This window comes from Silene latifolia, chromosome 1, assembly GCF_048544455.1.
Source record: "Silene latifolia isolate original U9 population chromosome 1, ASM4854445v1, whole genome shotgun sequence".
Taxonomy (NCBI): Eukaryota; Viridiplantae; Streptophyta; class Magnoliopsida; order Caryophyllales; family Caryophyllaceae; genus Silene; species Silene latifolia.
Genome location: NC_133526.1, coordinates 10,668,496 through 10,733,062, shown reverse-complemented (window position 1 = coordinate 10,733,062; position 64,567 = coordinate 10,668,496). Strand labels below are relative to the sequence as shown.

General features: G+C 40.2%; 4 protein-coding genes across 4 annotated transcripts; 2 read left to right on the top strand and 2 right to left on the bottom strand.

Annotated features, from left to right (window-relative positions):
* The first annotated feature begins 5,669 nt into the window (after positions 1-5,669).
* LOC141598326 (phosphatidate cytidylyltransferase 4, chloroplastic-like) lies at positions 5,670-13,836 on the top strand. The gene is made up of 8 exons (XM_074418122.1): positions 5,670-5,845; positions 7,033-7,412; positions 8,321-8,622; positions 9,253-9,443; positions 10,438-10,562; positions 12,167-12,300; positions 12,495-12,610; positions 13,309-13,836. The coding sequence occupies exons 2-8, from the start codon at positions 7,149-7,151 to the stop codon at positions 13,398-13,400; spliced, it is 1,224 nt and encodes a 407-aa protein (XP_074274223.1). The 5' UTR covers positions 5,670-5,845; positions 7,033-7,148; the 3' UTR covers positions 13,401-13,836.
* Positions 13,837-14,479: 643 nt separating this feature from the next.
* LOC141649889 (uncharacterized) lies at positions 14,480-18,126 on the bottom strand. Its single transcript, XM_074458576.1, has 2 exons — positions 17,214-18,126; positions 14,480-14,840 (listed from the first exon to the last, which is right to left on the bottom strand). The coding sequence occupies exon 1, from the start codon at positions 17,701-17,703 to the stop codon at positions 17,224-17,226; it is 480 nt and encodes a 159-aa protein (XP_074314677.1). The 5' UTR covers positions 17,704-18,126; the 3' UTR covers positions 14,480-14,840; positions 17,214-17,223.
* Positions 18,127-19,242: 1,116 nt separating this feature from the next.
* On the bottom strand, positions 19,243-33,458 carry LOC141598313 (serine/threonine-protein phosphatase BSL1). The gene is made up of 21 exons (XM_074418115.1): positions 32,997-33,458; positions 32,830-32,890; positions 32,660-32,738; positions 32,490-32,569; positions 32,261-32,355; positions 29,552-29,651; positions 27,852-27,921; positions 26,574-26,675; positions 26,201-26,282; positions 25,954-26,124; positions 23,903-24,083; positions 23,222-23,423; positions 22,980-23,147; positions 22,528-22,766; positions 21,838-21,922; positions 21,647-21,745; positions 21,368-21,567; positions 20,950-21,025; positions 20,087-20,222; positions 19,837-19,976; positions 19,243-19,704 (listed from the first exon to the last, which is right to left on the bottom strand). Exons 1-21 carry the CDS (start codon positions 33,202-33,204, stop codon positions 19,621-19,623), a joined length of 2,658 nt encoding a protein of 885 aa, XP_074274216.1. The 5' UTR covers positions 33,205-33,458; the 3' UTR covers positions 19,243-19,620.
* Positions 33,459-50,206: 16,748 nt separating this feature from the next.
* LOC141598300 (histidine-containing phosphotransfer protein 1-like) lies at positions 50,207-55,693 on the top strand. The gene is made up of 6 exons (XM_074418109.1): positions 50,207-50,425; positions 50,497-50,627; positions 50,733-50,801; positions 51,251-51,322; positions 54,559-54,631; positions 55,263-55,693. The coding sequence occupies exons 1-6, from the start codon at positions 50,366-50,368 to the stop codon at positions 55,311-55,313; spliced, it is 456 nt and encodes a 151-aa protein (XP_074274210.1). The 5' UTR covers positions 50,207-50,365; the 3' UTR covers positions 55,314-55,693.
* Positions 55,694-64,567: the final 8,874 nt, after the last annotated feature.

Sequence of the window (64,567 nt, the reverse complement as noted above, 5' to 3'; positions counted from 1 at the left end):
GAAATTAATTAAAAATAAGAATGTTTTCCTGAAAAATTTCAGAAAAGTCGGCAGTAAAATTAAAAGATCCATCGATTTTCACAGTCAGAAAAGGGGAAAAGCCCATCCTTACAACAGGAGGGCGACCTCATGGATGCAACTGACGGCTGACGAGGGAGGTGTGCCTTTAGTGAGCCATTAGGACACTGGCGATTTTGCGAAAACATTGTATAGCGGCGGAGGTGTCCAAAACAGTTGTGGGCACCCCGACGCATATTTGTATCTAATGTAGAATAATCTAAGTTTTCCCATCAAAGTGCTCATTTTTCCGCAGTCTCTACCAAGAAGCCGACGCCGGCTCACACTGTCATCCCGACAAGAGCGGTGGTCTCCATCAAGAAATGTAGCGCTGTGGCAGTCACCCAAATGGTTGACGCCGCGTAACACGCTATCCGATGTGACGCGCAGCACACCTTTGTCATAGACAAGAGTGGTGGTCTCCATCAAGAAATGTAGCGCTCGTGGCGATCACCCAAGTGGTAGACGCGCGTAACACGCTATCCAGAATGTACGCGCCACACCGTCATAGACAAGAGCGGTGGTCTCCATCAAGAAATGTAGCGCCGTGGCGATCACCCAAGTGGTAGACGCCGCGTAACACGCTATCCAAAGGATGTACGCGCTCACACCTGTCATAGACAAGAGCGGTGGTCTCCATCAAGAAATGTAGCGCCGTGGCGATCACCCAAGTGGTAGACGCCGCGAACACGCTATCCAAAGGATGACGCCGACTCACACTTTGTCATAGACAAGAGCGGTGGTCTCCATCAAGAAATGTAGCGCCGTGGCGGGGCCACCCAAGTGGTAGACGCCGCAGAACACGCTATCCAGAATGTACGCTCACACTTTGTCATAGACAAGAGCGGTGGTCTCCATCAAGAAATGTAGCGCTGTGGCAGTCACCCAAGTGGTAGACGCCGCGTAACACGCTATCCAAAGTGATGACGCCGCTCACACTGTCATAGACAAGAGCGGTGGTCTCCATCAAGAAATTTAGCGTCGTGGCGATCACCCAGTGGTAGAGACGCCGCGTAACACGCTATCCAAAGGATGAGACGCGCTCACACATGTCATAGACAAGAGCGGTGGTCTCCATCAAGAAATGTAGCGCCGTGGATCACCCAAGTGGTAGACGCCGCGTAACACGCTATCCAAATGACAGCGCCGGAAGAGACACGCGACACGCGGCCAAAGATGATTGATACTCGCAAAAACAATCAAAAACAACCGGCACTCTCAACCCTAGTCTCGGCCAGCGTCATATTCTTTTCCACATCGGACGCCCTTTACGCATCCATGTGGAGGGGGGATATGGTACGGCCTAACAAGAACCACGCCGATGCACTAGAAGAAGCCGATGCAGAAAATTTTGCAAAAATACTTACGCAGAATATACGCTCAACATACATCGGAGCCCATACCACGGCATAGACTACGCTGGGGGCAAATTGATGGGGCATATTCTGCACCGCTGACCAAGTCAACACATTGAGCAAGGTCAAGGATATCCACAAGCAAGTCAACGACTTAGACGGTCTAGCCGATGCAACCCATCTACTGTCACCGGGTCTCGGCAGGACAACTAGCCAGTAGGGACACATATCCGCGTACTCATATCCAAGACCCTCGGCCGGCCCGCCATGGGTCCATCGGCCGAGGGTAGAGCGGTCTTTCCACCTGCTAGCCACTTGGCCACTTGGCCACTACGTGACAAAAGGTGAAAGTCTATAAATACTCCTCAACCTTCATTGAGGAAAGGATCCACAAATAAACCTAATAACTACTGTTCATCTGGTAATATCTTCCTTATCTCTCTACAATACGCGTTTAGTCAAGTAACACATACTTACCTCTCGAGGTTCACCGACTTGAGCGTCGGAGTGAGTACGCTCGCCAAAGCCGATCCCTCGATTTGTTCATCGTTTGAGGAGAGATCAAAGGAGGATTCAAGCAAAGACGTCATTCTACAAGCTACGAGTGGTCACAAATATCTGCTCTGGAATTACACCCGGAACAGTTTTCATAATAATAGTAATAAATAATATAAATACAAAGTAATACTCATATAATAAAAATAAAAAGATGAACTGAATCAAATTGAATTAAACCGAGGTGATTCAACTGAACTAATAAAAAAAGATATTAAAATCCAAGGTGTAAATTTATTGATTTAATCTACATAGTATAAAAGCCAGGTTTTTTCTTGGCTTTTGATTTATTCTTGATTTTAGGATTGAAAAAACATTTTTTCTGATGTGGGGACCGCCATGATCTCTACATAATTAATTACTCTCTCACTCATACAAAACCATACATCATACAATTACACATTAATAAATTACAATTACAAAAAATCAATACAATTTTCGATAATCGTCCGCATAGCCGAAATACTTTATAAATTAGAATAATGCCAACTATTGTGCTCGAAATTACAATTCTTTGGAAAAAAATAACTTTAATTTTTTTTTTTAATTTTCTAGATCTAGAATAATAACACAACAATCATCAGAAATAGATTATGGGAATAAACAGTATAGTTTAAATAGTGAAAAAAAAAATTTTGAACTGGACAAATACTAAAAACACCTCATTAGTATAATAAAAAAAACAAAATATAAAAAATGCTCATAAAAAGTGAAAAAAAAAGCGTAAAAACTGAAATTAATTAAAAATAAGAATGTTTTCCTGAAAAATTTCAGAAAAGTCGGCAGTAAAATTAAAAGATCCATCGATTTTCACATTCAGAAAAAGAAAATTATACCCGAAAAAAGAAAGAAAGAAAGAAATGATGAAATATATCAGTATGAATCAATAGAATAGAAGAAACCTGAACCCGAATGAAACTAGCAGGAAAAAAAAAACTAGAAAGCATGAGAATGAGATGCATGTTTGAAGAAGTCAGGGTGGAAACAACATCCAAGATAAAAGAATTGATGGTTATGGTTACTATTAGATATTGAGAGGAAAGTAATAATGAGTAATGACGGCAGGTAATTAATAGATTAGATATATTAGTTTTATACCCCTTCAAGTAAGAGCATGTACAATAGTGAGGAGGATATGATCCTCTTATATTTTCTTTCTTCCTCTCTTTTTTTGACACCTCATTTTATCTATGACCCACATTATTTTATAAAATCTACATCCTCTTCATAAAATTTTCCTCTATATTTTCCCACAATAGAGAGGATCCTCTTATACATCCTCTCTACTATAAATTATTCTTATAACATTTTATAAAAGAAAAAGTAATTTGTTGAACTTCCACATGGAAAATAATTGATGGATACTTGACACAAGGGCCAAAGTTCAACTTCCTCTAATTTTAGAGGAAGTTGTGCTCATCCTCTATCTAAAAGGATCCTCTATATATGCTCCACAATAGAGAGGACCTCCTCTTAGAAGAAAGAGAGTGCTAAGAGGATGCTAAATCCTCTCTATTGTACATGCTCTAAGAGCATGTACAATAGAGAGGATTGTGCCTCCTCTTAGCACACTCTCTCCTCTTAGAGGAGGTCCTCTCTATTGTGGAACTAATGTAGAGGATCCTCTTAGTAAGAGGATGAAGAGGATATCCTCTAATTTTAGAGGAAGTTGTATCTTGGCCCTTGTGCCATTCAACCAATCAATATTGTCATATATTATTATTTTCTTATATTTTTTAAAAAAAATTGAAAATTAGAGTGTAGTGATTAATATAAGAGGAAGAGGAAGCTTTCCTCTCTATTGTGCAAAAATATAAGAAAAATATAGAGGAAGAGGATGAAGATAGTGGGAAATGAGGTGGCTAAAAAGTGAATGAGGTGTCAAAAAAATAGAAGGGGAGAAGAAAATTAAGAGGATCAAAAGCTCCTCTCTATAGTACATGCTCTAAGGCATAGTAGGCCCATACGCTTCAATAGAAAAAAACTTAACATAGCCCAAAGGTTGGATCACAAGTTATTAGTAAAGACGGATATATATCCGTCTTAACTTTAAGACGGGTTAATGGCAGATAAAAAAAAAAGTTTCTAAAAACTAGCAAAATAATTGTCCTATCTTTCCAAATGGGCTAATACGTAACCGTATAAATTTGTAAAACAGATATATCCGTCTTAAGAGATATTAATTAAAGTGCGTACCCAAAAAAAAGGATATACCAATTGAAGTTGGATATCCAAAATTAGGAAAATAGATGTGTATCTAATCCGATTTCAGCAACAAAGTGGATATTCGACTCGAAATTCTTTTCTAGAACAAATATCAATTTTTTTGAATAGGACATTGAATCGAATTGGAAAATTTGACTATTTTGTTCAACCATGTTGTTAATTTGTTGTAACATGGCTTATTAACAATATTAACAATAATATCTCACTCAGCGTTTTTTCCTATAGACTTATGTAGATTTATTGCAGGAACAGTAGCTGGACATGGGACTTTTTAAAGGGTATAGATATAAGGTTTATCTTGCTAGCCAAATAAATCCCCCCTACTACTAAGAGAATAAAAATTCTCTTAGTTTTCCCGCCTAAAGAAACTTTTTCTTAATTGGGCCTATTTTTCTGGATACTACTAATACAATAAGATTTGATGGATTGTAAATTGTGGACCCTATACGTAGCCCACTTTTTCTTTCTCATCTATCAAAATAAAAGTTATTAATAGCCCATAATTTTGGACTCTACATGTCATATTATAAGCTAGATGAGTGAACTTGATTTCGTATAAATTTAAATTTATATTATATTTATATATTGCCTCTTTTGTAAGAAATCATCAGTTATTTATTATGTATATTTTTGTCTTAGTTACTGGTTTTCGTTTTAAGGTCAATACGTTTTTTAATAAAATTATACAACTAACTTAATAATTGTATTATTAGTGTCATAAATTAGTTGCATGTAATGGTATAAAATTATTGTATTATTTTTAATTAGTGAAAAAACAACTTAACTTAAAATTTCTTCTTATGGTAGTAAACTTTTTTTTTTCAATCTCTTATTAATATTATATTTAGTAGATTTATAACATTAAATTAAAAGTATACTTCATTTATGTAAATAATTTAATTGATAATATCTCTTTATAAAATGAATCTAAAAAATCAGTCTTTATATAAAGACATTTTTAACTACACTAGTTAGGTAGTACTCCCTCCTATTCTACATAACTCTCCCCTTTTATGGAGGGCACGGGAATTAAGGGAGGAGAGTATTATATGATAAAGTATTGGAGTGGGGTAGGAGATTGGAGAGGGAAAAGGTATTGTGTGATTAAAATAAGTATTATTGTAGGGGTAAGGTGATTAAAATAAGGATTGTTGTGGGGTAAAGTGATTAAAATAAGATAAAGTATGAGTATTGTGGGGTATTGTTGTGGGGTGAGGTGATTAAAATAAATATAAATGTATGCCAAATAAGGAAATAGGGAGAGTATTGTGAATAGACGAAAAAGGAAATAGGGAGAGTTATTTAGAATAGGAGGGAGTATTAGTTTAAAAGATGACATTTAAATGTCTAATTACATACATACCGTTAATTTGGCAACATATTTCGTATTCTCAAAAGCAGTCCGTGCATTTTTTTGCACGGGTATAAAACTAGTCTCATATTAGACCTGAACTAAATTAAACCCAAACGAACGTAGTAACTAAACTCCAGTAAAATACTATGAAATAGCTCCGATTAACGGTAAGTAATAGGGGTCTCTCATTATCCAAAAAAATGGCAGGACAAATAACACTATAAACCCTAGAAAAAAAATTGATGACAAATTGAAGAACAATAGATATAGATCCCCAAATACTGCATTTCATCACCTGGTAATTCCTTATTCTCTCTTATTATCACTTCAATTTACATAACATCTTCTCTTTCGCCTTCAATTTAGTACTCATTTTGATTTATTAACTCACAATTGTGGCTATTTTACTCCATTGAGAATCAATACTTCATTGCGGATTTACCTGTGATTAGGGTATCTGATTTTGTAAAAATAAAATGAAATTTGATTTAGGGGTGGAGATGTATTTGATCCTGTTTTATGATACTAGTTTGATTTAAATAGTCTAATTGATAAACTTGAGTATATAGTAGTTTCAAATTCGATGTCGTTAGCAAAAGTTATGAATTTGATCATGTTATATGGTAGTAATTTGATTTGAATTGTCGAATTGACGAACTTTAATACTCCCGCTATTCCACTTTTTATTGTAACCAGTTTGGCTAAATGTTTGATTTGAAAAAGTGATGAAATAACATGTTTACGCGTCGCTTGTAAATGAGGAAATGTAATTGGGATGAAACAGTAGTATACTTAGTTAACTAGGGCAATATTGTTCACCATCTTTTTCTTACTAACTTAGACAGGAGACAATTTATTTAGGAACAACCAAAAGTGACAAGGAGACGATAAAAATGGGATGGAAGGAATTTTGCTTGTTAAAGAAGCCCGTGTGAAAAAAATGTTCATGGTTCATGGTTGTGGAAATAAATTTGATTATGTTGTAATGTAGTAATTTGATTTGAAATCCATATTTCCAATGGAGCCAAAGATTCATTACTCTTTGGTTCTCGATTATGATGGAATAAAGCAAAATGACTCACTAAAGTGGCTACGCTTCTTTCTCTTGTGAAGTAGTGGTCCTTCGATGCAGTTCTCAACGCAATTTTCATCTTGGGTCATTCGGAAACAGCCTCTTTGTGTTGCTAACACAAGAGTAAGGCTACGTACATCCGACCCCCCTTACCCCGCAATTTGCGGGAGCCATTGAGGCACTGGGGTAATGTTGTTGTTGTTGTAGTAATTTGATTTGGATTGTCCGAATAACAAAGTCCAAGCACCTAAGCTGAAAGTTGGTGTTAACTCCAAAGTGGCAGCGGTAGATTGTAGTCAGACACTCAGACTTGAGTTGATTGTGAAACCATTCCCATTGCTCTTTTAGTATTTTGCTATATGTTGATTTATTTTTGGAATCATTGTCATCGACACTTATTTTCGCCATTTCAGGTGATAAGGCTCACAATTATCCCCGATGAACGTTATTCATTAGGAGATGAAGTTTTCTGTAAGAGTGATTTAAGTACACTGAGACCCCATTTTCTTGAAGTTTAATAAGTAACTTTATGGCTTTCGAAGTTGGGATACAACGTGGCAATCTGACCTCCCTTGCTATTAGTATTAGCCCTCACTGTCAATGCTCTCAATCTCCTCTTCCAGCCAAACGCCTAAAGCTTGCACCTGCCAAAATCAAGTTGCAAAGTAGACTGATAAATGCTAGTTCACATGGGGTTTTTCGGGTTCCAAAGCGTATTTTACCAAATCATCGAGTGATAATGGCTGTAGCAAGAGCTGAACCAGATAGTTTTGGTGAAGGCCGGAGTAAAGAGGTTGGTGCTTTTTCTGTGTATGTTTCTAGTAAATACTTTGTAACAATTTGTTATTGCTATGTGATTTTTTTTTACGTTTATATTTTGTAATGTGTATTTGCTCCGAGTAGTTGGGGACATTTAAGAAATAACCAGATAATCTTTATTTTTCATGTATGTGTATTCTTTATTTACCTGGTTCATTCCGGAGCCTGGTTCATTCCGGAGCCTTAACTCTATTTCGGTTTTTAAAAATCGTTTTAATCTTTTCTCTCGATTTAAATTTTAAGTTTTTATAAAAGAAAGACGGAATTCGATTTTAAAACCCCTCAGTTTACCTTGACTTTCCATTACATTTTCGTTCTTCCTTTTTGTTTTTCATCTTCCCTTTTTTTATTCGCATTTTGAGGTGTGCGTTCACCCTTTGACGGTTCGAAAGGATGATTTATGTCACCGACCCCAAATCATTTTGGGATTAAGGCTCGATGTTGTTGTTGTTGTTGTGTATTCTTTATTTGTTCAATCTTAAAGCTCACTACAACAACATTACCCCGGTGCCTCAATGGCTCCCACAACTATGTGTGTAATATTAGAGCGGACTAAAAATACATATTTGGGCTTCAAAAGCTTGGTGAAGTTAATTTGTTATTGTTTCTGCCACAATTTTTGATAGAATCCTTTAAAACATCTTTTGGGATGACTTACATGAAAGCATGTAGAGTTCACATAAAGTTATTTTCTCAAGTTAATGGTTGAAGTAGATAATACTGATGGTTAAGATGTTAAGTTAGCACTAGTTTGAATGCTATCTAGTTCATTTTTATGTGAAACTGAATGAAAATGTTTCAGCACTTCAAAAATGTACTCTGCTTTTTGTTTGATCTTGTTTTATGTATGTGGCAAGCAAGTATTGAGAGGATATAATGTAGGAAGCCGACAAAGGTCAGTATATCTTGGAAAAGGAGGACAAACATTCAGAGGTGCAAGATAAAGCAAGTCAATTGAAGAAAAGAGTTCTCTTTGGACTTCTCATTGGTATTTCAGTTGGTGGCATTGTTTTGGCTGGAGGATGGGTTTTCACAATTGGCGTTGCTGCTGCAGTTTTTGCTGGTTCACGTGAGTACTTTGAGTTGGTTCGAAGCCGTGGAATTGCCTCAGGAATGACACCACCTCCTCGTTATGTATCGCGAGTGTGTTCTGTCATTTGTGCCCTTATGCCTATCTGGACCTTGTAAGATTGGTCTCAATTTGTTTTCCTTAGTCTCCTAGAAATTCCCTTTTTCTGCGGTCTTACTGTTATATGAATGATGACTTGTAGAAATTTGGCTGACTGCTAGTCATATATTAAGGGGAAAAGGGTTAATTGCCAACCAAGCCTTAACTAGTTAACTTTCTGAATATAGTGGTTGTCAGTAGTATAGATGTTCGGGAAAGAGCATTTTGGTTAAGTTGTGGATAAGCATTTGTTATTAACGTGTTTCAAAGGGAAAATTACTGTATGTTTGTGCAATAGGTGATCATCCTCGGTGGACATGAGACCACTTTCCAATTTGAAGTCCATGTGTTCATATGTACTGGATGCTCTTTGAGAAATTCCATATCTTAGTTTAACTGTTTAAGAAAGCATGCGCCTTAGGCGTGGGGCTCACTCAGTTTCTAGCAAAACGCATCGAAGCGTATTGGTGCGCCTTTTATATTAGGTGCGACTAGCAAGTTGTCTTGGCTGATTTTGGACTACTGATAGTAACTTAGTATCAGCATGCTTTTCTCCTTGGCACTTTTACCAATAAAAAATTTGAAATATATGAAAAAAAAAATCAATTGTTGAATTTCTTCCTCATCGCTTTTTCTTTGCTGACAGATATTTTGGTCATATTGATAGTTCTGTGACATCCGCGGCTTTTGTTGTTGCCATAGCATTGCTTGTACAGAGAGGGAATCCACGTTTTGCTCAACTGAGCAGTGCAATGTTTGGGCTGTTTTACTGTGGCTATTTACCTTGCTTTTGGGTCAAGCTTCGATGTAGCTTAGCAGTGCCAGCGTTGAATACAGGTACAGTAAACTTTTTTTAACCAACAGATCAAATTAAGAGATTCTTTTGTATTTCGTATATACTAATTGATTTTTTTATTAATCAAATACTCATGGATTTATTTTTCTTATAAACTTGCTATTATGTATTTTCTTCTAAATGTCTGTTCCCTAAATGACTGTCTTACTTTAAGTCAGATGAAGGATTACCATGTTCTTTGTTGGCGAGGAACTATCATTCCACCCGCCATTTGCGGAGCCCTGGAGGTATTGGGGTAAAGTACTGTTGGGTTGTGGTAAAAAACCTATATAGTTCTGCAAATACCAATAAGTTTGGAAGTAATAGGCTATTGATAAGGAAAATCGGTCTTAAAAGAGGTGCTAATTTGTCTTTTTTTACTGTAAGTGGCCTCTTAGAGCATAATGTAGATGTGTCTTTTTAACAAGATCAGCTGATGAGATGGATATCTTACTCATTTTAAACATTGATAAATGTGCTTGCAAAGTTATGTTGGCGTGGGTGATTTATGTTGATATGGTTTTACAGTGTTTGTTCTGGTTGACTTTGATTATTCTTTGACATGCTGTATAGGGTTTATCTAAGAAAAAAATCATTCCATTGAAATGAAATTGAGAAACAATATCCCACCTGATTGATTGCTCTTTACCTGAAATATCCCCTGTTCTAGTCTTAAATATCTCCTGATTGATTTGCTCTTTACCTTACCATCTTGCAGCATAAAATTAACTTACACACAATGAAGTTTGGTTGAAAATATTTTGACAATCAAACGAAGATGGGTATATTACAAATTACTTACCTACTTAGTTGTGAGATATATATGGCTAAATGCTTTAGCTCGGTGCACAAAGTGCTACTAACAACTTGCGTATCACTGTCTCCTGCATCTGCTTGATGGTGTCACTTTAGTTGTGTGAGATTTTCTGTCTCGTTAGAGGCATAAACTGAGTGTATTCTCCTACTTCAATGCGTGTTTTTATCAATGTTTTGCAGAAATAGGAAGGTTTTGGCCTGTTCTTCTTGGTGGCCAGACTCATTGGACCGTTGGCCTTGTGGCAACCTTGATATGTGTGAGTAGCATAATTGCGGCAGATACATGTGCTTTTATTGGGGGAAAGGTAAATGTTTTTTTTTAATGATTCAACCTTTCATTGTGTTTGGTTGTTTATAGTTCATAATATTGCTCTATTACTCCAACAACAATAACAACAGCTACCAATTAGGGGAAAAACAAAGTGAAAACCAGAGTTCTCTTCAAAAACAAAGAGAAAAAGGAAAGAATATTAGTGTGCAATGGACGATTGGACGGTGAGAATTCTAGACTCCTTTTTAAAGCGGTGAATGAAAAAGAGGACCTACATAAAAGAGTTGAAAATTGACTTGTGGACATAGTGACAGAGGAAGGTATATACTTTACCGAAGATTACATATTTCTATTGACGCCAGGCTAGGTAGGAATAAGGAGACAAAATTTGTTTAGTGTTGTGCTTTTATGGCCACCTTCTTGGCTTCTCTGTTATTTTGTTCCAATGGAACTCTCGCTCCAAGATTGCACATGCAGTTTTCTTTAGGGAGGACCATTGCTTGACCTTTGATGGGAAATAGCAGCGGATGCTTGTACAACCCACGTGAAACTAATTTTCATATGCATTCCACGACCACATTAAACCCTGTGTCACTTCCCGCTTTAGCAAAGCTACTTTGCTACTTTTATTTTGTGAGCAACATCTACATGCAATTTTCCATTCCTTATATAGAGAATCGAAATGAATTCATCTCTGACCACACAAGATGATAATTTTCAGCGTTGTTACTAATTTGCTGGTTGGGTCTCTGTACAATCATATTTGTGAGTTGTGACAGGTCTGCTTGTGTCAGTACACACATAATGCTTGCGTCAATACTCTCGTATTTCTCCTGTTATCTCTTAAGATTTACGATGGTCGTGTGTTTGTTCTTTGGTTCTAACTCTTCTAAGTGATGAGATGACTTTTAGTTGCAAGTTTGCGACCAATGAAAAAGTGCAAAGTACCTCTTCTACTTGTCATGTGCTTTTAAATTTTTATCATAGATTCTTTTCCTATTCTAGTTTTGAAGATATTTTCTTCTAGTTGTTTTTGTTCCATTCCGTTCATAGCTAAATGTTGGCTGGCCACATAGGAGATGGTACTTTCAAAAACTCTTTACCATCTTGATAGACATCCTTTTTTTAAACAACAGCTTTTAAGAAGATTTGGGGATATAATTGGATGAAGTCAGGGGAATGATAAACTAACTAGATAGAAATAATGGAAATCAAATAATAGTTGTGTCTTGTTAGGTCTACCTTATTTACAAGACGTGCCTCAGACTCCCTGGGGCATTTTTGCTTAGGCGTGAGTGGGTGGCCAAGGCGTGTTTTGTTAAACTAAGATCTGAATACGTATATGCTACCTTTTATGGTCCCTCCATTTTCTACTATTCTTGTAAATACAGTCTCAAGGCTTTTTTCACCTCCTGAAGAACTTGTTACTCTCATCCACTTCATACCGCCAACAACAGAAAACCAAAAAAGAAGGGAGCTGGATCTTAAGGAGCATAGCTAATGGATGCTCTGAATAAACTTCTTATTTATGTGTTGAGCTGTGTTTCTTGATTGATGCTCCACATCGTAGACATCTTGCTAGATGCCACATAAAGTGTATTCTGTATGTCAACCTAATATTATTTGTACGTTAATCAGGCATTTGGCCGAACACCACTTACTAATATTAGCCCAAAAAAGACTTGGGAAGGAGCTGTCATTGGGCTGGCTGGATGTGTGGCCACTTCTTTCATCTTATCGAAAATCTTTTGCTGGCCAAAATCTTTGTTCAGGTACGTTTTTCTGTTTATATCTTCTATAATTCTTCTTTTTTTACGATGCATCTTCTATATTTCTTTTTGGTTACATAATATCATTACTCTTGTTATGACCATTTTTTAAAATTATATGTGATGACCTGGGTAATAATTCAACACAAATTTATTGTCTTACTTTAGCTTTTAACATCATTTTTCCATTATTGCAGTTCAGTTGCGTTCGGGTTTCTCAATTTCTTTGGCTCTCTTTTCGGCGACCTTATTGAGTCGATGATAAAACGTGATGCTGGCGTTAAGGATTCAGGTTCTCTTATACCCGGGCATGGTAAGACATAAATTTGGCACATTGTTATGTGACTGAAGCTTCTTGGATTATTTGGTCATTTCTTGTATGCCCCTTAGCTCCATGTTTGTTAGAGTTTCTCAAACCCTCCTGAATCCTGTAATGCAGCTGATTAGTTTCAATGCGCATGCCCTACATATCCTATCCAGTGACTTTTTGGAGGCAAAACACTGTTGGGAGATAGACTTTTTTTTTTTCCCCTTCTCTTACATTAAATAATCTATTTTTGACCTGTTTATTGGGTAGCTATTTACTAGGGTGGAGTGAGGGAAGTAATAATTTATTGGAAAAGAGGAATTGAAGAGGAAATACTGCAAGAATTGGCTCAGCCATCTTAGAAACTAAGAGAGCCACACTATTGCGTTCATTTTTTTCTTTGCATCTAAATATACCCTTTTGCCACTCCCTAGTTATTACTCGGTAAAAAATACAAAAAATTATATTGTTGCACACTGATATTGGGGAAAAAAAGGGGGGGAGGGGTATAATTAGTCGCGAAGTTAATGTGCCTCTAGTGCAACAGCACAAGGGTGTGGTTTCGCCTTCCTGCAACGGGCTCTCAGCATCTCGGTGAGCCCCACACCCTTAAACTAAGTTAGTGCGGAATATCTAAGATGTATAGAATTTTTTATGTCACTTCTTTGGTTTCAGTGTCGTTTGTGACGTAAAAATATATGCAGGTGGAATATTAGACAGAGTAGACAGCTACATTTTTACAGGCGCTCTTGCTTACTCCTTCGTGGGAACTTTCAAACCACTCTTTGGTGTTTGATCCCAAATTTAATGGAGGATACCTTTATATTTACAAAGGCAGTATAGGTAATAGAGGAGCTTCAAACAATTCCTTGAGCCCAAAAGACGAAGCAATTGCCTTCGCTACATCAAAGCTGGTTTGTTCCATCTTGTAGTTCCTAGTTTTTTTAAGCGCCGTCAAATGGATTTTCTTATGATGCCATTTGCGGTTGTACAGTTTCTTCAATTACGGCGTTATAGTCGGTCATAAGCTTGTAATTTTTTTGGAAATTTTGATTGCAAATCTGTGCATTCTCAAAATAATGTCACCTAAGTGATGTCCCTTGTAATCGTAAGTTTGAGGTGTATCTATCCCTTCAATTAGGTTCATAGTCGACCATAAAGTTGTATTGTCTTGAAAGAAGTGAATCCATTTTTGAAATAATGGTCAAAAATAAAATATTTATCGTTTTGGGTCGATTTTGAAAATATTTGTCAAAATGGTGTCCACGTAGGCTCGGGATTTCTGGACCTAAAACACGCCACTACCAATGGCGTGTTTATATTGAGTACGGAAGAAACTTCATTAAAAAATGGACTAAAACAAACACGTCATTGGGAATGGCGGGTTTCGGAGGGGAAACACGCCACCCCTAATGGCGTGTCTTATTTAATTTAATTTTTTATTTTTTTAAAGTTCAGTCAGTTGAGGAAAAAAAATGTTTCCTTCACAAAACACGCCATTAGTAGTGGCGTGTTTCAGGTCTAGAAATCCCGAGCTTACGTGGACACCATTTTGACAAATATTTTCAAAACCGACCCAAAACGACAAATATTTTATTTTTGACCATTATTTCAAAAATGGACTCGAAAGAAGTTCACATGATATACTTCCTCCATTCAACTCCAAACTACCATAGTACACTTTGCACAAGTTTTTAGGAATTTATAAAGAAATGTTAAAAGTACTATGGGAAATGGGAAGAAAGAAAAAGTTGTCCATAAAGTAATCTGGTTTAGTAAACTAATTAGGCTCTAAATTTCCCACCAAAAATTTCACCAAATTTTTCAATACTTTAAAAACCCCACCAAAACAAGTGGGACTTTATTTTCCTCCCAAAATATGTCAGCTCAAATTAGCTGTTTAACACCTTCCATGTTTGTTCTAAACTTACTTAAGTTGGTCATTCAATAACAAAGAAACAAAAATGAACTTTACAAGTCCATAAATTACAAGAATCCAAAAAAAAAAAAGTGCTGAAGTTATAAAAATAATTACACGGCTTTAGTTCTACAAATTACACAACCATTTTCAGAAACTACATCTTCACAGCCATGGTGCACAAGTGTATGTCTGAGGATTTGAGGGTCAAGTTGCTATCTACCTTCTTCAAAAAAGTAATGATGGGAAGCTGCCATTTGGTGCTATCAGAGAGGCAGCAGAAAGGTTTTGTTTGAGTGATAAAAGCATCTCAAACATCTGGAAACTTGCAAAAAAACCAAGGTTAGTAGGAGATAAACTTGATGTCAAAAGTGGAAGAATAGGCAATAAAAATAGGAAAAGGATACTACCAGACATTGAGCATATCAAGTCACTACACAGTTCTAAAAGAAACACCATAGAGAGGGTTTCTAAAAATCGTGGAGTTTGATTGAAATATCCAATCATGGGTGAATGAAGGTTTACTTAAGCATCATTCAAGTCCATTACATCCCAAACTCAGTGACTTACACAAAGAACAAAGGCTACTGCATTCACTCAAGTCATTGGTGGTTAAAGCACAAGTGCAAGAATTTCTTGATCTAAATTCAATACCATTCACTGAAATAATATTTGATGAGATGAACAACACTATCCACATGGATGAGAAGTGGTTTTTCATAACCCCGGACAATGAAAGTGTGTATATTGTGGAAGGGGAGGAGCCTCCATATAGGAGCTGCCAGTCAAAAAGATTTCTTACAAAGGTCATGTTCATGTGTGCAGTTAGTAGGCCAATATATGGAGCAGATGGGGAGTTAATATTTGATGGAAAAATTGGCATGTTTCCATTTAAACATGAAGTACCAAAGACAGAAGGAACAAAGATAAACAAAGGCCAAGGGGGACAATGGAAACTAAGCCCATTGACTCAATCACAAAACAAGTTGTCAAAGATTGTCTAATTCATCAAGTTATACCAAAGAATTAAGAGTGTGTGGCGGACTATTTAAGCAAGCATATTTACATTCAATAAGACAATGCAAGGCCACATATCAAGAATAACGACCCGACTTTATGGTCGCCGCAAACTCGGATGGTTTTCACATTGAATTAGTTTTCCAACCCCAAACTCTCCGATTTAAATCGTAATGATCTAGGATATTTCAAGGCATTACAGTCATTGCAATCATCTAGTGCATACAAAACAGTTGATGAACTAGTTAATGAAGTTATGCAAGCATTCGTAGATTACAGTCCTACCAAACTCAACAACATATTCTTATCATTACAAGCAGTGATGATTGAAATTATGATGCGTAAGGGGCATAATGATTTTGCACTCCCACACATGGGGAAAGGTCATCTAGCTGCTATTGGAATGTTACCAAGGAATTTAGTAGTCAATGAAGAGTTCTCAAACTGTAATTGAAATAGATGAACACACACACCCATTCATTTGTATACCATGTGGTGGCTTAAATACTTTAATTTAATGGCCAGATACCTATACATATACTTCCTCCATTCAACTATACAAGCACTTGCTCTCAAAGTATCATCATTGAGCACAAAACTCTCAGGCTCTAAATGGCCTCATCATTGAGTTTTGTAAAGTAAAAAAGCCTCCTACACACACACAATGAAGATAGACCATGCTTTCTATACAAAACAGAATTGATTAAGGCAACAATAAACTTAGCTCTCAAACCATTAAGGAATAGTCATCATAGAGAATCAATAACTGTATTTGAAATGGAAAGGCACACACACTCATTCATTGGTAGACCATGTGGTGGCTTGTTTACTTAAACATAGTGGCCACTTAACATTTAACTGTAGCAATAACCTAAAAGCTCTCAAACCATTAAGGATTTTCATCATTGACGATTTGATTGCCAGTTGAAGTTTGAGTTCATGTTATTCATTTGTGCAAAAACAGTTGGATAAACCAGACCAAACACTTCATTAACACTGCACAAACCAGACAGCAGGTTTACATTTCTGATTTTCAATTTTTATTCAAGGTTTACAGTTTCAGTTGAAGTTTCAGTTCATGTTATTCATTTCAGGCAAATAGTTCAGACAAAACATACCCAACAATTTGAATTGCTGAAAAACTTTAAGTTCAGTTTATTAACACTGCAGACAGACGACATTACATCAGACAGACAGACGAAATTAAACCAGACCAGAGCATTGAATCATTTCAGTTCAGTTTTAATTATCAGACAGACCAAACAATTTGAATTGCTGAAAAACTTTAAGTTCAGTTTCATTAACACTGCAGACAGACGACATTACACATGGCATGATTTAAAATTAAATCGGACGAGCATTGAATCATTTAAGTTCGATTTCATTATCGCATTGACCAAACAGATCAAACCAGACAGATCAAACCAGACAGATCAAACATTAACAGTTCAGTTACAAAGCAGTTAACCATGCATACAAAAATCATTATCAGAAGTTAAAAGCATACAAAAATCATTATCAGAAGTTAAAAGCATACAAAAAAGCATACAAAAAAAGCATAAAAATATCCATACAAATATTCTCCTAACAGCAGTTAACCCAGCATTAATATACGAATAAATAAATTAAAAATACAAAAAAAAAAAGTTTAGGAGACAGAAAATATACCAACACCTTGAAGTAATTATCGCTTAGACAACTGTCTAGCAACAAACGCATTGAATTTCACAGTCATTGGTGACGGAGGATCAACCACCGCTTTTTCAACATACTCGGTTGTTTTCTCAGGCGTTTTAGGACGCTTGTCCCCCATCCGCTTCAAATACCGTTTAACGTACTTTGTGCAAGGACTTTCAGACTCTCCAGATCCACCACCCACTTCGAGTAAAGAGGTTTTCTCAGGCGTTTCAGGCAACTTTGAAAGACCGACGTTCTCAGGGGACTTTGGCATGCAAACACTACCATCATCGAACTCCGTCTCTTCAACTACAGTCCCCAAATCATCAGGATCTAGCGAATCAGGAACGATATGGTTTGGAGGAGGCGATTCAGGAGCAGATTCATCAAAATCATCATCGCGTTCATCGTCTACTAACCCAACACGATAACGATAAAAGACACAGTGTATACAATCATTACCACAGTTTGGATGAGGAGGTTTCATGATGTTAATAAGTGAGATAGTTGAAGAAAATTTAGGAAATAAGGGAGATTAAAGAAGAGAAATGAAGACGGAACAAGGGAGATCTAGGGTTTCTGAGAGAGTGAAGGAGGCGGAATAAGGGAGACAGAAAGAGAGGATTCTAGAGAGTTATGGAGGGGTAGTTGGGAGATCTAGGGTTTCTGGGATTGAATGAGGGAGTAATGAGAGGATTCTAGAGAGTTAAAGAGGGTAGTTGGGCTGATGGAGTGGGTTGGTTTGGGGATTTCAATTTTGAACGATTTAAGGGGGGTATAGGTGGGTTGGGTTAGAAAAATATGGAGGGAAGGATTAGTGAGTGTGGATTGGGTTAGTGTAGTTAATTGGGCCAGATTAGAAAAAGGGGAAGATTTGAGTGTAATTAAGTGTGGGCCAATCAATGGCATTTTTTGTAAATAAGATAAAGCAATTAGGATAGAAAGGTCATTTGTTTTGCTTTTTTAGGAAAGTGGTAGTTTGGAGTTGAATGGATTGAAATAGAAATATGGTAGTTTGGAGTCGAATGGAGGAAGTATTAAGTTTCGAGTATGTTATCGTTCCAATCAACTAGTTTCGCCTTGATATTTTCGGTCACCAAGTGGTTGTACTGTGTCCATGATTTAAAAACCTAGTCTCATCTATATTCCCATGTTCGTTACTAAGGGGGCATTTGGTATGAAAACGGAAGTGCAATGGTTGCAAGAAAGTGAAAGAGGGAAAATGAATTGTATTACCCTGAATCTTTAATCCTATTTGGTTACTCAAGAGAAGGAATAACAATAACCACCTATGTTCTCCTACACCATCCAACCACCACTGATTTCACTACGCACCTCTCATTGCTCATCCTATACAACCGCCAACGCCAAAAACCCAGCACTAAGGGTGAGATTATCATCAGTAAGACTCTCCCAAGTCTTAAGGCTCCGCTACATCAGCTTTCCACTAACTTTTATTATTTCTTTATTGTTCAGACCCATCTCAGACTTTATACATTATCAGTCAGACTCACCTCAGACTCTACTTTTTCACTCCACTTTTTTTTAACAAAAAAAAATGACACATGTTGTCCACTCATTGGATAATTTCTCTTCAAGGTAAGGTCAAGACTCACCCAAAATAAAGTCTTATCTCAAGACTATCAATAATTTTACCCTAACACGGACGCTCTATCAACTTCATCCGTGCTCCGTAAAACAACCATTCTCACCTAGTCGAAACTTTATCCAGCCCACATAGTAACCGCCAAAACGTTGAAAGACATTTATTTTGTGAACGACGGAGTATATTGCATCAGCAATTTCCATTTACTTAGTGAACTACGGAGTATATTGTATCATCAGTTACCAACTTACCATTTCCTGATTTGAACTTTTAGTGATCCTTTTGTTATCAATTTTGGAATTATCTCATACATATTAATTACACAATATTAGTCGAAAATCAAAACCTAAAAAATGACATGAAACACGACGGCCAAATAAATAATACCAACACAAAGTGAGTGAGTGAAATAAAGGGGATAAAAAAGTCATTCCTTGGGTAGAATCAAATAACCAGTACATGGGGTTTGACTAATTACAGGTAATTAAATTAGTTATCTGTTACACTCGATATATAAATACTCTCATCGGTACCAACTTCTGAGCATTGTTGCCTCTGCAACTACCTTACACCCTCAATATACAGTTCTACAAAAACATAGGTTCTTCTAGTCTTCCTTCTACTGCTATAATGAATAGGTAAAAGCAAAAAGGCTACTCTTTCTAGGTTATCAGAGCAACAACATATACAGAATCAGGCTCACTATCTATAAATAACCCTTGTATTACAAAGAACACGACACCAAATCGATGGTGTCCTCGGTCTTAGACACAAAGAAGCATGTAATTGCGACCACCTTCAAATATATGCAAGGGAATTCCGGTCATGATCAGGTTGTGGTCTACCTCTTGTAGGAGTTGGTGGTCTTTGAATGTTGAGTTCCTGTAAACGACACAAAGCAAACTCAGTACTTTGTGGTCAATTAATATCAACTTTGTCCGGTATCTTAATCAACAGAGTCAAATAGAGACAATAAAATGGGATGAAGGTAGAACCGATTTTTAGGAAATTTACCTGCATCCAAGTATCATCTATAGCTCGTTCGGGAGATGTCTCAGGTGATTGCATAGGAGGTGGTAAGGGATGAATCAACTTTGGAACCACCACTAAACCTCGACCAATAACCAGTATTGCTCCCGCATTGTTAGCAGTTCCTGAGATATAAGATCAAACGTAAACACATAATTGCTGATATGTTTAAAAACACACTTGTTTTTGCATTTAGGTTAGACAATTGGCCGAGGTGATAGATAAATGTACTTACCACAATAGTTTGTAGCGGAAAAAAGCGTGATTAACTGCCCTTGAGCAAATCGTTCAAAGCCATCCATCACGCACTCATGGGCTCTTATAATGAGCTGAAGTTTGTTCTTCTTACAAAATTCTGTGACCCGATCAGGCTGCAAGAAACCAGCAACAAGTAATTTATCACGATAGCACTTAGTGAAAAAAGGCACACACAAGATCCTGAACATAGAGATCCATTGAACAAAGCAAACATAGAAGATGAACGTCCCCAAATTAAATAATTTATGAGGAGTCAAACAACTTGAGGGATATGAGGACTGCATCAAGAATACAGTACATTTTTGTTACTCTCGTTGCAGTAGATAGTAGATACTACTTTTTTGCATTGGTTACTAAACAAAGCAAAGCAACCCAGCAACGAGACACCATCTGCTTGATACAGATTTACCAAAAGGAGAGAGGTATTGAATAATCAAATATCTCTTGTGAATTAAAATAGAGAATGGACTTCAAAAACTTGTTCTGTGCACTGAATATTTAGAAGTTAACCTCTACAATGGCATGGAAAAAAATAGCCTCGTAAAGACCTACAGTTCGTAGAGAACTCGAGTTCTTACAGTACGGCGGTAAATATGGGGATGCCTCATAGAATAAGCAACACTGCAACCTAGAATAATTAAAAGGGTGTAATAGGACAAGCAGAGTAATAGGCACAGTTGCGTGCTCTGTCGTACTCAGAACCCAAAAGACTAATCAGACAGTTCTTGTTTGGGAAGTTAATATTACAGAATCATTAAAAGGGTGTAATAGGACAAGCAGACTAAGCAAGAAGAAACAGAATTCAGATTAATGTAATAAAAGCTATTTAATAGTACATACCCCAAACGTGACTAAACCAGGACCTCTAGCATTTGGTCTAAGACCCTCTATACTATCATTTTCCGTGGGGTCAGACCTGCCAAAGAGAATATTTTAAGACGTCTCAAATCTGCATAAAGCAATGAAAAGAAAGTATTCCTCCATCCCATTGATATTGTCCCCATTTGACTTTGCCGCTCAAACAATATCAGCTTTGATCAATAATATCTTCAAATACATAATTGCTAGTTTTAAAAATGATGATATGGAAAAAAGGTTGTTTTGATAAATCAAAATAACAAATTTTCAGTGTTATTTTTACATATCTGAAGATATTCGGTCAAAGTTGACATTGGTTGTCCAGTAAAGTCAAATGAAGACCATACATTTCGGTCCTTCGGGATGGAGTTAGTAACAAATACCACATTAAACTGCATACCAGAGGAGGTCCATCAGGACTATAGACCCAGCATCCATTGTTATGGGCCTCTCGAGTTTCTCTATCTGTTCTACAGAGTGAATAGATCGCCCAATGCCACCATGCATGCATATTATTTTCTTCTCAATAAGTGCTGCAAGAGGAAGATAGTTGAAGAGCTGATTGAACCGTGTCCATGCCCAAATCCCATCATTCTCACCCTAAAAGAAAAACGATATTAGGACAAACAAAAGTCTAACAAGTAGCTACTATGAACAGACGAAATCCAACCGCATATACCATTCTTTCAATGCATTCAAGACGAAATCCAAAAAGCGCATTAATATCAGCAGCTTCATGATTCCCCCGAATTAAGTGCACACTTTCAGGATATTCAATCTTCAAAATAAGTAAAAAATTGTCAGCTTGTATAGAATACTAGCTGACGAGAATCATAAAAGCTGACAAGACAAGACAAGCCGTGCAAGAACCTTTAAAGCAAGAAGTAAAGTGATAGTCTCCAAGCTATGCTGTCCTCGATCAACATAGTCACCCAGAAATAAATAGTCGATATACCTGCAAAAGATGGAGATCAATTTATAAAATATCATGTCAACAGGGGCCCAACACTCCTTACAATAGCCAAAGTTTACAATTAAGATCACACTCACATGAGCTCGTGTACCCGTGTTCGACACTTGACCCTTGGTATGACACCCCAACACTTTATTTTAAACGAAAAACTTGACAATTCTTTATAAAACAGCCGAGTCGGACTTTAAGATGAGCACCCATGTCCGACCCTTTGAACCGAGTCTGAGTAACATAGAACATAACTATACAGAAGGACCAAATAAAAAACAATTACTCGTATATCTTTAATATGTAAGCTATTATAATAATAAACACCCCCCCCAAAAAAAAAAAAATATGTACGGCAGTCTTCCTTCAAGGTTATCATGCCAAGTGCATAACATAAATCACGATCGTAATGACCACATTTTCATGTGTAATTCACCAACAATGTTTACAAATTTGAATGACCAAACGCAGAACAGAAAATAATACTTCGTACTGTATTAAACTCCATAAACAGCTATTCAAATGTACATATTGAGCTGCTCTTCACTGGAATGAAGTTCACAGTGATATTAATATTCCAACGTACTACATAAACTTACGTAATATCACCGGCAGTTGAAGGAAACCCATATTCATCAAACAGGCGCATTAGATCACCAAACTGCCCATGAAGATCACCGAAGACCTTGATAGGAGCTTTTAACTGAAGAACCGTCGATTCATTCATAAAAATCTGCTCTGCAGCATGGCAAAGCTCACCCACTTCATAAGAATCTAAGAAAAACTTCCTGTTAGCTGGAGGTTTCCAATTCCTTGGTCTTAATAAAGCGGATAGAACCTGAAAATTCAAAGAACGGGGAAAAAGTAGGGGAAAAGCAGTTACTCATCAGCTTCTAACAGAATCACGCAAACACTTCTGAAATAACTTGAGCTTCTTGTTTAATCAGAACAAGAAAATAAAATAAAGAATATGGTATTGATCTCAGCACCGCATGGTAGCGCAAACTCATTTTCCATGAGAAAAATAAATAACTTGGCCTGAAGGTCTTACTTTTTTATGCAAACCCTGAGGTGACTTCGAGCGTACAAACTTTTTGTTCGGATTAGACTGGTCACTGCTAACAGGAATCATCCTCCTGCTCTCATTTTCAAACTGGTCAAGCGATAACTGCCTCACCATCCCACCTAAGTTTCCTACAGCTTCTTTAGCAACAACCACCTGCGCCCACATAAAAAGTTAGATAATAGAAGACATAGGCACGATGAAAACGCATTGAAGTAGAAGGCACGTACTGCTCTAGGATGAAGACGAACGCCGACATCAGCATAGCTCCCATCGGAAGAAGCGTCTGTAGCGGGTGTACTGCCTTCCGCAAGAGGTGCGTCGTCTGGAGGAGATGATGATGCGGCCTGTGCAGCTTGCCACACGGTTTTAACTGCTTCAACTTCAGCAGCAGATGCTTCCACAAGTTTGTCCACAGATTTCTTCTCTGAACTGAAAATTTTTAAGTTCCAAGTGACAAAAGCAGTTAAATAAGCTTTTAGTTTTAAACGGAGCGAGGTGCAACGAGGAAACAAGGGCCGATGGCGACAAGGCCAGCGCCTCACACACACGGAGCACACTGTTTTGCAAACAAAATTGTAGCTAAAGTTTTAATTTTTTTTTTCTTTTTGGTGCAACAATTCTCCTTTTTTTGGATTTTAAAGAGGGTAACATGTAAAGAATAAAAGGTAGGTCAACTGAAGGATATGGAAGAGCATGACAAAAGACCTAGAAGAGAAATACAAAGATACCATGGAGTAATGTGCATTGTTAGCTGCACCTTATGCAAAGGCATGGCTAAGGTGCTGAGGCATATGGGTATGCTTCAGTGAGCCTTGCGCTTAACTGCGCTTGAGTCTCTCTTTTCTAAACTAAGCAACCAAATCATGCGACCCACCCCAATGTAGCCAAGGTTGGTCAGGAACTAGTACCTCATGCTGCCAGATGGACTCTTCTCATGTCTTCCTTCTGATACAGGTACCTGAGCAGACAAACTACCTTGACTTTTGGGACCAGTTAAGCTTGAAGCTCTTTCAGCCATCAAAGGGTTAGCGTTGACATCAGATTGTGAAGCCGCGTTCTCAGCCACAAGGAAATCACCTAGCAGGATATCTGCATAGAACTTTACAGCTTTTCATACCAGTTGTGCTTTTACTAAATGAATGTATTCTACCACTTCTTTAGCCCCAAAATGAGTATATGAAAATATGAAGGCACTAATAAAATTCTACAATATAAACAGTGCATAAGAGAGCATACAAAAGAAAAAGGAAAAACAGAAAGGAATAAATGGCAATGGCTTAGGTAAGTGTAAACCAAATTGGAAATATCTAACCCTTTTTTGCATCTGTGTCTTTACTATTCTAACGATGGCTCCTTTTGAGAGTTCATATAAGCCTTACCCACACGATACAAATTCTCTCAGCAGATTTCTGTAGAAGACAATACTCCTAGTAAAATCTAAAGATCTAACTTATAAAGGAATAGATAATGATTCAGATACTGCTCCTCATCATTGATATCATTCCCAATTTGTTTGCTTCATGAACCCAATGCACTCGACGACTTTAAAAGAGTAAAGAGCAAAAAGAAAACGACAGAAAGACACTAGTTGTGGTATTATCATTACCCCTACTCATGCTTACACTCGCGATGCAAACTCCCACCCTCATCCTACCCTTCAAAGCCACCTGGCAAACGTGTCAACCAGGTCGGGTTCGGGCCGGTCATTTTCGGGGCACCTATTATCAAGTTATTTGTGGATAATAATCATTTTGCAACAATAAAAATTCGGGTCGGGTTATACTGGGTCGGGTCAATTCGGGTTCAGGTCAAGCTCGGGTGTCAGGTCGGGTCGATTTTGCCACATCTATTCAAAGGTCCATTTTGATATCCCCCTCATTCCCAATGCCCTTCTTTAAGGGCATTCGAGACCTATATTTTGTTTCAGAAGAAATGACTGAAAAAATATCATACTCGGCATTCTTCAAAGTTCAAACAACCCCAACCCAGTTTCTCACCCCTCATCACACCCTTCCAGAAGTCCCATTCTCAAGTGCCTTACGGACGCCTACGTGGCTACGTCCTCTTCCCAAACCCTACCCACACTGCTCCAGTTCCCACGCACCAGCAGCCACAGTACACTCACAAAATTAACTGCCGGATAAATACATCCCACATCAGGTATCACCAAAAACAAAAGTGAATGCAAAACATGATATCACTAGGAAACTGCTTACAAATGCAAGTCAAGGTCCAGAAGTAACGGGTAAAAAGACTGGTATTTGAAGCACACGGGCAGGGGGGTATCCTAGGGAAGCAAAGCTTATGTGACTAGTCACAACTACTACGGTTAAAGAAGCAGAAATATAAAAAAACTTGCTCCTGGGTCACAACAATATGTTAGATTGTCTAATCCATATATGCGTCACTGACTCCTACTCAGAATTCTTATTTGGCCAGTCAAGATCAGAATGAGGGAAAGGAGAAATTGTTTTGAGCACAAAGAGCAGACTTGCCCATACCCTCTCATACCCTACCCCCCAACAATCCCCACAAACCTCAGAGTTGCATTCCACTACAAATTCCATGAGTGCATGACTTTTGTTTACTCACTGGCATTTGACATTTTTTATTTTGTACTGTAAGAAGATTACCCATGAAAGCTACAGAGCTAAAAATCTAAAATATCCAGGTCTCCTTTTATATGAGGAAGTCATCGCCTTTTGGGTCTTTGTACATGGTCGTCAGCCCCTTTGTGTATTATAATCGACATTCGACATTATTTGTGAAGAAATATGATAGCTGCTATGGCTTATACGCACAAGGTCTAAGGATCCGGGTACAATATGTTTTGATAGAGGACAAGTTTCTCTATGATAATTCCATCATTAAATGAGACACTCGAGTGTAGCAAGTCTTGAAGAAAAAGTATTAGCTTGATAACATTCGAACAGGTCATCAACAATGTCAACAACTATACCTCCTCTCAGGCCACCATAGATATATATCCGAACACCAACAGAAGCAGCCGCATGACGACATCGACGCATTAACTCCAGTGGAGGTTCGTGCTCCCCTTGTCCCTTGTTAGACTTAGCAGAAGTCACTAGCCCATTTCTATCCAACCACACTCCAGCAGCCGTGTCCAAAACTTCAATATGAAATAATACCTTGTTAATAATAGTACACACGGGAAAATTCATAGGGATAAAGATATCAAAGGTTACCTGTGATGGTTGCTTCACCTTCAACCGCACGTCCTCCCCTCAGAACACCTCCTGTAACATGCAATCTAGCGCCTACAAAGACCTACGAACCAACAGTTTTAGCTACAAACGTATCTGTCTAATCTCGTAAAACCACTCACTATTAGAACTAGTATACCTTTTCTTTTGTTTAAAGGAAACCACAAGAGCAATTTTTATGCTGACGGGTTTTGAACCCAGCTCATGAGTACTATTAGTCAATGACTTTACTATATATACTACTTGATATCTGCCAAAACTAATATATGTGCCTACAACTAATAACCCACTACTGAAACTAGTAAACAACCAGCAAAACAAAAAATGGAAAAGAAAGTTGAATCGCAGAACTTACCGCAGCATGTTGATACCTCGGAGAAGGAGCGACACCAGGAGCAAGGGTCCACTCCCATTGACCGTTTCTATGCATGAGTAGCCCATAAGCATCGGCAAGTGGCTGCACACACAAAGGGATGATTAGGGCACACATGAGAGACTGTTGTACTTCTATTCTAACCCTTTCCTTGTCCACAACACGATACTTGGAATCAAAAATAAAGTAGTACAGCCTAGAAAGCAAGAAAACATGGATCAAGAGAAGTGAAAAAAAAACAATGAGCCAGAGATACAAAGGATAATTAAAATTCATTATAATCTGAAAGGAAGAACTATATATCTACCCTTAAATTGCAAGTATTAGTTGTCCTGCTGTTGCAAAAGTTTAAAGGAAGTTTTCAGAACCTTGACAGTTTCACAAGAACAGGATGCTAACATCAAAATGGTCACAAAGGGCATAATTCGTAAGCTGGGACGATTATACACACACATGGGTACTTTCAATTCAAATAACAAGAGTGTAATAAATCTTTTCGAGTTAGTTTCGCAAAAATAAGAAATGGAGCGACATTCCATTCAATCGGGCAAGGAGGGAAATCTTTGAAATTCCAAACAAAAGTGGAGGGAGTATGTTTTCATGATTTTCATTTAAATACATGTTTCTCTGTCTCCGGAAAGGCTAACGTATTTTGAGTTCTTATCACAGTTTTTTTTTATATTTTTACTATCTTATTATTCAGTTATATTTTTATCACGTTTCCCCAATTCTCACTTCAGCAATTTGAATATTGTTTAATCTCAGGTTCACGAATTCAAATAAAAATCATGTTTGTCGACGAAATAGTTTTGAGAATTGAGTTTTTATTTTGTTATAGAGAAATACTAAATAGTAATTACTCAATAAAGGAGCAAAAGAGGACAAATCAAGTATGCAACATCACAAAGATGATGTAGTATAAATGTGACCACCCATAAATAAACGAAAATACCGCACCAACCAGATACACTAAATAACATTCACATAAATAATTAATATGGATCCAGTTCGAGCGTGATGGCCTTGTCAAAATCCACGTACAAAAATCATGATAAAGGAGACTTCTACTGACGGGAATAATCAATTACTTTGTCCATTGTGTTATGATGGAAAATGAAAAAAAAAATATCAGAACAAACACATAAGGAAGGAAACATTTTACTCGAAAAGAGCACGCCAGACATAAATATATCTTAACGGGCCACTTTAGGAAAAGCATGAAGAAAAAGCAGGTGTGATTTTCGACAGACAGCAACATACCGCGCCAGTTGTATCTCTTCCACCACAAAGCAAAAACATCCCATCTGATCGGGCACTTGCCGTGGCATACCTGGAAAAAACCGAAACAATAATTGCTTTATAACAAAGGTTAGCTTATCCAAAGAAAACTAAAGAGATAACACTAGACACAAGCACATTTACAATACGAACCGCAAGGATTAGTGAATTCCCATATCAGGAAATCAATCTAACAACTCTACAAAACTACTAATCGATTGAGAATAACAATCTCTACTATCTCTTATGAAAAGAAAAAAAAACATATTTTCCATCAATGTATTAACTTCATCCACCTCTCTTGTACCAACAAGAGTAACATACCAACAGAATAGATTAATTAGTTTCACTTCTTTTAATTGCAGATTATCCACCTTGTCCAGTTATTTCACCCCATACATTATTCAAGGAAACCCCGCGAACAAAATCAATGACAGAGAACAATGCAACTATAAGAGGCACCTTCCCATCTATGTACTAAATATTAGCTTCATCCACCTCTCTTGTACCAATAAAACATCAAAATCCTTAATACTATATAAAAGAACACACTCTAGTACAGTAGTACTCTACTTCCCTCTATCAGGAACCACGCGAACTTCGAATTCTGGCATAATATGGACCAGTTCAAGGTTTTGAGATGTAGAAAAGAATCACTATCCAATGGTTGTTTAATGTCTTCAAGATTATGTTGCCTTTCATCTGTTTACACTGAATAGCTTTATTCAGTGTACCGATACGTCCATTTACAGAAAGGTTTCAAGCAAGCATCCCTACTGAATGGCTGTATTTCACGTGTTCTTCAGCCTATCTTATTTTTGGGCACGTGCATCTTCCACTTCTTCCTAAAGTTTCCGGCAAATCATGTTAGGTGAGGTTTTGGTTAAGCCACTTGTTTCTTTCCAAATTGATTCTACATCTTCCAGTTATTCCTAAACTTGCACTTCTTATACACTGGACTTCTAAAGTGATATCTTCTTATATTGACGTCAGAGGCAGAGGGAGGTCAGGTAGGGATATCTTCTTATATTGACGTCAGGATTTCTTCTTAAATTGATGTCGAAATGCTTTATTTTTATTTTTCTACAGTAGACATCAAAATGTTTTGCAAAGGTTTTTATCATTTCGATCTCATTTAGTAAGGATTAGGAAATGTGAACATTCTGAGGTTAGATATCAACAGCAATGGTTCGGGGAAAGATGTGTACCAAATTCACAACGTTTCGACAAAATCTCTAAGGCTTAAAGTGACAAAAGGAGAAATTATCCAAATATATTATTAGCTGCCTTTTACATATCGTAAAATATAAGTGTCGCAGCTGACAGCCTTTTTAAGTGTCGGCCAGTATTTAATTCGCAGTTTGTATTGGCCAAGTGGTAACAACTTTCAAACCATAACATATTTACGAACTCAAGTCCATGGCCATTACAAATATCATACTACTCGTTAAAGCCATGATCACTAACAACTTCAGGAATGAAAAGATTACAGAGGCATAGTAAAAAAGATGGACTATTACTGCTGGTGATAGCATACACCAATGAGTATTTGTATTTTGTAGATGGGATGAAAAACACATAGTATAAAGAACCCACCCATCTTCTATAATCTCAAAACAGAAATTCTCCAAGCTTAACGACTTCAAATTATTGTTGAAATTATCATAACGGAATGAACTCACATTCTAGCAGAAGGTCTATCACCTTCGGGGTTAAGCCTCTGCCAAACATATGGTTTTTGAGCAGTATCCAAAACCCAAGCATCTGAGAGAACCCTTTTCCCTGTAAGGTAAGAAAAAACATTAATATGATCGTGCTGGCGTAAGTAAAATCTCAAATACTGTGCTAAATAGAAGAAAAAGAACAACAAAAGCTAATGATGACTGTGAGCAAAGCGTTGAGAAAGTTAACAAAATCAGCAAGCATAAAAGACGAAGATATGGAAGTGCAATAGAAGGGTTTGAACTTTAATCAACTCCAACAATGGAAACCCTACCGAAAATCATAAACCAGTCAATTCAAATTTCAAAAAACTTGTTTTGCACGCAACCGGCAGTATGGCACTGAGAAGATTCAGTTATAGCCATGGGTGTTTTTAGGAGGATTCTTGGGGTACAGAAAACATGTAAGCATAGTTCAAACTTCAAAGTCAACATTCAATAATGCTCACTCTCAGTGAGTTGATGGTGGCTCAGTGGTTAGATGCTCAGTGCAAAAGCCCACTCATCCTTGAGAATCTGAGTTCAATGCCTCTTGTTGCAATTTTTTCCCCTTATTGCTTTCTTTTTTAGTACCAAAACCTTCCAAATCTAATTCGATAGTTATAACCAATATAGAGTCCCTTCCCTTTATCTTACTTAAAAAGAGTGCTGATACAAATTTATGAATAAGATGATTTCGCACATGTTTTATCAATATTCATATAATTGAATTCGAAACCCCTACAAAAGGGTTCTATTAACTACCATGATATATTCCATTGACAAAAGGGGAAAAACCATCTTGTTTACCTCGGCTTCATATCAAACAATATAGAACAAATCTCCCTCATTTATATCCTATATTGTTTGATTCCCATGCTCAAGATCTTTTCTTTTTCTTTTTTTTACTTAGTTTCCCCTAAATATATAACAATGAGCTCTTGCTTGATGTAAAGGTCAATAACTACAAGTGTTTTCAGAGAAGTATAATAACAGTAATATTGTAATAATAGGAAATGAATATAATACGTTTATTCTTAATACTCTAAACTTACGCTTTTAACGTCAATAATCATTAGCATAAACTCCACACCCTATGTGAGACCGTAACCACACCCTATGTGAGAAAATCCTACAATCGCCACTAGAACTTACAGCCAATAAGTATCAATGTTAAGCATAAGGCTAGCTAGCTGCACATAATTTATTCTGAACCCCCGCCAGGTGCTAAAGCTAAAATCGAATGAAGTAAAAGTAAGACGAAAACAGAGAAATAGTATCTAATTTTAGAGAAGATGACTCATAACGAAATAAGAAAAGGGCTTATCCAAATCTATATCAGATTTAAACTTCGATTATACCCTCCATCTCGAATTCTGTACATAGATATTCCAAACAACAGAGAAAGATCAACCTCTTGTGAAAGATTTGGTCTTTGGCCAGATGCCTAAAAAATCACCTTATATCCATGAGATCACGGAACCCACAATCACTACTTTCTAGCAGATTGGCTCTGTGAAGAATTTGAAATACTAGTCTCCAGAGTTCTTTATTAATTACTTTTTGAAGTCCCGTGGAATGTAAACAGTGGAGTGGTGAACAAGAAAAGAATGAAGAAATGAATAGGGGGAAAGACAGCATTAAATTGCAGGTCAGAAGGTCTAAAACTTAAACCTAACTACCCAAGTGATCGACCTCTACACAACAGCTGTGCATGTTACTCAGACAAAACTTGAGTTTGACGTTTCTTTCAACAAGAGTAGATTTTTAGGGGAAACGCAACTTGTCAGTTGTCAGAAAACCGTGGAGAGTTTAATTAGGCATACATTGCGTATCACATCACCATACGTGATACACCCTAGTCAATGAAAAATTTTAAGTTTAAAATTGTAAAAGGGAGGACATAGTTTCTGACAAATACCGAAACACAATCTAAGGGAAAAAAAGGGAATGCTATTACTTGCCCGTTGCCATGTTATACGTCGTGGTAGACCGGGTGTACCTAAAAGCTTCTTTCTCATAGTGGATTATGTGTGAAAGTCCAGTGGCTAATGCCATATGTGTGAAAGTCCAGTAGGCAGTAGCTAATGCCATGCAATTTCCCATATCCCTTTCGATCGAGGATAATTCATATCACACAGGTTAAACAGGTTAATCTGTATTCTTCCGAATAACTTCCAATATCCCTTATGTTCAACGATCAATAGAATCATGCATGCTAGCAGCAAATAACAATAGCTATACACAGTGCACATGCAGTTTTTCTTATTAAACCTACTATGAACTTTCCACTTCCCATCATAAACACTGCACCCGCACCGCTGTTCTGAAGTAATTGTTACAACCTAACTGTTCTCTCTTAGCTGACCTCATCCTCCCAAGATGTGCAACATTTCCTGGCAATTATAGAAACTCTATATGGAGATCAAATGGAAGGGCTTTTTCCTAAGATATGAAGTTTTTCACGACAACTATTGCCGTTCTCGTTAAACTTTCAAATTTAGACAGTGATGGCTGAACGAAATAAAGAGATACGAAGGGTAGACTACGACACCGTTACATTAGTAGAAATATATCAAAAGAAACCCAGTCACCGCAGCTGCATATAAATGACTAAAACTAACAAGTAGACAAGTCTCAAACAAGAAATCCAAACATCCTAGAAGAAAAGACACAAGAAAAGGAAGTCACCGTCATTGCCGCTGACAGTAACAAGGTATCTTTGTGCAACCAAGTCCATAACATGCCCATATCGAGGCCCCGGTCCTGGCCCTTGCACAACTACTCTGCAATACATTTAAAAAAGTTTTCTTAAAGCTCACAAGGCGGACCGACCTTAATGTCAAACAATTGACATTTCAGCCTTTGAAACAAATCATACTATCGACATTTCAACCGAAGTACACAACTTCATACTAACCTATGCCACTTGTATTTATCATTCGTCAAGTCAAGTACATACAGATCATCCGTCGAATGCCCTGCCGGTCCTATACCACCCTACCACCACCACCACCACATCATCCACACATTAGTTAATAGCTTCCAAAAAATGACTAAATATTAAAAAGGAGAATAAAAGACTCTCACTTGAAAAACAACCATAGTTCCAACAGCAGCCGCCGCGTGAGCCGCCCTAGGTGACGGAGGGTCACCTGCCGGCCGAATTCTAACCATTTTCATACCAAAATTAATTAAGCATTAATCAAACATTAATTAAACTAAAAAAAAAACAGTAAAATCAGAATTAAAAACAACACCTGGCCCATTTCTTAGTCGAAATATCATAAGAGTGAACAGAATTGGTAACTCCAGCTAACCCTACACCCAAACAAAACAAAACAAAACAAAAATTAAAACCAAACCATCACATTTTCCGTAAGCGGTATTTTAATCAAAGGTAAACAAATGAGAAGAGAATACTTACGAATTCCAGGGGCGGAGGAAGAGGCGCCGCCTTCAATAGCGGTGGCGCCTCCGAAAAGAATAAGACGAGGACCGTGCGCTTTGGTGGCTGCGACGGCGGTTAAGGTATGACTACACCGTGGTCCAGGCGCATCGTCGTCGGAATCCCAAAATGAATCCAAATAAGGTGTGTATGTTGGTGCAGCTTGCACCCATGGCTTCGACCCCATAACTATGGCGACTAACCCTAATTCCCCAAATTCGATCCAGATTTTAATCACACATTTTTCGATTTTGTTGCTTTAATCTTCGATCAGACTTTTCCGGGAAAAAAGTATCTGAGTTAACCGTTACAAATATTATTATTTTAATTATTATATAATTATTATAATTATTTTTTAAATGGTATGTTGATATATGTAAATCATTGTTATTAAATTAAATAAAATAAAACGTAAAATGGTAAGAGTGGAGTAAAGAAAGGAAAAGGGAAGAAGTATTGACGGGGTTAGATGGGGGATTGCAAAGAATGTCAAATATTTAACTCGAATTTCCGCTTGAGATGTTTATATATGTCTTAAATTTATAAAATATATATTCGTCTTAAATTTAGAATAGACGGGGCAGATAAAATACGCAAAATGTCTAGGTAATTTCAAAAATCCATTTGTCTCATCTTTTCATATACACAGATTCTTATTTAAAACGCGCGTATTCGTTTAAAGCTTGAGACGAATCAGATATATCTACTGGGATGAATAGAATAAAACAAAATGCATTGGAAAGGTAAAAAGATTTATCTTAGATAGCCATGTGGGATGATATTTTACTCGTCTTAAGCTTAAGACACGTAATACTTTTTTAAGCAAGACTAGTCATTTCGTATAGGAATAATTTAATCAGTTTTAATGGTAAGGCAGATTAGAAAGACCAATTAGTCTTGCTGAAGACGGGTCGGAGCAAGTGACGGGTAATGTCACTCACAAAATGGATAAGGGGGACAAGGTGGGGGCACCCCCATGTGCTTCCCTCCCTCCTCTATTTGGGTCATTTGTGAGAGGAAATGGTATCCGTCACTCCAAAGTGACGGATACGTACCGTCTTCAATGAGATTTTGGGTAGAAAGACCCACTTGAGATTTAAAGAGACACGGCCATTTTTTAGGGGGATGCCAGACTGGAAAATATAAATGGAGTTTTGCAAATTTGTACTTTGTGAGTGTTTCTTGTTGACCTTAATTGACAAGTATTAAGTACTTGATGGGTTACATAAACTGATCAACATTATGATGTGGCTAATGGACTATGGAGTTATGGAGTTCCTTTCAAGTGGTCATTTGTCTTTGGTCCACCATTTGTGCCTTCATTATTATGATTAAGATAAGTGTGTGTAATAAATAGATGCTGCATTTTCATGAAAATTGTCTAGGTGGTATATCATTTGCACAAATTCTTGTTTGTGACGGCACCTATCCGTCACAAACAAGAGACGGATACCATTTTACCTCATAAAAGTACCCACTTTTTCTCTCTCTGCAACACTATTCATGTGGTCCCCTTTCTCCACTAACCCATTTTGTTACCATTTTATCTCACAAAATATCCGTCACAAATGGTAACCCGTCACAAGGGAGACCAATTGTATCATTTGTTAGATGCCCCTCTTTCTTATACTTGTCATTTGTCAAATACAAATATACTCCCTCCATTCAACTCCACTTTTTACATATATGTTTTATGCATAAATATTAAGAAAACTATATTATAGTATTAAAAGTACAACAAATAGATAGAAAGTGTTACTCCTATTTTGTGTAATTTGTGGGCCTTAATAGTGTAATTATATTATTATAGTAATAAAAGTACAAGCAAATAAGAAAATGTGCAATGTGGAGTTGAATGGACGAAAAAGGAATACATGCAATGGGGAATTGGATGGAGGGAGTAACTATCAACTACCCATAAATTAGATTAGGAGTATTACATTGGAGTGCTAGTTAAAAAAAAAAAAAAAAAAAAAAAAAAAAAAAAAAAAAAAAAAAACAGTTGAATAAAATTAGGAGATTTAAATAACATATTGTGATAAGCCACTAGTTGAATAAAATTTACCATTGTTAAATTTGAATAGATATAAAAAATCATTATTCTTTAATTTTGATTTATGATCGGATAATGCAACTGATATGCTAACCTACTTGCCAAAATTAATTTTCTGAGGCCATCGTAATCGTAATGGTAATATTTTTAGTTCATAGAACTCAAAAATTACCAAGGTGGGAGGATTAGATCTTTAATATGTTAACTCACTTGTCAACATTCAATAGGATAATCCACTTGTTTATCTTTACCTCCATCCACTAACATCTTACTTTCACCCACTTTCTTGATAAGCCACTTGCTTATAATTAGACCTGGACAACAGTCGTGTTGGCTTGGCCCGCACTGGCTCACCCTGTCTCACCTGGCCCACAAATTCTCGCCTCGTTGGCCCGCTCATATGGCCCACTTAACCCGCTCCCCAAGCCAGGCCGGTCCCGGACTCCATCATCCCCAACCCACACTCCAGCCCGCCTGACCCACATCACTTTTTGCCCATTTTTTACCAACCGGGCCTGTCCAAGGTCGTCACTCCATTTTTTATAAACATACAGTTACTAATTGTGAGAAAAAAACAAAAGAGATCCTAATTTTTTACAAATATAAAATATTCTCCAAAATCTAAGTTGTTCGACTTTAACTACTTAGTGAAACCTGTGTAGTAATAAAGATAATTTTATTTTAAAACTTTTTTGAATACTTAAAAGATTTACAAAATATTCGAGTTGTTAATTATAACCAAACCCCTAATTATCTTCCAAAAACCATAAGAAAAAGTTGATTTTTATTTTAAAAAAAATACTCCAGAAAAAGTAATAACATGTCATAATAGGAAAAAGAAGTAAACAATGCCATTTACTTAGCATTTGGCTTTGACAATGGCGGCGGGAGGAGAAATTTTTTTTTATAATGACAATATTAGAATTAAACAACTTCAATGGTGGCATGAAATAGTTTTAATTCTGAATATGATTAGATTACCAATAATATTCACATAAGATTAAAAAAAATTGAGCTATCATTTAAAAATATTAAATAAGGCTCATATCGATTTTGTCAAGCCAAAAATTTAAATACAAATGAACAAAGTCAAGAATTACAATTTTATACGGGACTAATAATCCAAGAACCAGCTAACTATGATTTTATGAATGACTCAGTGTACGATAAATATATAGAAAATTTGTGGGGACTATATATAATTTGCTGTTATATTACCGAATTTTTTCTTCAAACTGGTTTCAAATTCATATCAAATCCATAATAGACGTTAAAAATGTATTGAACTTCCAAGTATAATAAAAATTATTCGGTTACATCAATTTTTACTTTCTTAATTCCAATTCACCTATGTGTTTTTATTCACTTAATTATTTACCGCGGTTTGCGTATGGCTGGTTATTACTATGTCATGCACTGATTGTATATTTAAAAGTGCAATAATTTTTGCAGTAGCTTTTCATAAATTTTTTTTTTTTGTTTTTTTGGAAAATTTCCATTTTGGTGCCCAGAGGTTTGGGTTAGTTCCACTTTAGTACCCTGAGGTTTGCATAATTCCGCTTTGGTGTCATGAGGTTTCGACTACTTCCCACTTTGGTAACCTGAGTTTTGAAAAAAAAAATCCTTTTCTTTGTTAATGGCTAACTATGGGGTATTACATATGAGTTTAGTTGAATATAAGGTATTGCTTAGTGTAATAAATTAGGTTAAAATAAAGACAACTAATTGCATGTATATTGGTTATGAAGAGAAACGATTGTACATATATAATTAGTAATTTGAAGCCATTTTCTTAAAATTGAAACTCTTTTTTGAAAATTTGTTCATTTTGTTATTATAAATAATAATATAAGATAATGATACTTGATTTTGTTGATAGACAAAATTTCAAATAAACAAAAAGGAGTTATAATTTTAATAAAATTAATCTAAAACTAATCGAGTTTAACAGTAGTATCCTAATATCCTACTCCGTCCAATCCACACAAAACTCTTGATTTGCTTTTTGGAGGTCAGACTTTGAAAAGTTGATCATTAATTCACTCAAAAATATATCCCACATCTACAAAATTAGATGTGGTATTATATATTTCGCATGAAGTTCATAGGGAACAACCAGTCTTAATGGTATTAGATAGTCAAAAACAAATTTATTATTTAGAGATCTAACAAAAATCCTCCAAACAGTTTACATATGTAATTGAGATACATGTTGTTTTGCGTACCACCATTCAACATTTACATTGTCGTATGCTTATAAAATGGAATATATTGTAGATGTTGTAAGTTAATCTAATTTGCGAATCTTATAAAAATCAGTCTCAGTTATCATGTGTTCATTTTAAGGAATTAAACCACATTTTTGGGAATGATGTTTTAAATTGACTAAAATCGGTGGTGCGTAAACCAATAAAATAGGTAACTACATAATATCATTAACGTAAACCAAAAGGAGTAGCTTTTATGTTAAATGACCGCTGATCCATCAATAATCAACTAAATCAACCAAATAGTTTTGTGTGTTCCTATTTTCAACATAGTTAGGCCTTTTTTTTTATCAACTTAATAGAATTCTATTACCAAACCATGACAATGTAAATTAAACCAGCGTTTGCAATCTATTGTTCAACAAATTCTTAGAACATTCAACATGCATATTGTAAAAGATGATCCTAACTGAAGCCTCATGCATTCTATGTAATAGAATCACATATGTTTTTGTACTGTTGTTTAGAGACTACTAATTTTATTGGAATTCAGTATGGATTTGATTTTACGATAAGTATATATACCAAAACACTCTTAATTGTAGATAGTCAAGGTAGACTTATGCTATAAGAGATCTAACATTTTCTCTAAACACACTAAATATAGATAATTATGATACATGTTGCTTTATTTAACACCATTTAGTTTTACGTAATTGTTATAGGTTACAATAATTTGTAAAACTCATAAAGGTTTGTCTGAATTATTAAGAGCGGTTTATTTGGTAAGCTGCACTATGTTTATGGAGATAACATTTTGTATTTAATTAAAAACCAGTGATGCCTATAACAATAATGAAAAAACTAACTACATACTCTTACAATGTTACTTGATGTTTTACAACTGAAATGATAACTACTAAATGACAAAACTTTTATGATAAAAGCACTAATAGTTCATTAATGATCAAGTATACCAATCACGAACTTTTATTTATCAATGATTTAAACATAATTGAACTTTTTTTATCAACTATAGAATATATTTATACAGATGATCCTAATGAGAGCCCTGTGCATCGCACGGGCTATTCAACTAGTTTTAGAATAAAGAGTGTTCCGGGTGTAATTACGGAGCAGTTATTTGTTACCACTCGTGGCTTGTAGAATGATGTCTTTGATTGAATCTTCCTTTTGGCCTCTCCTGAAACAATGAAAAAACTGAGGGCTCGGCTTTGGCCGAGCGTACTCACTCCGACGCTCAAGTCAGTGAACTTAAAGAAATAAGTTGTGTGTTACTTGGCGAAGTATATATTGTTGAGAGATAAGGAAGATATTACCAGATTATGAGGTGTTTATGTTATATTTCGGATCCTTTCCTCAATGAGGGTTGAGGAGTATTTATAGACTTTCACCTTTTGTCACGTAGTGGCCAAGTGGCCAAGTGGCTAGCAGGTGGAAAGACTGATCTACCCTCGGCCGAGGGACCCATGGCAGGCCGGCGGGCCCTGTTAACTCCATGCCGAGGGGTCTTGGATATGAGTACGCGGATATGTGTCCCGGCTGGCTAGTTGTCCTAGCCGGGACCCAAGTGACAGGCCGACAGGCTGCGTCGGTTAGGCTGTCCAAGGTGTTGACTAGCTTTGGATATCTTTGACCTTGCTCAATATGTTGACTCGGTCAGCGGGTGCAGAATATGCCCCATCAATTTGCCCCCAGCGTAGTCTATGCCGTGGTATGGACCTTCGATGAGTGTTGAGCGTATTCTGCACAAGTAAAAATTTCTGCCCCGGCTTCTTCTACCTCGGCTTGGTTCTGCTTAGGCCGTACCGTATTCCCCCTCCACGTGGATGTGTAAAGGGCATCAAATGTGGAAAAGATAAGGGCGCTGGCCGAGACCGAGGTTGTGAGTGCCGTGTGCTTTTGATTGCCCCCAGCCGGTGCTGACAAGCTTGGTTGAATCAGCGGGCCGTTGAGCAAATAGATACCAAGGAGCGTGTTGAAGAAGATACGTCGTTTGGCATTTTGTCAAGGAGCGTGCTGAAGAAGTTTTGTAACTGTTTGTCGATTGACATTCCACGGCTGCATGCTTGACACGTGGCTCGGCGTTGATTGGTTGACGCTTCATGGGCTTTGCCCTGATTGGTCCGTTTCATGGGCTTTGCTCTATAAATAGAGCAGTTAGCCTTGGATTTTGGCCACCAAAATCTCATTTCCTCAAAAAATTTCTTCTTTCCTAGATTTTCAAGGGTTTCTTTCTCTTCTAATCTTCAGAATCGTTACTTCGGCGCAGCACTTTTTCTTCAAGGTAAACAAACAAATTCTTCAATCTTTTTCTTGTTAAATATTCGTTATCATGTCTTCTGCTGATGCCGGACCGAGTAATCCTGCGCCGGGGGGCTCCCCGTCGCGTCTCGATGAAGAGGGGGCACTGGCCGCCATCCCGATAAGGTCCGGGGGTCCTAGGTCTCCCTCTCTTGAGGTTGACGATCAGTATTTGAAGGATTTCTCGGATGATGATGATGATGTTGATGATGACGGTGATGATTTTGAAAGGATTCATCCTAATGAGGAGAGGCCACATGTCTTGGACCACGGCGACGCCTGTAAAATCGGCCCTGATCGTGCTTGGACCAACAAGTTCGCCAGTTGCTCTGGTTCTGAATTTTTCGAACATCATTTCTCCTTCGGCAGGGGGTATAGCATTATTATTCCTAGGGAAGGTCAGGCGGTATGTTGCCCTCCCAAGGGCTGTATAGGCGTATACATCAGACACCTGGAGTATGGGCTCCGGTTTCCTCTGAATAATTACGTTATGGCCATCATTAGGGCCATGAATGTCGTCGTGGCTCAACTGCATCCGTTGGCCATTAGGACTATAGTTGGCTTCGTGTGGCTCTGTCTCTTCAAGAAGGAGGCCCCGACGGTTAACTTATTCCGCCGGCTTCATCACCTTAGGCCGTCAAACCCTCGTACCGTGGGGTGGTACAGTGTGCAGACGGAGCCGGGTTACGTCTCCGTATCCAAAATTACATCTTGTAAGGACTGGAAGGCACGGTGGGTGTACGTCGAGGTGCCGGAGGACTATCCGCTGCCCCGATCCTTCCAACACCGCGTCAATTTGCGGTGCGAGAGTAAGGGGGAGCATGACAAATGGGTCTCCCGGAGTAAGCTTAAGATGGACGCCAGCAGGGTCCCTCTTAATGAGGACGAAAAACGGGCAATGAGGCTGTTTGAGGCTGACAAAAATGGGTTGCCAAAGGGATGGATGCCCCCGACGCAGATCATTCTTCAGGATGAGCCGCTCTGCTACGTCGGCCTCATACCGGCCCTCGAACAGGGTGAGTGGGGTCGGTGTGAGGCCCATCTCTGCTTTTAATGTTTCTGTTTTTGAACTTTGATTTATTTCTTTCACTTAACTCTTGCTTCGTTTCCTTTGCAGACCGTTTTGGCCCGGATCTGTCTGAGGATTTCCTCGAGAGAATGGGGCTTGCCAAAGACAAGACAGTTGTTAATTTGCATCCTAAGGCCCAGACCCGTGATCGCAGACCGGCGCTAAATGATCTCATGGATCAGCAGCTGAAGGGCTTGGATGTGACGGCGGCCCAGGCGAAGGTTGCCAGTAAAATTCCGTGCCGAACGCGAAAAGCAACGTCTTCGGCGGCGACGACGTCAACTTCAATTCAGCCTCCTATCCCTACAGTCCAAAAGGAGACGGTGGTGGTCGTCGATATTACCGGTGATGAGACCACCGATGCAGAGGAATCTCCCCTTTTTCGTAAGAGGAAAGAGACTGCTTCTGTCGCTGCTGCCGCTACTGAGGCCGGCGAAGAAATGGGGCCATCCGGCCCTCTGCCTAAGAAGCCCAGGACTGGTACGGATCTAACTTGTGGCTCAAATTTAGCTGGTTCATTAGGCGTTCCTGATGACAGGCTCTCCGGCATGTCAATGAATGTTGACAACATTGACATAAATGCTTTGTCCGCATTTTTTGTAGATCAACCGCCGCCGTCTACCGGTCCTACTGAACAGCTTATTGACAAGGGACCTGGGCAGACGGGTGATAAAGATGCCGCTGTCATCCCCTCCTCCTCGAAGCCTTCCCCCGCCCAGATTAAAAAGATGCTGGCGAAGTGGGCTGACATGGCCGGTGCTCATATTATGGAGCAAGAAAAGGTCATGGCCGAAGCTGCCCCACAACTTGAGCGGCTCAGGCTTGAGCTCGATGCTGCGAAGAAGGAAGCTGAGAGGGCCAGGGCCGAGGCTGAAAAGGCGGTCCTTGCCGAGCGAAAACTTAGGGAGGACGCTGAAAAGGCGGTCCTTGCTGAGAAAGCTAAGGTTGAGGCCGCGGAGGCTGATGCCGCTAAGCGGCTGGAGGAGCGTGACCAGCTTCAGGCTGTCGCTGACTTCACTGCTAAGAAGAGGGACGAATGGAAGTCTATGTTTAAGGCCCAGGGGAAGGTGGTTCGGAATACGAGGGCTATCATCGCCCAGAGGGATTTGGACATTGAGAAGCTCCAAAGCGTCATCCTCCCTAACATGTGCGCCCAATACCGGGACCTGGCCGAAGAAGCCGCCAGGGAAGTGATCGGGGAGCTCTTTCCGGAAGGCTTCTTCCCGTGGCAGAGATTTGACGAGCTGTTTGATGACAAGCTTGATGCTAAGGCGAAGGCCGCGGAGGAGAAGGCTGCGGAGGAGGCAAGGGTGAAGAAGGAGGAAGAGGAGGCCGCGGAGAAGGCGGCCCATGCTGAGAAGGCGAAGGCGGCCAAGGAGGAAGCTGAGAGGGCAAGGGCAGCTGAGGCTGCTGAGGCTGAAGCTGCCAAGGCAGTTTCTGGGTCGCCCATCGAAGATGATGCTGCTGATGTCGCCGGTGACGAGTAGCAACAGGCATAGGGAGACGGGCGGTCGTTACCAGGTTCACCCGGCATCTCGAATAGCTTCAGCTGTTCGGGGGCCAATTATTAAGCCTTTCCTCCCTGCCATCTTTTGGCGCTTCAAATGATATGTCTGTAACCTTTTGTTCTTCTTTTCCTTGTTTTTTGTAAAACTTCGGTAGGTTGTGTTTTGGCTTATCCCTATGGGGACGGCCGTCGTCTGTATTCTCCTTACTTGTAATCATTTTTAATAAAGCTTGTTTATTGGCCCTCGGCTTGGCCGGGGCTTTGATCACAATCCTTCACTTGTCTTCTTACGTTATTAATTGAGCGCTTTTTTCGTTTTTACCTTCGGCCTGGCCGAGGCAGTTAGAATGCATATCTTAACTGTGTTTAACGTTTTTTAAACATGTTGGCATGTTGGTCGCTTCCTCTTTCACTCTCGGTCTGGCCGAGGCGTCCGATTTGCGCTTCCCAACCACCGCTGTGAACATGTAGACCGTTGTGTCCCCTGCCAGGCCTTCGGTTGGCCGAGGCGGCTAGAGGTTACGGCGCGACAGCGTTCGTATCTGTAGACATATTGATCGCTTCCTCTGCCAGGCCTTCGGTTGGTCGAGGCGGCTAGATTTGCGTCTCAACTGTACTTATACGTTCCTAAGGCATGTTGGTCGCTCTCGCGAGTATCAACTGCGCTGGTAGTGACTGCCGTGGCGTCTACTTCTTGGGGTGACTGCCCGGCTTGGACCGTGGCGTCTACCTCGATATGACTACGGAGGGGATAAACACTTTTATGAAAAACTTGGATGATTCTTCATTAGATATAAACACGCTTTGGGGTGCCAACAATAGTTTTGGACATCTCCGCCGCTATACAAAGTGTTTCCTGAGGTTGTCAGTGTTCCAATGGCTCATCAAAGGCACACCCTCCATGTCTGTCAGCCGGTATGTACCCGGCCTCATTTCTTCAACCACTTTGTAGGGACCCTCCCAGTTGGCCGTCAATTTACCATGAATGTTTTCTTTGTTGGTGGCGGCCGACTTTCTTAGGACTAGATCCCCTACTTTTAAATCCCTTTTGTGGAATCTTCGGTTGTAGGCTCTTCTCATTCGGTTTTGGTATCGCAAGTTGAGGCGTCTTGTATCTCGGCTTTCTTCGACCAGGTCTAGGGAGGTTCTCGGACCTTCCTCATTTTCAACCGGGTTAAAGGTGACCGTTTCGAATGCTCGCACTGGGCCGCTTCAATTAGCGGGGCTCGCCGGACCGTAGACTAAGTGGAATGGATGTACCCGTTGCTTCTTTCTCCGTGGTTGAAGGGACCACAGACGCCGGGTAGTTCATCGGCCCATCTTCCCTTTAGGTCTTCAACTTTCTTCTTTAAACCGTTGAGGATTGTTTTATTGGTCGCCTCCACTTTGTCCGTTGCTCTGTGGGTGGCAGACGGAGGAGTATGCAAATTTGATACCAAGTTCTTCCAACCAGTTCATTATTGTGTCGCTCCAAAACTCTCGGCCGTGGTCAAATACCATGACTTGGGGTAACCCAAAACGAGTTATGACATTTTCCCAGATTACCTTTCTTACGGCCGCCGTCGTCTTCGCAGGTACCGCTACAGCTTCAATCCATTTGGTGAAGTAGTCAATGGCGACAATCAAGTACTTTCTTCCTCCGGATGCCGTTGGAAATGGTCATAGTAGATCCATCCCCCACTGTGCAAAAGGAAGGGGATTAAGTATCGCAGTGCAGTCTCGGGAAGGTGCATGTATCACCGGAGCATGCATTTGACTGTTGTTGCACTTTTTGGTTTTGGCTCTGGAATCCTCAAGCATGGTGGGCGAGAAGTAGCCGGCTCGGAGAGCTTTGTGGGCTAGTGTTCTTGCCCCATGTGATGACCACGAGATGCCTTCGTGAATTTACGTCGATGATCACTCCGCGTCGGCCGGGCCGACACATTTCAAGAGTGGCCTTATCACGGACCTCCTGTATAATTCTCCTTCAAACACCAAGTACCTTGCTGCGATCCTCTTTATCTTCTGCGAGAGACTGCGATCCTCCAGTAACTCATCTGTCAGTTTGTACTTCATTATCCGAGTCATCCACGTCGTCTCGCCCTCTATGTCGCCCACCATGCCGACGGTCTCAGTAATGCTTTTGGCATTTTTGATGTCCACCAGCACGGTTCGACTGACATTCTTGATGGTTGAACTGGAAAGTTTTGAGAGAGCGTCGGCCCGGTTGTTCTCAGACCTGGGAATGCATTGTATCTGAAAAGATTTCAATTTTGAAGTGTCAGCTTTTACCCTTTCCAGGTATCTTACCATCCCGTCGTCTCGAGTCTCGTACTCTCCTCTGATTTGATTAGCCACTAAGAGTGAATCTGTTTTCAAAATGATGTGTTCCGCCCCGGCAGCTCTAGCTAACTCGACTCCGGTTATCACCGCCTCGTATTCGGATTCGTTGTTTGAGGCCGAGAAGGTAAATTTCAAGGCGTACTCAAACTCGTCCCCGTTTGGGCTGATGATAAGGATGCCGGCTCCTGAGCTGTTCGTCGTGGAGGACTCGTCGGTGTACACCTCCCATACTCCGGGGTTTGGTTCTTCTTGATATGTGCACTCGGCCAGGAAGTCTGCAAGTGCCTGTCCCTTTATCGAGGGCCTCGGCTTGTATTGAATGCCGAAGCCGGATAGCTCTACTGCCCATTTGATGAGCCTGCCGGATTGCTCAAATTTTTCCAATGCTTTCTCCAATGGTTGGTCGGTTAAGACCGTCACGGGATGTGCGTCGAAGTAAGGTTTCAGTTTCCTTGCGGTAACGACGACAGCAAAGGCTGATTTTCAATCAGCGAGTAATTTCTTTCGGCGGGAAACAATGTATGGCTGACAAAGTAGATTGGGTGTTGCTGTTTGTTTTCTTCTCTGATGATCACGGCACTGACCGTGGCCGAGGTAACTGCTATGTATAGATATAGCGTCTCCCCCAGCATCGGCCTGGACAGGGTTGGGAGAGTCTGAAGATGAGCTTTCAGTTGCCTGAAAGCTGTGCTCTGTTCCTCCCCCCAGCTGAAGTCTTTATTAGGGATGTCAATGGATCGGATTCGGGTCGGGTGAAGCCTCATCCGTCATCCATCCGTCCTTTTAAAATCTCATCCAACCCGTCCGTCATCCGTGAAACATATCATCCGTCATCCATCCATCCATCATCCATGGATGAAACGGGTGGATCGGGTGATAAACGGGTGTTGTGTATTTATATATTTCAAGTTAAAAAAAATGATGAGTTTTTTTTTCTCTACAAAAATAAAATTAGATAATTAATTAGTTTAACTTTCTAGTTGGTATGTTCAAAAAATATCTATATTGAGAGTAGACAAATATGAAAATTTAAATATTTTATCTCTTAATAATGTGTTATATGTAAAAAAAATTAAATAAAAAGTAATAAAATCGGGTGATGGATGAATGTCGGGTGGATGGCGGGTGGAATTTCTTCATCCAACCCATCCGTCATCCATCATCCGTCATCCATCCATCATCCATTTAAGTCGGGTTTTCATCCATCTTTTAGGATCGGGTGGATCGGGTTTTGATAGATGCGGGTGAAATTGACATCCCTAGTCTTTATTCCCCTTTAACACTTTGAAAAATGGGGTGCTCTTGTCGGCTGACCGAGAGATGAAACGGGCGAGAGCCGCCATTCTCCCGGTCAACATCATAACCTCTTTTCGATTCCTCGGCTCTGGTAGGTCCAGTATTGCTTGGACTTTCTCTGGATTGGCATCAATTCCCCTGGCGCTGACAAGCACGCCGAGGAACTTGCCGGCCCGGACACCGAAGTTGCATTTCTTTGGGTTGAGCTTCATTCTATACTTCCTTAGTGAACAAAATGTCTCGTGTAAATCGGCTAAGTGCTCGCTGTCATACTTGCTTTTTACAATAGCATCGTCGACGTAAGCCTCGATGTTTCGCCCTTTTTGATTTTGGAACACTTTGTCCACCAGTCTTGTGTAAGTTGCGCCGGCGTTCTTCAAACCGAACGGCATCATTTTATACATGTATGTGCCGTTACCGGTGATAAATGCGCATTTAGGCATGTCTTCTTCGGCCATGAATACCTGATGATACCCTGAGAAGGCGTCCAGCAGGCTCAGCATAGTGTAGCCTGCCGTGGCGTCGATTAAACTATCTATTCGAGGCAAGGGATATCAATCTTTGGGGCACGCTTTATTAAGATTGGTAAAATCTACACACATCCTCCACGCCCCCGATGATTTCTTCACCATTACAACATTAGCTAACCACTCAGGATAAGTACAAGGCATTATAAAGCCCGCCGCTAGTAATTTATCTACCTCGGCTTTGATGGCCTCATCCTTCTCTACCGAGGAGTTCCTCATCTTCGCTTGACGGGGCGAGCGGTGGAGAGTACGTTCGGCTTGTGAACAATTACCTCCGGCTCACGCCCGACATCTCGGCCGGCGAGTAAGCGAAGACGTCTTTGTTCTTCCTCAGCAGGTCTAGGAGAGCGGCCCTGAATTTTGGCTCCAGGTTGACACCGACAGTTACGGTGCGCCCTGGGTCAATTTCCACTTCTTCGGTCTCGGCTCCTTCGACCATGCCGACGTTTGTATCCATCCGGTCGCCCTCCTGTTGTAAGGATGGGCTCTTCCCCTTCTCTGACTTCTTCGCCACTTTGAGGGATTGCATGTTGCACCCCGGCGGATATCTCGAACGTTGACTACTTCGTCTTTTCGTCCTTTGAGACGAGCTTATGCGCTTCCCCGGTCCGAGACATACATCGTTGTCGGGCCCGGATGGACATTGCATCGGCCTCGCTCGAGTGACTCGACCTATGAGAACGTTGTAGGCGGACGAGCCGTCAATGACCACAAACTCAGACAGGACATTCTTAGCCGCATTCCCCTCGCCGAGCATCACCGGCAGTCGGATTGACCCCAGGGGTACCAGGCCGGTCCCGGAAAAACTGTACAACGGATTGGTGCAGGGGCTCAAGTCCTCAATCTTGAGGATCGAGATTGAGAAAACACTCCCGAACATGATCTTCGTGTAGGCGCTGTGTCAATCAGGCACCTCTTGACCGAGTGGTTGGCTATGTCCAAGTGGACTACAAGTGGGTCATTGTGCGGGCGATAACTCCCTCGTAGTCCTTCTTCCCAATGGTTATATCGGGGGTGTTGGAAGCGGGGATCGCTGTTTTGGGCACAAAGTTGATGGCCTGATATAGCTCGTTCAGGTGCCGTTTGTGCCCATGAGCGGACCCACCGTTCTCGTTGCCCCCGATGACAACATGGATTAGTCCTATCCGTTCAAAGACGGATTTTTTATTTGAGCCGCCGGTACTAGTCTTTTGGCCTCCGGCAACATATTTCCGAGGCTCCCCTTAGGATCGCTCTTCAATGACATTGTTCGGATGTCATTTGTTGTCGGTTAAGTGGCCGGTGTAGCGTGGTACTCACGATCGGCTCGTGTCACCGTCCCCCTCGCCTTGGGAGGCCTTTCCCACTTCTGACCCTCGTTCTTGCTCGGGCGAAGACCTCGGCGGACAGATACGACCGGGGGGTGTAACCATTGTACCGCTTTTGGTAGTACGGTCCCGAACTCCCCCCGGCGCCCGCCGAGTTCATTTCTGGCGGACTTGTCGACCGTGACCTATTATTGTCACGGCGTCCTTCATCCGGGTTGTCCTCCCGGCGCTCTTCCTCTCTCGAGTGCCGGCCTCATTGTGGCCTACCCAGGTTTTGTGATTGTCCTCCACCTTTATGGCTTGGTCGGCCATCTTCCTGGCGGAGTCTAGGTTCAGGCCTCCGCACTTGATGAGCTCGTTTTATAAGTCCCCTCTTGGGAGGCCTTTCATTAGTGCGAAGGCGCGTTCAGTCATTGTTCGGCTCACGAATCTGCCGAACCTTGGCGTCGAACCTCTTCACATAACTTCGGAGAGACTCGCCTCCCTCTTGTTTGATAGTCAGGAGATCCGATGTCTCGACGGCCCTTCTCTTATTGCAAGAATATTGGGCCAAAAATATGTCCCTTAGGTCGCCATAACAAAGATATCGACCCATTGGGTAGCCCCTTGTACCAACTTTGTGCCATCCCATGCAGGATCGTTGGGAAGACTCGGCACCAAACCTCATCAGGCTGCTCCCATACCGACATGTAAGACTCGAAAGCCTCGGCATGGTCGGTTGGGTCGCTTTCTCCTTTGTATGATATGGGCGACAACTTTAGTTTAGTCGGCACCGGGACCTCTAGGACATAGGCGCTGAGGGGCTGTCTGACCACGTGTTGAATGACACGGGTTCGTTTCCCACAGACGGCGCCAATTGTTCCGGGTGTAATTACGGAGCAGTTATTTGTTACCACTCGTGGCTTGTAGAATGATGTCTTTGATTGAATCCTCCTTTTGGCTTCTCCTGAAACAATAAACAAACTGAGGGCTCGGCTTTGGCCGAGCGTACTCACTCCGACGCTCAAGTCAGTGAACTTAAAGAAATAAGTTGTGTGTTACTTGGCGAAGTATATATTGTAGAGAGATAAGGAAGATATTACCAGATTATGAGGTGTTTAGGTTATATTTCGGATCCTTTCCTCAATGAGGGTTGAGGAGTATTTATAGACTTTCACCTTTTGTCACGTAGTGGCCAAGTGGCCAAGTGGCTAGCAGGTGGAAAGACTGATCTACCCTCGGCCGAGGGACCCATGGCAGGCCGGCGGGCCCTGTTAACTCCATGCCGAGGGGTCTTGGATATGAGTACGCGGATATGTGTCCCGGCTGGTTAGTTGTCCTAGCCGGGACCCAAGTGACAGGCCAACAGGCTGCGTCAGTTAGGCTGTCCAAGGTGTTGACTTGCTTTGGATATCTTTGACCTTGCTCAATATGTTGACTCGGTCAGCGGGTGCAGAATATGCCCCATCAAAGAGGATATATGGGAATTTTTAGATGAAATGAGAAACATATTGTTTTGGGAATTTTGCAAGATGTTTCTAGATAAGATTTTAATTAGGCAAGAAAAGATGGAATTCGGTGGAATATGACATTTAGAATTATTAATTTTTTTTTATTGTTATTTTATTTGTTGTATTGAATAGTGGCCTAATTATCTCAAAAACGTAAAGTAAAAATCTCGAATAAGTTAGTAAGCTTGATTATCTCAAACTCGAATACTAATTACTTTGTATTCGACTAATATTTCAAATAAGATCGTAAGCTTGATTATCTCAAACGTAAACTAATTATTTCGTATTCGATTAATATTTCAAATGCCTCCATATTCTTTGGATTAAAATCGTCTTTCACTTTTTTTTTATTTGTAACGGTGTTTTTTTAAAAAAAAATCTAATATACGAAAAAAATTTAAAATACTTATCATATCGGATTAGTTATATTTTATTAAGATATTTACAAAATTACAAATAAATTTATTTATAATTTGTTTAGTAAATAGTAATTGAAAAAGTAAGAGATATTTTGGTGGGGTAGATAAGGTGAGAAATGATTGGAAAGTGAAAAATGATTGGGTTGGTGACCTAGGTCGCGACCTTCTGCATGAGAGGGTGAAAATAGGTCAAGGTTAATAAGGTGAGATTAAGAATAAAAATGGGTGGTGACCCGATTAAGACGACCCTTGCTTGTGGATGGTCTAAGCAAAAGGTCACGACCTAGGTCATCAACTCAATCATTTTCCACTTCACAACATTCCCAATCATGTCCCACAATCATATTAAATACTTTTTTTTATTATTTTTTTATTCTTCAACCAATAGAAATTGTACACATAGGTGGTCACCAAGGTGATCAATTTTGTTCAACAATGGTCACAAATTGACCTTTTATTGTAGATGGTCACAAATTAACCACATCTGGTCACCAATTAATCTTGCTTAATTAAGTCAATAGCATGATTAAGTAAGGTCATGACTTAACAATTGACCTTGTTTGAACATGGTCTTACAAAAAGGCCAATCATATCAACCGCCATATGATTGACTCGCTAATCGAGGTGTTGACTCCTTTTATACCACCATAAAACCACGTTTTAGGCCGGACGCCAATCATATTAGTCGATGACATTTAAAAAGAGACAAGGTATATATTCCAAAATCATCCAACTCATTTCTGATCATCATCACTCCAAATTAATATACTTCCCTTAGTTGCAAAAAGAATCACTCCAGCAAAACAAAACAAAAAAACAAACAAAAATGGATGTTCCTCGATTGCAATTGGGATTCATCGATTACATGACTTCTTTATATAGAGAGGTCAGTATCATATAATTTCTGGGTATCTTTTAATTTCTTCAATTTTGATTAATTTTCATGTATAATTGCAGGGATATTTGGATGATCAGTTCAAACAATTGCAGTTATTAGCAGATGAAAGCAGCCCTGATTTTGTTCGTGAAGTTGTCTCTCTTTTTTTCCAAGATTCTGAGAAACTTATTGAAAATTTGGCTATTGCTCTGTCAGTTCTTTTCTTTTCTTTATTTCAATTTTCTTTATTGTTAAAATTACCATCTTTTTAATTCGAATTTTAGTGATTTTGTCATTTTATGTTTGTTTTAATCAGTGCTCAGCCTGAGGTGGACTTCAATCAAGTATCTAATCATGCTCATCAGTTTAAGGGCAGTAGTTCTAGGTATTTTTCTTCGATTTTCGGCATTTAATTTATGTTTCTTTTCGTGTAAAGGGAGTCACAAAGACGGTTTTGATGCTGGTGGGTTTGAACTTTTAACCCATGTCACGAGTATCACCTCTCATGACCTTACCAACTAAGCCAGTTGACATTGCGACACTTAATTTATGTGGAGGGTGGTAATTATTTAGGGTCTTAGAGCTTTTTTGGGTTTTTGACATAGATCGATTTAGTGGCTATTTAGATGAGAGGTTGACACTTGACAATGAGATTTCTAGGAAGCTATAATCATCTTGCATTAGAAAGTTTGAATCTATAATTAGCATTAGGGCCCTTTATATGGATATGCTATATATGGGAATTTCGAGTTAATGGGAATTGTTGAAGTTCTTGCCGCCGTGGTACTTGTACCTGATTGTTTGATTGAGTTTGTTTATGTTTCTATGTGACAGCATTGGGGCAAATAGGGTCAAAAACCAATGCGTCAACTTCCGTGCTTATTGCGAGGAGAAAAATCGTGATGCGTAAGATGCTTGCCTCTAACCTTGATTAATTTTTCTTCCTATTGAATTATACCTACAATTTGCCAGCGACTATTGTCTGCTGAGTAGTGTGATGTTGTCATTTAGACCATTCCTGAAATGGTGGCGATAACTTGTCTAGCTGACCTGCTTGACATAGTACTTGACTAAGAAGAGTATTTGTTTTCTAATTTTGATTTTTATTTGTACACGTTTTCTTCTCCAAATGCTTATCTGTGATTTAAAAAGTTTCTCGCCTAGCTTTACTGGTCTCTGGTAGTGTGGCAGTGGAGTTTAAAGATGTATAATACTTTTGTTATTAGGTTGACTCTGACATTGAATTTGGACTTTAAAGTTGTATTATACTTTTGTTATAAGGTCGACTCTGACACTGAATTTTGAAACTTATTTGGTGCATAATACAACAAGTATGTTAACCCCGCCCCTCAAAGATGTTAACGTATGCAACACCCTAAGATATTTACTCGAATAGGCTGTCTCCAAATGATCCATACACCAACTTTACTATCTACAACGATGTATGAGGTGGTAGATGTACCCAACTCCCCAAGTCGTAAAAGGCCAATAGTCTGTCTCTTCAGTTTATCCATAAAGAAATATTCGTGGGTGTTTGCATCGGCTTTACAAAAGAATAATCGCAAACACTTTAGTGAGTATGGTTGATTTGTACCTTCATATTTCAAAGTCAAAGATTAATGAGATAAATAAACTTTCTATAATAAGAACTTCTAGTTACATATATGGATATTAGAACCCGGGTAGGACCGAGACAAAGGTGTCATCTATCATCTATGACTACGAGAATATGATTGTGCCATTGACGTGTGGAGTTCATATATCAGCAATGTTGTCAGGATCGGGATTTTACTTTGGATCGATGGGGAGGGTAGGATCGAATCAGTAGAATCGGATCGTAGAATCGTAAGATTCAACAAACTCACCAATTATAGAGTTTTATTTGGTAAAAACATATCATTGAAGATCAAAATACTTCTTTATTAATATTTATTCATAAAATATTGATAATTAAGATTTTAATATTATTATTATATGAACATGTTTCTACAACTTACCCGAAATTTGAGTTTTACGATGTCATTATATAAATATATATATTAATTTTTTACTATGAAATCGGATCGTAGGATCGTAAGATCGTATGATCGTATTATGATTCTAACTTTAGAAATTTTCAAATGATTAGGATCGTAAGATTCTACAACCATGATAGAATCGTAAGATCTAGGATCGGTCAAGCATTTTTAGATCGTAAAAACGTAGAATCGTAGGATCGAATCGGGATTCTGACAACAATGTATATCAGCATTCAGCTAGATCTCTTCTGTTTTGGATAACGGCACAACCAATAACTTTTTTTAGGAGTTCGCTTTGGGTAAACTCCTGGGCATACATGGTAGTTTGCAACCACATATACTAGGAGTCGGCCTTTTCCTGAGGGTGACAGACTAACTTAATAAGGCATAATTTGAGGCCAAATTGCTTATATAAAATGCTTACTCACTCATGTTTTAACCAACTAAGCCACAACCCATATGAACGCCTCCGATACAATGAACCATGGTAGAGGTATTAGTCTGTCTTTATTTTGGAAGTGATCACAAGTCAACTTAATCTGGGTCATTGCACTACAAAATGCTTTACTACCTAAGAATGCTGTTATGATGACCTCCAAAATCTCTTTAAATCGGTCATAATCCAATGTCTTGGCTCAAATCTTTTACCATTGTACCATCGCTTTCTAAAAGTATAAAAACTGAACAGAAAACTTAGATACTGTATTACCCAAAACTTGAACTTGCAGAAACAACCTAAAGCCTGGCCTCTAGACGTAGCTTGTGGATTCAGTGGTACTGTACTGAGCTGTTTTGAAAGGCAGTGAATTAAAAGCGAGTTGGAGCCTAGGCAGTAGGTGACTATGGCTGGAGGCTCGGAGCTATGCTATGACTCTTAGGAGAACATTATGTTGTATCATTATGCTGCTCTGTAAATATCAGCCAGTAATATCAAATCGTCTACTTGCTCATAATCAGTATATCAGGACTCTCAATAAACAAGGACGAGCAAAGAAATAAGAAAGAAAATTTCGCAATCATTTTTTGCCAGACTCAGACTTCATAGCAACTCATGTATAAAACAGTTTAAACTTTGTTTGTACGCCTGTATGGTCAAACCATCTCACTTTTAATCTAAGGAAATTACATGTTATGGTGGCTTGGTTATTTCTTGAGATCAATTTCATGTTGAGCCAACTTTTTGCTATTTCTTAAGATCAATTTCATATCATAGTTAAAACAACAAATAACCACTTTTATATAAGAAACTTTATTACTCCGACCGCACAACCTGGCTGCAAGCCTTCAAATGTCAGACGACATGGTCTCAGACACGTTGATTATGTGAAGTAGTTTCATATTTTGTCCTAAAATAGTCAAACATATGCTTGTGTAAATGTTCAACAGCCAGTTGTAAGCGGCAGTCGTCCGAGAAGCATATAAAGGTAAGTGTCAAAGTAACATAGTTAAGAAGTCAGCATTTACACAAATGTATGTCTGACCATGTTTCTCTATTAGGGCATTCTCTTGTTACTGCTGTGAGTTTTTCCTAGAAGTTCTGGAACTCTAGTTTGGTTAATTGTGCGACCGTAACCTTCATTTGATATAGTCACAAGAGTGGTTAGGATAGTGCTTAACTGTTATTCATGATTAAAATCTTATCCAGGATTCCTGTAAGCTCTATAGATCAAAGAAGTAGTAGTACGGCTCGTACCTGACTAGTAAAACCTGTTATACGAGTATTTTTGGTTTGTAGCTCAAAACATGTATTTTATACGGTACACAAAGTATCTCTTATAAAGCTGATTTGCATTTGATATTTGTTGTACTATGTTTTGGTCTGATTACATTCTCGACTCAATTTTCATTTTGGGTCATCTGCAAAAACGGCCTCTTTGTGCTAGCAAGAGAGGGGTAAGACCGTGTATGTCCGATCTTTCCTTACCTTGCAATTTGCGAGAAGGACGTAGTAATGTTGTTTTACTACACTATTCACGAGCTTTAATGACATGGTGTACTCATTTGATGCTAACCTTTTTTTTCCTGGTTTAGCACTTACTTGAGCTCGTGATTAAGAATGTTCTTGCCAAAGTTATCTTCATTGTGTCCTAAGTTAACCGTTTTATTTTTCTGTGTATGGCGCAGATGTCTGACTTGTCTTCAGATCTTGCAGCAGGAATATAATAATTTGAAAAAGAAATTTCAATATCTTTTCAAGGTAATTGTCTTGACGAGGAAAAAGAGCTTACTATATTGTGTAACTACTATTGCGTACTGTTATCCCTTTGGAGAGGGCTGGTAATTGCCGTTTGACATTCTTTGATAAGCAAGCATATAGTTGAAGTTTCACCCTGTCTTTAGTCTACTCTCTTCGACTTGGCTTTGACTAATATGAACGAGCATTATTTTCCAAATACAGTCAATTCATTTCTTTATCTATTGCAGCGTTTGACTTTTGCATTTGACACTGCGCTTGGGCACCAGTGTGTGACACTTCACGCTTAGACATTGATATTGACATTTTGATCCTTCATTTTAAGCAAAGAGCTTTTTTCATGAAATTGCTCAGTATGACACATGGACAGGCACTGCGGATACTTCGACTGAGTCTGAGTGACATAGACTATAACTATCTTTTTAATCATGTTTTTCTTTTTCTTTTCTATATCTTTGATTAATCCCATGTTGATGGTTTCAAAAATGATTTATGTCGGCATGCCAGAATCTCTTTTCGGAATGTGTTGTGACAGTGTGTCAATGTTTCTGTCATCAAGAATAATTTGTATTTGCTTCTACATTATTCTCCCTTTCACGTCGTGCTTATGCCTCTTTCCCCTCAATTGTTGTAGCTGGAAGAAGAAATTGTCAAGAACGGCGGGACAATACCAATGCTCCCGTAGATCGTGTAATGCTACCATTTCTTTGAAAGCCAAATGAACTGCTGGTGCATTCGATTGGCTTCTGAATGCTGATGTAATAGAGCCATTTCGGGACTCAATAGCTTTCTGTTGAGAGAATGATCCTGTATATCCACTTCTAGCTTGTTACTTTTCTACCATTTTCGTGCAAGGGATGTTTGAGCCTTACTTACATGTGATTCTAGTTTTGCTCATTTTCATGACATCCATGATGCTGGATACTTCCAATGTTGTCTTTACAGTTAACTTAGCTGACTTGCTTAATTGTTCTGATCTTTTCGAATGTACTATATTCGACATATATACCAGGGATGTATGTTCCGGTACTGAATGTTATATAGCCGTATCAGAATTTCCAATCACTTATTGTGCCCGAATTTCTTACTGGCTATCTTCCCACTTATTGGGCCATTATCTGGTCGAGTGTCATGTCTGGTCGGTCTTGGTTCAGGTCAGGTTGACACAAAACAGGCTGCTCTGTTATAGGATTGGCCGTAGCTTTGTTCGGGGTTGTTCCGGTTTATGAACTTTTCAGGCTCTATTTGGTCGGGATGGTTTGGACATAAAGGCCGCATTGATCCAAGCCTTGTCAGAAAAATTTAGCTAGTTATGGTACTATTGCCATAAATGATGGTTGAAGCTCAAAATTCAGGTTTTTTTATATCATGCCTGGCCAACCTGGGGCAACTGGGTTATTCTCCCCAGTAAGCCCTTCATCTGTAGTCATGTTTCGACCGTTTGTGGAAATGATGCTTTCGGGTGAACCATTGTTTACCCAGTGCGCACCAAATGTAATGGCTATGGGTTCTCTCGTCATCCAAAAAAAATTTGCAGACTTAACGGAAGATGAACATTCTGTGTTCTGAGTAAGATATGTTTTGTAAGGCATCAATTATTCAATTGCAATACTTCCATAGTTCCATTTATTAGATATTTCCAAAATGAGGAAGAATGTAGATGCCTTGGTTAACTGGGAGAAGTTGAAATCTCTTTGGATTATATTCTTCCAAACAACATATTTTGTGATGGGTCTTTGTCTTGATGTCTTCTCCCTTTGTTTTTTCCATTACCAATCAATGAAAAAGATATTTATTTGGAAACAAATAAAGGACTTGGATTTATGAAACATAAATCAAATTTATATATACTCTTTATTTATGAACCATTAACTTTGATATAATCCTCTTACTATTTTCCTAAATGAAAATCTTAACCCTTAATAAATGCAGAGACAAAAATCCTCTATTTACTAAAAGAATAGGAGAAATTAGGAATTTTCCCGCCTACGATGTAAGATATTTCGCACGTGCCGACCGAGTCAACATATTGAAGCGAGTCAAAGCCAAAAGACAAAGACAAGTCAACGTATTAGACAACCTAACCGACGCGACTGTCGGCTGTCACTGGGTCTCGGCTAGGCAACTAACCAAATGGGAGGCATATCCGCGTACTCACATCCGGTCCCCTCGGCATGGAGTCAACCAGCCGGTAGGCTACCGCCATGGGTCCCTCGGTCGAGGGTTGAACAGTCTTTCCACCTGCTAGCCACTTGGCCACTACGTGACAAAAGGTGAAAGTCTATAAATACTCCACTTCTTTCATTGAGAAGAGGATCCGAAAACTATCCCAAAATTCACTATTAATCTGGTATAAACTCCCTTATCTCTCTATAATATACTTTGCCAAGTAACACACAACTTAATCCCTTTAAGTTTACTGACTTGAGCGTCGGAGTGAGTACGCTCGGTACCAAGCCGAGCCCTCAGTTTGTTCATCTTTACAGGAGAGACCGAAAGGAAGAGACAAGCAAAAAGACGTCATTCATCAATCTTACGTGGTCACAAATCCTGCTCCGAAATTACACCCGGAACAATTGGCGCGGTCTGTGGGGATAGATACTAAAAGCTAGTCACCTCCCTTACAAAAAAAAAAAAACAAACAAACAAAACCATTCAAAGAGCTAAGAAGATGTCAAAACAACAAGAAATAATTGTGAGTGACGAAACTGCATTCTACTAGGATGACACGTTCCCTAATTCTGAAATCGGGCAGTCCCCCACCGGCCGAGTCATAGAACCGGCGTACGGGATGCCAAGAGAGCCCGAAACACCGCTGCCGACCGGCCAAGTCACTGTCATGGGACATGTGGTCGATGCAGCCAAACTAAAGTTATTCCTGGACCTGATGGGTAGTACGCCGATCACCCCCGCCGCAACGACGGTGACGGCAGCGCACCCACAGGTGACCAGGGCCCATCAAGTAACCCCGAACAACTTGTCCGGGGCGATACAAGGAGCCGTGCATACTAGGACGCCGGCGGAGCCCATGGTGCCAGTGGCAGACCTAAGTCCTTCCCCCACTCGCGGGAGGACAGCGTCGCCGTGGCAACAACGAGGCCCGCCCCGAAGAAATGAAAGAAGTCCGACTCTCCAAAGTCGGACAACAATGAGCCCTTCCCGCCAGATGGAGAGAAGCCGGACTAAGGTTGCGAGGAGTCGATCGCTGCGTGTCATTCGACACGTGGTCAGACAGCCCCTCAGTGCCTATGTCCTCGAAATCTTCGTGCCGACCAAACTGAAGCTGCCGTCCCTATCATACAAAGGGGATAGCGACCCAACCGACCATGCCGAGGCTTTCGAGTCATACATGTCAGTATGGGAGAAGCCTGATGAGGTATGGTGCCGAATCTTCCCAACGACCCTGCATGGGATGGCCCAGAGTTGGTACAAGGGGCTACCTAATGGCTCGGTATACTGTTATGCCGACCTGAAGGATAATTTCATAGCCCAGTACGCCTGCAACAAGAGAAGGGTCGTGGAGACATCGTATCTCCTCACTATCCGACAGGGGGAGGATGAGTCTCTACGAAGCTACGTGAAGAGATTCGACACAAAGGTTCAGCAAATCCGAGAGCTGAACACCGAACTGGCGACCTTCGCACTGATGAAAGGTTTCCCGAAAGGCGAGTTCAAAAACGAGCTGATTAAGTGCGAGGACCTCAACCTAGACACCGCCAGAAAAATGGCCGACCGAGCCGTAAAGGTGGAGGACTATCACAAGACCTGGGTAGGCCACAGCGAATCTGGGCACCCAGAGAGGAAGCGCCGCCGGGAGAACGTTGATGAAGGTCGCCGTGACATGAATCGGTCACGGCCTGAGAGATTTAATAGAAAAAAGAACTCGGCGGGCGCCGGGGGGAGTTTGGGACCATACACCCAGAAGCGGTACAGCAGTCTCACCCCCTGGTCAAAACACCGGCCGAGGTTTTTGCCCTAAGCAAGAATGAAGGGCAGAAATGGGCAAAGCCCCCCAAGGCGAGGGGGGACGGCGACATGAGCCAGTTTTGCGATTACCACGGCCAAGCCGGCCATAAGACCGACAACTGTCGGCATCTGAAGAACGCCATCGAGGAGCTGATCCGAAAGGGGGCCCTCAGCAAGTATGTAGCTGGAGGCCCAGAAACAAGCTCCGACGGGGCGAATAGAAAATCAGTATTCCAGCGAATGGGAGTGATCCAGGTTGTCATCGGGGGGAACGAGAACGGTGGGTCAGCTAATGAGCACAAATGACACCTGAATGAGCTATACCAAGCCATCAACTTTGTGCCCAAAACAACGATCCCCGCTTCCACAATCCCCGATATAACCATTGGGAAGAAGGACTACGAGGGAGTCGTCGCTCCGCACAACGACCCGCTTGTAGTCCACCTAGAAATAGCCAACCACTTGGTCAAAAGGTGCCTGATTGACACAGGCGCCTACACAAACATCATGTTCAGGGAGTGCTTTCTCAATCTCGGTCTGAAGATTGAAGACCTGAGCCCCTGCACCAACCCGCTATACAGCTTCTTCGGGGCTGGCCTGGTACCCCTGGGGTCAATCAGGCTGCCGGTGATGTTTGGCCAAGCCGATACGGCCAAGAATGTTTTATCTGAGTTCGTGGTCATTGATGGTTCATCTGCCTACAATGTCCTCATAGGCCGAGTCACTTTGAGCGAGGCCGACGCAGTGATGTCCATCCGGGCCCTGACATTGATGTATGTCTCGGACCGGGGGGGAGCGCAAAAGCTCCTCTCAAAGGACGAAAGAGACGAAATAGTCAATTTCCAAGTATCTGCCAGGGGGTGCAACATGCAATCCCTCAAAGTGGCGAAAAAATCAGAGAAAGGGAAGAGCCCATCCTTACAGCAGGAGGGTGATCCGATGCACACCAACGTCGGCATGGTTGAAGGAGCCGAGACCGAGGAAGTGGAAATTGACCCAGGGCGCACCGTAACTGTCGGTGTCGGCCTGGAGCCAAAATTCAGAGCCGATCTCCTTGACCTGCTGAGGAAGAACAAAGATGTCTTCGCATACTCAGCCGCCGAGATGCCAGGAGTGAGCCGGGAGGTGATCGTTCACAAGCTGAACGTACTCTCCACCGCCGCCCTGTCGCGTAAGATGAGGAACTCCTCGGCCGAGAAGGATGAGGCCATCAAAGCTGAAGTAGACAAACTATTAGTGGCGGGCTTTATCATGCCTTGTACTTACCCTGAGTGGCTAGCAAATGTTGTAATGGTGAGGAAGTCATCAGGGGCGTGGAGGATGTGTGTTGATTTTACCAATCTTAATAAAGCGTGCTCTAAAGATTGTTATCCCTTGCATCGAATAGATAGTTTAATTGACGCAACGGCAGGCTACACCATGCTAAGCCTGCTAGACGCCTTCTCAGGGTATCATCAGGTGTTAATGGCCGAAGAAGACATGCCTAAGTGCGCATTCATCACCTGTAACGGCACATACATGTATAAAATGATGCCGTTCGGTTTGAAGAACGCTGGCGCAACTTACACTAGGCTGGTGGACAAAGTGTTTCAAGATCAAAAAGGGCGAAACATCGAGACTTACGTCGACGATGCTATTGTAAAAAGCAAGTCTGACAGCGAGCACTTGGCCGATTTGAGCGAGACATTTTGTTCACCAAGGAAATATAAGATGAAGCTTAACCCAATGAAATGCAACTTCGGTGTCCGGGCCGGCAAGTTCCTCGGCGTGCTTGTCAGCGCCAGGGGAATTGATGCCAATCCAGAGAAAGTTCAAGCGATACTAGACCTGCCGGAGCCGAGGAATCGAAAAGAGGTTATGATGCTGACCGGGAGGATGGCGGCTCTCGCTCGCTTCATCTCTCGGTCGGCCGACAAGAGCACCCCATTCTTTAAAGTGTTGAAGGGGAATAAAGACTTTTGTTGGGGGGAGGAACAGAGTGCGGCTTTCAAGCAACTGAAAGCCCACCTTCTAACTCTCCCGACCCTGTCCAGGCCGACGCTGGGGGAGACGCTATACCTATATTTAGCAGTTAACTCGGCCACGGTCAGTGCCATAATCGTCAGAGAAGAAAACAAGCAGCAACACCCAATCTACTTTATCAGCCATACACTGCTAGCCGCCGAAAGAAATTATCCACTTATCGAAAAAGCAGCCCTCGCCGTAGTCGTTGCCGCAAGGAAGCTGAAACCCTACTTCGACGCACATCCCGTGACGGTCTTAACCGACCAGCCATTGGAGAAAGCGTTGGAAAAATTCGAAAAATCCGGCAGACTTATCAAATGGGCAGTGGAGCTCTCCGGCTTTGGCATTCAGTACAAGCCGAGACCTTCGATAAAGGGGCAAGCACTTGCAGACTTCCTGGCCGAGTGCACATATCAAGAAGAATCGCATCCCGGGGTGTGGGAAGTATACACCAACGGGTCCTCCACGGCGAACAGCTCAGGAGTCGGCATCCTTATCACCAGCCCTAACGGGGACGAGTTTGAGTACGCCTTGAAGTTTACCTTCCTGGCCTCAAACAACGAATCCGAATATGAGGCGGTGATAACTGGAGTCGAGTTAGCTAGAGCTGCCGGGGCGGAACATATTGTGTTGAAGACAGATTCACTCCTAGTGACCAATCAAATCAGAGGAGAGTATGAGGCTCGAGACGACGGGATGGTGAGGTACCTGGAAAGGGTAAAAGTCGACACCGCAAAATTGAAATCTTTCCAAATACAGTGCATCCCCAGGTCTGAGAACAACCGAGCCGACGCTCTCTCAAAACTTGCCAGTTCAAGCATCAAGAATGTCAGTCGAACCGTGCTGGTGGATATCAGGAATGCTAAAAGTATCACTGAGACCGTCGGCATGGTGGGCGACATCGAAGCCGAGACGACGTGGATGACTCCGATAATGAAATACAAACTAACAAAAGAGTTACCGGAGGACCGCAGTCTCTCTCAGAAGATAAGAAGGATCGCCGCAAGGTACTTGGTATTCGAAGGAGAATTGTATATAAGGTCCGTAATAAGACCACTTTTGAAATGTGTTGGCCCAGCCGACGCGGAGCTAATACTGACAGAGATTCACGAAGGCATCTGTGGACACCACATAGGGGCGAGAACGCTAGCCCACAAAGCTCTCCGAGCCGGCTACTTCTGGCCTACCATGTTGAAATATTTAAGAGCAAAGACTAAGAAGTGTAAGAATTGTCAGATGCATGCTCCGGTAATACATGCACCTTCCCGAGACCTGCAACTGGTACTTAGTCCCCTACTATTTGCACAATGGGGGATGGATTTACTAGGACTATTTACGACGGCCTCCGGAGGAAGGAAATACCTAATCGTCGCCGTTGACTACTTCACCAAATGGGTCGAGGCTGTCGCGGTACCTGCCAAGACCACGACGGCCGTAAGAAAGGTGATTTGGGAGAACATCATAACTCGTTTTGGGTTACCCCAAGTCATGGTATTTGACCACGACCGAGAGTTTTGGAGTGACATGGTGATGAATTGGTTGGAAGAACTCGGTATCAAATTCGCATACTCCTCCGTCTGCCACCCTCAGAGCAACGGGCAGGCGGAGGCAGCTAATAAAACAATATTGAACGGGTTGAAAAAGAAGGTTGAAGATCTAAAGGGAAGATGGGTTGATGAACTACCCGGCGTTCTCTGGTCACTTCGAACCACGGAAAAAGAAGCAACGGGGTACAGTCCATTCCACCTTGTCTATGGGTCTGAGGCCGTCCTGCCAATTGAAGCAGCGGTGCCGACATTTAGAACGCAAACCTTTGACCCAGTCGAAAATGAGGAAGGCCTGAGAGCCTCCCTATACCTGGTCGAAGAAAGTCGAGATACGGCACGGCTCAACTTGGCAGTATATCAAAACCGAATGAGAAGAGCATACAACCGTAGGGTCCACAAAAGTGACTTAAGAGTAGGAGATCTAGTCCTAAGAAAGTCGGCCGCAACAAACAAAGGAAACATCCATAGTAAAATGACGACCAATTGGGAAGGACCCTACAAAGTGGTTGAAGAAATGAGGCCGGGGACATACCGGCTGACAGACATGGAGGGAGTGCCTCTAATGAGCCACTGGAACACAGACAACCTTAGAAAATACTTCATATAGCGGCGGAGGTGTCCGAGACCGTTGTGGGCACCCCAACGCGTGATTTTATCTAATGAAGAGTGGTCCAAGTTTTCCATCAAAATGAAGAGTCCCCTTCGTAGTCGTACCAAGGTAGACGCCACGGCCAAAGCCGGACAGCCACCGCAATGGCAGTTGATACTCGCGAAAGCGACCAACATGCTTAGGAACGTATAAGTACAGTTGAGAAACGCAAATCTGACCGCCTCGGCCAATCCGGGAGTGGCAGAGGAAGCGATCAATATGTCTACAGATACGAACGATGTCGAGCCGTAATCCCGATTGTGTGACACCCCGCGATAAAGCGGGAAATATAACTAATAAAATGCGGAATTTTAGGGAATTTTTGAAACTTTTAAAAATTTAAAGCGCGGGTTCACCAAAATCTAAAACATAAATAAAGAGTGCGGAAATAAAGATTTTAAATTATACAAGCGTGATAGTCAAGGTGAGGGAAAATATATCCCTCGAATGACAATACAATAAAAGGTGAGTCTAAACAATCCTAAGAAACCAACTTCTAGGCCAAAGTGCTCGCTAGCTCACAGAAGTCTTCACCCCATGAATGCATCACTAATACCTGTCATTCATGTAAACATGAACGCCACAGTCAGTGGGGAGTAACTCAAGGTTCTCCCAGTCACAAAATGTCAAAACGAACATAACAAGGAACTAAAACAGGTAAGTCATGTAAGACTCTTACAAAAATATGGATATCGAGTTTATGTTTAAACATGGCAATTAAATGAGATGGAACAAGATAGATCAACATTACCATGATAACGGTTAAACTATTCATGTGAGACAATTAAATAATATGAAAGGCAAGAATACGGTAGTCTACACCAAAGCACGCATTTCAAGGAAATTCAACATAGATGTGAGATTAGAATCCGAATCATGTGAAGCAGTTAAGTAAGGGATCAACCAATACAATTTACAAGAATAGAAACTGTACCCATTATTTGGAAAACCACTTAGCAAACATTGTACGGGACGTGGCTACTAATGTCACATTCATACTTATGGCTTGCATCTCACCATAAGAACGGATGGGAACATCAATCCCGACGATCATATCGCAACTAGAGGGCTTATAGCTCACCCCTAGTATCCGATAGGACCAAGACAAACAACACAAGGCATAACTCTTGCCTTGAAAGACAAATACCGATATCTATAACCAAGCAAGACCTTTACTACTCATATATCAATATATAATTCCCCTGGTAGGACGACAATAGTACTCCCAAGACTCAGTCCTAGTCCTAGTCTAAATCTGGCCAGACTCTCGGGGCAGAACGGTCCCCGATTCGACATGCGGCAGAACAGTCCGCATCCAAGACTCGATCGACAGAACGGAAGTCGGGAACCCACAATCGCGGAAATGTCGAAAGAGGCGGAAAATATGAGCTAAACCCACAATCGGCGGAGACGGTCGAAAGAGGCGTAAAGATAAGTCAAGCAGTACAGTATAGCATAAAGGCATTATCAAGAATACGGCTCAACCAAGCGATACGAATCAACTTGGAAAGAGACTACTAATGAAATGAGCCGATGATAATCTAAATAAGACATTTCACGCCAAATTATGTTCATGAATGTAAATAAGTAATCCATTTCTTCACTACTTGTCACTTGAATAAAAATGCAAACAGACGGAAATGAACCATTCATAATAAGCAAAACAAGCACTCAATTATAAATGACTCAATTTAATTAAACAGGTAGAATAATTCACTCATATTTGAGATACGATAAATAAATAAGAATGAACGGATTAAAAATTCATATTAT

Excerpts from the sequence above, each read along its gene's own strand:
- LOC141598300 (XM_074418109.1), top strand. The coding sequence starts at position 50,366 with ATGGATGTTCCTCGATTGCAATTGGGATTCATCGATTACATGACTTCT. Across the intron at positions 50,628-50,732 it reads GAAAATTTGGCTATTGCTCT|TGCTCAGCCTGAGGTGGACT; the intron begins GTCAGTTCTTTT and ends TGTTTTAATCAG. Across the intron at positions 54,632-55,262 it reads AATTTCAATATCTTTTCAAG|CTGGAAGAAGAAATTGTCAA; the intron begins GTAATTGTCTTG and ends CAATTGTTGTAG.
- LOC141598326 (XM_074418122.1), top strand. The coding sequence starts at position 7,149 with ATGGCTTTCGAAGTTGGGATACAACGTGGCAATCTGACCTCCCTTGCT. Across the intron at positions 9,444-10,437 it reads AGTGCCAGCGTTGAATACAG|AAATAGGAAGGTTTTGGCCT; the intron begins GTACAGTAAACT and ends AATGTTTTGCAG. Across the intron at positions 12,301-12,494 it reads TGGCCAAAATCTTTGTTCAG|TTCAGTTGCGTTCGGGTTTC; the intron begins GTACGTTTTTCT and ends CCATTATTGCAG.
- LOC141598313 (XM_074418115.1), bottom strand. The coding sequence starts at position 33,204 with ATGGGGTCGAAGCCATGGGTGCAAGCTGCACCAACATACACACCTTAT. Across the intron at positions 27,922-29,551 it reads GATAGACCTTCTGCTAGAAT|GTATGCCACGGCAAGTGCCC; the intron begins GTGAGTTCATTC and ends GGTTTTTTCCAG. Across the intron at positions 20,223-20,949 it reads CTGGTTTAGTCACGTTTGGG|CCTGATCGGGTCACAGAATT; the intron begins GTATGTACTATT and ends GGTTTCTTGCAG.
- LOC141649889 (XM_074458576.1), bottom strand. The coding sequence starts at position 17,703 with ATGAAACCTCCTCATCCAAACTGTGGTAATGATTGTATACACTGTGTC.